Source organism: Trachypithecus francoisi, unplaced genomic scaffold (genome assembly GCF_009764315.1).
Source record: "Trachypithecus francoisi isolate TF-2019V2 unplaced genomic scaffold, Tfra_2.0 Lachesis_group18, whole genome shotgun sequence".
Classification (NCBI taxonomy): domain Eukaryota; kingdom Metazoa; phylum Chordata; class Mammalia; order Primates; family Cercopithecidae; genus Trachypithecus; species Trachypithecus francoisi.
In genome coordinates this window covers 54700251-54772339 of record NW_022681463.1, presented here as the reverse complement: position 1 = coordinate 54772339, position 72089 = coordinate 54700251, and the positions used below count along the sequence as shown (strand labels likewise).

General features: G+C 34.3%; 1 long non-coding RNA gene across 1 annotated transcript; it reads right to left on the bottom strand.

Annotated features, from left to right (window-relative positions):
• Positions 1-35640: 35640 nt before the first annotated feature.
• LOC117063434 lies at positions 35641-61434 on the bottom strand. Its single transcript, XR_004428925.1, has 2 exons — positions 61330-61434; positions 35641-35712 (listed from the first exon to the last, which is right to left on the bottom strand). It is a non-coding gene; the product is annotated as an uncharacterized LOC117063434 (long non-coding RNA).
• Between the last annotated feature and the right edge of the window lie 10655 nt (positions 61435-72089).

The following is a 72089-nucleotide window of genomic DNA, read 5'->3' as shown; positions in this document are numbered from 1 at the left end:
TAAAAATGAAAACACATTAACCTACAACTTTTTAATTGAATGTGAGCCAAATGTACCCTTGACTTGACTATAATTGGACCTCTAAAAGCCTTTGGAATATCCCTGACCTTCTTCTCTAATAAAAATTAACTGATATAGAATTCTAGGAAGGTAACAAGATAATATTGCTCTGATTTAAAAAAAGAGTGTATTGACTTCCACTATCTGTTTAAAAACTCCATCTTGTAGATATACAAGGCAGTTGGTTCATGGAGAATGACAAGAAGGAGATTGGGGACCAAACAAAGCAATTTCCTTGAGAGATTTACCTGGAGGTGACATGATAAAGCCAATATAGCAAGACATTTACAAGGATTGTTGGTGTGTCATCATAACAGATTTGGCTAGCCCCTCTTATCCTTATTGTTTTAAATATAGCCACATTTAATCTTCATTTATGTGGAGTGGACTTTAGTACACTTTTCACAGGACTCCCAAAGGAACATTTAATTCAATGGCATGCTATCATAAAGTATTACAGCAGTACTTACACTTCAAAATCAATAGAATTAATTGATGCATTAACTTGAAAATATAATAATAATTGCTTCTCAAAAAGACAGAAAAATGTAAGGTCAGTGGTCATTCATGACAACTAAAGAATGACTGATTTAATCAGACCAAATACAACATCCAGCAACGTCCATGAAATGTGGAACAATCATAATGGGCTAGATTATGTCCCCAAATATGAGAAATGGATTACTATCTTTTACTGACCCCTTCTCTCCCACAACAAATAAGAAGTACAGAGACTAATGGAGCAGCAGCTTGGGTTCTGGTGAATTACATCTCTCATGTAGGGATAATGCTGAGCCCTTTCTACAAGGTCCTGATACCTGTATTTCAATAAAATTTGTATTTTAATGAGGTCTGAAAGGAAATAAATATTTAATTTTTTACAAATGTGACTGAGACATTGCTTTTAGGATCTTATGATCTAGGCACTCAAATAAGTTTTAAAATTTGTAGTTAGAGTAAGTTCTAGTATTCAATTGTACCATTGGGAAATTCTTAACAATCATTTATTTTATATTTCAAAATAGCTGGAAAAGACAATGTGTAATGTTCCTCAAACAAAAAAGAGAAAAATATTTGAGGTGATGAATATTACAATTATTCTGATTTGATCATTACACACTGTATACAGGTTTCAAACTATCACAGGCACCCCAAAAATGCATAACTACAATATATTAATAAAAAGTAAGTAAGTAAAAAAATAAAGTATGGTGTATTTGGAAGGGATTAAAACTACAACTTTGTAAATACCACATGGATTTTAGATTTGAAATAAGTCATTGTGGAAACTCAATGCAACTGTTGAAAGACAATGGGAAGCTCCTTACTGGACATGCAAAGAGTCTGTTTTCAACATAAAATTATACCAGAAAACCCTGAGACCAGAAATACCTATCATGTCTTGTGAAATAGCAGAGAAATGTTTAAGATTATGTGATCTAAAATGTCTGGAGGAATTCTTCTTTTTAATGAAAAATCTACTTGAATTTCTTTAGGATTAACGATGGACCTTAGAACCTCCCTGCTCATATTACTGTATGAATTAAAGTATATCTTCCCTTGCTATCAAGGCAAAACAAGCTTTTTGATTTATTAATGAAAGCTCCTTGGTTGAAAGCCATGCTTTGATTTAGAAATCTCTGAAAATAAGGCCTGTAGTTTATCAATTTTGGGTGGAAAACTGTGGGAATAAATTGATACCATAGGTAAAGCTGACTGTCCACTATTGAGAAGTGTTAATATAAATTAGATATATGTTTTCAGGAAAATATTAAAATATGTACAGATTATTAGACTGCTACAATCGTCTTAGGATGCAGTCAGGCAAATCGACCCTAGATGATGGGACACTACCAATATGGGGTATTTAGTTATGAATGAGTTCTTGTGGAAATGTGGAGAGAGAACCCAGACTGAGTGGTTGGCATGGAAAGGGAGTGGAATTGTAAGGCAGATGCGTTGCACAGATACTTAGTACTGGACACATGGGTTAATATAATAAGTCTAAACAGAAGTGTTCAAGCAACTCAAAGATAAGCCAAATGATAGTATACTCCTTTCACATTCTGTGAACAACTATCATGCTAAAGGACTATACTAAGTATCATTAGAAAAGAAAGTGCTTACAGATGTCTTAGAAAAATTTTTTGAGGTCTAGGTTCTGCATACAATGACAAGTGGATTATGTCAGATTTTACTGCCCAACAGAAGATTTCATAGAGCAACCCATAAATTGGGGTGAATTTTGTGCTTTTTTATTGCACACATTCCCTTAACTGCTAGTAATAAAATTATATATGATAGTTTAGTCAGTACTAGTTTCAATAAGTCAACAGGAGCTTTAAGAATAAAATTCAGAATTTTGAATCACAACAAAATTAAAATATTTGAGGCTTGTCATCACGTTGGAAAATATTTGCTGGCCCTACTTTGTGCACTAATGGGAGACTTTCTCTGAGACTTAACTTGGTAATCAGTATAGAAAGAAAAAAAAATTAGGATTGATTAAGCACGTTGTTAAGTTGATGGAACACCAGTCTCATGAACAGTGCTGGGAGAGGTCTTGGAGTCTCACAAAAATAATTTAAAATTATTTTAACAATTATGAAATTTGATATTATAATTCACAGTGGCCAAAATTTCTAGAGGTCTGGAGGGTGGGTGTTTCATTTCTAAAATAGAAACACCATGCTAAAGTGGTAGCTGGACATCACCAAGGAGTAAGATCTTACAATTGTTCTCCAGTAACTCAAGTACGATGCATATAAAGAAAATTGTATTTCCCATGGTTTACTTTGCCAGAAATGAAGGACCAACAATATATCTTGTCTTTGGGGTTTAAATGAGGAATGTTATTTAATAATAACTGGAAGTCTAAGTTGGAAACAGCCTGTATTATTATATCATCAGTTATCTCCAGAATGTTTATGTTTATTCCCAAATGAAATTCAAAATTTACTGAACAATGGCTTCTAATCACAACTGCAGGCATTAGAAATACCACTTTTGTGGAGAAGGAAGGAAACCTGATACAGTATCATTTATGGGTGTTAAGGATTTAAATCTCCCTGCCGTGTGTGCTGTGTATAAAAAAGTGTTGGTGAATTCTAATTGATTAAGTAAAAAGCTAAGTTATGTAGATAATATTCTCAAGGATAAGAAAATATTTCTGTGGGATATTGTCAAACCCTTAAATGATGTGCTACTACTTTGGTTTGAATGTTTGTTCCCTCCTAACTTCATGTTGAAATTTGATTCCCAGTGTTAGAAAGGGGGCCTTACAGAAGGTGTTTAGGTCATGGGGGTGGATTCCTTATGAACAGATAAAGGCTGTCCCTCAGGGATGAGTTCTCATGAGCTGGTTGTTAAAAAGAGCCTGGGACCTATCCCCTCTCTGTTTCCTTTCTTCTCACTATGTGATCTCTACACAAACCAGTTCACCTGTGCCTTCCACCATGAGTAGAGAGAGCCCAGAGCCCTCACCAGTTGCAGATGCCCAACCTCAGTCTTCCCAGTCATCAGAATCATGAGTCAAATAAACCTTTTATAAATAAATTACTCAGTCTCTGGTATTCCTTTACAGCAACACTAAATGGACTAAGATAGGTACTTATCATAAATGACTGTCCAGAAAAATAAGTCAGTTTAACCCTAGAAAATTAGAAATGTGGTCATTTCATACATATAAAACATTTCAAATAACTGTTCATTATGTATAAAATAAAATATTTTCATCAGAGTGCATCAAAGTATCTATTAAGGAGTATGGTCACAATTAACATTATGAGGGGACACTCCTCTTTGGATGGCGTTGGGTTAACGGTATATTGATTAGTTTGCGATATTTTTCTCTCCTTTTTTGCAATCTTTTTATCTACTATCGAATCAACAAATGTGTACAGATATCCAGTCATATTTAAAAACATGTCATTGTCTAAGTATTTTATGTTTGCCTTTACCTTAAGGACTCTCTGTCACTTTACTGCTTCCTTTAGAGACACTGATCTTTTGGCCTCACCATCTCTTAAACATCCTTCAAATTAACTCCTCATGGAACTTTCTTTGTCCTTGAATTTGAGTTACAGGCTTTTTTTCTGTTTACTTCTATAGAACTATAATCAATACCAGTTCAAATCCCATTTACTTGTTTATCTCAATTTTTAGATCAGAGTTCCTCACAGTGGAACTCACAGGCCACTGCATCAGCATCATATAGAGATCAATTTTAAAATGTGTGTGCTTGCATCTCACTCTAGACTTACTAAATCAGAAACTCTGGAGCCTGGGAATAAGCCCTTATGGGCAGTAATATTTTTAAAAAATCTGTATTCTATAATATCTGAGGTAGCCTAGGTACTAAGCCTTCTGACATAAAGTGCAATAAGGTTATAGAACTTCAACCCTGCTCCTGCTACCAGCTACTTTCCTGCTAGAACAGATTTCTCAAACATGAATAATTTATAACCATTTTAATATGAATAGTAAATATGCAATTTATGGACCATTGAGTAGACAACTCAGAGAGGTATGGCCTCAGGGGTGAAAAAAAATTAGCCCAAATAGAGAGCCAAGAAGTAAATGCACCTAATCTTTGACAAGACCACCAAAAAGACACAATGGGGAAAGGATAGTCTTTACTAGGAAGACCGAAATTTCTTCATGAAAATGAGTCAAATTGAAGTCATGTCATACACAGCAATCAACTCAAAATGGATAAAAGACCTAAATGTAAAAAATGAAACCACGTAAGTCTTCAAGTAAAACATAGGAGAAAAGCACCTCAACATTTGGTCTTGGCAATTACTTTATAAATATCAAAGAAAAAGCTCAGACTACAAGAGCAAAAATAAACAAATAAGACTATATCAAAATTGAAAGCTTCTGCACACCCAAACAAAAATAAACAAAATAAGGCAAACTACATACAGACTGTGAAAAAATATTTGTAAGCATCAAAATTTATGAAGAATCATTACAACTCAATAGTAGAAAAACAAGTAGCCTAATTTAAAAGTGGGTAAAGGAACTGAACAGACATTTCTCTAATGAATATGTAAAAATGGCCAGGCACAGTGGCTTACACCTCTAATCCTAGCACTTTGGGAGGCCCAGGAGGGCAGATCACCTGAGGTCGGGAGTTTGAGATCAGCCTGGCCAACATGGCAAAACCATGTCTCTACTAAAAATAATATGAAAAGGTGCTTGACATCACTAATCATCAGGGAAATGCCAATTAAAACCACTACAAAGTGTCACTTCGTACCTGTAAGGATGTTTATTATGAAAAATACAAGAGACAATAAATGCTGGTTAGAATGTGGAGTTAAGGGAACTCTAATACACTGTTGGTGGGAATGTAGACCAGTACAGCCATATGGAAAGCAATGTGGCAGATCCTAAAGTAATTACAAATAGAACTAACATAAGACCCAGCAATCCGTCTTTCAGATACATACCAAATAAAGATGAAATCACTACCTCAAAGAGATATCTGTACTCCTATGTTCGTTGCAGCATTATTTATAATAGTTAAGATATGAAAACAAAATGTCACTGATTAATGAATAAACAGAATGTAGTATGCTAAATTATTGCCATAGCAACATTTAGGATATTTAGAATATGTATTTTTCAGTAATCAAGTTTCAGATTTTCAATCTAGATTTAAAATCTTTCATGTAATATAGTGTTTATTGTAACATGTTTTGGAAATTCTCATAGGTTTATTTGTTATTAAAATTTTATTTTTATAACTGTGTCTTACACATATTCTTTTTGGTCCTTTTTCTTTTATATATGTGCCTTTGTTAACTGTACACTTAAGGAAACAACAGTGATGATTGAGGTTTTATTTTTGATAATTTGCCTTTCTATAATCCATTTGGGAAGTGGTAAGTTATTGTTTCGAATTTCATCATCTAATATTTTTCTTCTGCTGCATGCTAATAATAAATGGCTCCATTAAACTATTGATTGTTACTATCTGTAAACTGAATTTATCACAGCGGCATCACTGTTTTCTATTATGTAGTAATTTGCTCTTCATTTATTTCATTTCGTTACATACATCTAAACACCCTGTATTAGAGACCATATAGGTTGCACATTTAACATGATGTTCCTTTTTATGATTATTTTATTCAAAACGTAAGTGGATTTAAAATATAGATATTATTGACAGAGGAACATAATTTTCAAAAATACTATCAAATTACTTAAAATTCAATGTTCCAAAGTGTTACCACTGTAATAAAAAGTAAACTAATAATATCTCTGTTTTAAAATAATTTCTAAAAGTAAACTAATAATATCTCTCTATTTGAAAATAATTTCTAATATTCTTATATATATTTAGGTTTAAAGGGTGGTTCTAAATCCACTTATATTTTAGTCCTTACTATGTAGCCTTTCCTTTGGATCATTGAACTATCCCCATCCTTCCAATTTTGCTGTAGTTAACCAAGGTTAGGTACTGTTGATTGCAACCAAATAAACTTTGACCCAACCTAGGTGTCCATCTATGAACAAATGGATAAAGAAACTTTGGTATATACACATCCAATGAAATATTATTCAGCCTTCAAAAAGGAGGACTTTCTACCATTTAGATGAAACTGGAGGACGTTATGCTAAATGAAATAAGTCAGACACAGAAAGAAAAATATTGCATGATCTCATTTGAGGAGTCTTTAAAAAATGTTAATATATGGAGATAAAGAATAAAACAGTGGTTACCAGGGTTGGGGTTGTCGAGGGGGGATGAAATGAGAAAATATACATAAAAAAATACAAAGCAGATCTGTAGGATAAACTAGTCAAAAGATCTAATATACAACATGAGGACTATCACTAATAACAGTATATTCAAAATTTTTGCTAAATGAGTAGATTATAGCTGCTCTTGCCACAGGGTTAAAATAGGTAACGATGTGAATTGATCCATGTATTAAATATGTTCCACTATAATAAGCCCTTTATTTAAACACATTTTATTTTATATCCAATATGATGTTATATATCTTGTAACATCAATACAATATAAAATTTGTTTTTAAAAAATAGTAGGCAAAAGAGACATAACTTAATGGAACTTACATTTCAGTGGGAAATTTAGACATTAAATCCACAATTGCACACTGATCAAATGACAGACTGTATAAAATGTTATAAGATAAAATTATAGGATGGTAAAAGCAAATTTTAATTCACTTCTCAAGCAACTCCTCTGTTATCTCTTCATTCATCGGTCTTTAACTCTTGCTATATCGCACATACTCAGTGCCCACCAATCCCCAACACACACAAGTACAATGTTAACCAAACCTTTCTTCTCTAATCACTTAGCATCATATTTCACATCTATGATTTCTTTCATTACAGTATACTAGCTGATTTACTTGTACTAATTTCCATTAAGGACAAGGGTTATATTTGGTTTAACTTTGAACCTTATGCCTAGCGCATACCTCATAGTCAGTATACTGAGGATACTGTTATCCAATATTTAATGTGCTGTGGATTCAAGTATCATATAACCCAGAAGACTCAAATGATGTTTGTGATTCTTTTTGAAATGTCACCTTCTACTTTAAAAAATCTTTGTCTTGTCCTTGTTTAATATTCACAATACCTTTATCTTAACTCACTGTTTTACATTTCACGTGTTTTTTTTTTTTTTTTTTTCATATATAAGAAATTGTAGGCCAGTCTTTCAACTCTTTTATACATTTACTGTGGTCAGAGATAATAATAACTACCTTTTATAGAATGTCTATTATGAGAAAACAAAGACCCAAAAGTTAATTAAATACTAAAATCTCAAAGTCAATGGGAGGCAGAGCTATTATGCAAATCTAAGAAAAAATTTCAGAAAATCTTTTCTTAGATTTGTTAAGTATTTAGTATACTGCCCTGCCTTATGTTTGAGCTGCAAAATGACTAAAAATTAAGGTATAACAATTACTTTCAGATCCATTGTTCACTTGGTTGTAATCCTCAGAATGACTCAGAATACTCATTGTAATGAAAGGAGCAGGGGAACAGCAGGAAAGTGTCTCTGGAGGCCAGATGCTGTTCCTAGGTGGCCATGCATCTTTGGCCAAATCAATAGCTCTTTGGGTGCTTAAGCTGTCAGACAATTTCAAGCTAAATAAATCACAAAAATCTCAAAAAAAGTGAACATTTATTATAGGGAAGGTTTATATTTTATATCTATCATATTTTATTGTTCGGTTTAATCAATAAAAGTTCATTTTCAAGGACTCATTTTATGTATAAATATGCAAAATTGATATTTTAATACAAAATGTACTTACTAGTGATTTATATTATGATCTGTGTTCATTTTATTATAGATTACTTACGACTTTAAAATGTCTTTTTAGGCCAATAATTGGAAAAGGAAATTTTGAAAAAAGTCAATTAAGTATATTTTAAGACATTTTGAGCATCAGGGTCTTTTTGAAAGAAAAAAGAATTTTTCAAAAATATTTTTCTCTCTAAAAAGAAGTGAAAATTATTTCCAAACTACAAAGTTCCTTTTAAAATGAATTTGCAGGAAGCTGCTTTCACCATGGTGACAAAAATCTAATTGCAGATTACTTCATCAGAAAAAGGCAATTTTCCATAATCAGTTGAGCTCAGAACACTGAATATTTTACATTGAATTTCTGATACAAAGCTACTCTTGCAGATATTTGGAAGTGTTTGTGTTCCTACTCAATGATTCAGAGATATAGGAACCAAGTAAACTGATGAATAATGCAAAGCAAATGTAACTTTCATAACAAGGAAGTTATCATTTTTTAGGACTTTGTGAGCTACAACTAATAAAAAAAAGTTGTAGTGGCTTAAACAAAGAAGTACTAAAATTAACATTATAAATAACAAAATGCAGATGAGAAGTTCCCTTCCTTAATCAGTGTGGCCCTGTTTCACCACTGCTTTTTGGTGATACCATACAGCAAAGCCAAGTGTGACCTACAAGTTTCTGTGTGCATAGTCTCAACACATTTTCTGCTTGTGTTAAATATTACAGAGAAGTTATTACAAATGGATGCTGACAAGAGTGTCATTAGAATTCTAAGGTTCTCAAATAAAATGCAGAAATCAGAGTGTGTATTTCATGTATTTCCAGGATTTTCTTTTGTATATGATAGGCTTCTCTGATTGGTTTTTCAAACTGAGAGAGATAAAGCAGGGAAGGAATTGCCTAGACTTGTTCATTCTAACATCTACCTTTTAGTGATTCTTTTTCCTATCTCTAATTATTGGAAAAATAATAGAAGGCTTATCAACATACCCAAATCAAAGGTTGGTCATCAAATTCACAGTCAAACTTTCCAGAAATTGAGTATGATATGATCAATGTATATTCTGTCTTTTTATGTAACAGGAACCCATTTTTTAGAGTTACATAGGTTTAAATAGCTGTACAGACAGGACGTGATGGCTGACACCTGTAATCACAGCACTTTGGGAGGCCGAGGCAGGTGAATCACCTGAGGTCAGGAGTTAGAGACCAGCCTTGCAAACATGGTGAAACCCCGTCTTACTAAAAATACAAAAATTAGCTGGACATGGTGGCAGATGTGTGTAATCCCAGCTATCCCGGAGGCTGAGATAGGAGAATCACTTGAACCTGGAAGCGGAGGTTGCAGTGAGCAGAGATTGCGCCACTGCACTCCAGCCTGGGCAAAAAGAAACTCCGTCTCAAAAAAAAAAAAAAAAAAAAAAAAAAAAAGATATGCAATGTAATTTTTAAGATAAACTAAAGACAAGCAAAAGAATAGATAACTACAGAGGTTTTCTTGTTTGTTTGTTTTTCTAATAGGCTGTTCAGAGTTGATTTACATAAGGAGGAAATATTTGTGGAGAGACCTAATAAAAATAAGATACTGAAAAATGCTGGCGCAAAAACCTTCCAGATATTGAAAAGAGCCAGTGCAAAATCGCCCGAATTTCCAACAGGCTTAGCATGTTTAAGAAATTGAAAAAAACTGAAATCTTGATAACAGGTCCATATTTGGTTACTCTAATTTTATATAGTCAGTATGCCCTAATATTTATGTCTGTGTATAAACTTATCTAAAACTAGATTAATTAAAATTATGTAAAAACTTAAACCAAAATTTTTCCATTTCTAGCTTCACATTCTTATTCTTTGTTAAAAGATACAGAAAATATGAGTAGAAAAAAATCTTTCAGAAATAATGGTAAATAAGTCATTTATCAAGATGATATAATAATTATAAAACTATATGCACCTGTCATTGAAGCACCTAAATATACAAAACAGATATTAAAGGATCTAAAGAGAAATAGACTACAACATAATAATAGTAAGGAACTTCAAAGCCTCTCTTTCAACAACAGAAAAATTAACTCGACAGAAAATTAATTAAAAATAAAACAACACTCTAGGCCAAATCGATTTGACATACATATACAGATCATTCCACCCAATAGCAACAAAATAAACATTTTTCTTAAGCACCTACAAAACATTCTTCAGGATAGATCAAAGCTTAGGACACAAAATAATCCTTAGCAAATTTAAGAAGGTTGAATTTATATTAAGTATCTTTTGATCACAATGGTATAAAACTAGAAATTTTGAAAACTCATGAATATATAGAAATTAAACAACATGCTCTTAAACAACCAATGGATCCCTGAAGAGAATAAAATGAAAATTAAAGAATATCTCAAGACAAACAATAGCAGAAACACAAAATACCAAAAATTATTGGATACATCAAAATCACTTACAAGAGAAAATTTTATAGCAATATATGCCTACCTGGAAAAAGAAGAAACAGCTCAAATAATTAAACTAACATTCCCTCAAGGAACCAGAAAGTAAAAGAACAAGCTAAACTCAAAGTTAGAAGAAGGAAGAAAACAATAAAGACAAGAGTAGAAACAAATGAATTAGAGACTAGGGAAACAATACAAAGGATCAAGAAAACCAAGAATTGTGTTTTTTAAAAGATAAATAAAACTGACAAACTTTAGCTTGCCTGAAAAAAAGAGAGATTATTCAGATAAATAAAATCAAAAATGAAAGAGGAGACATTACAGCTGATACCAGAGAAATACAAAGGATCATAAGAGACTATTATATACCATTATATGTTATCAAATTAGACAACCTAGAAAACATGATTAAATTCCTAGATTAATACAACCATTCAAGACAGAATCATGAAGAAATAGAAAATCTGAACACACTAATAATAAGTAAGGGGATCAAATCAGTAATAAAAAGTATTCTATCAATGAAAAGCCCAGGATCTTATGGCTTCATAGCTGAGTTTACCAAGCATTTAAAGAAAAACTAATAAAACACTTCTAACACTTTTCCAAAAAAACAAAGAGGAGGAATCACTTTCAAACTCTTTTCATGAAGCCATCGTTACCCTAACATACAACCAGAGAAGGAAATTACAAGGAAATAAAAATATAGGCTGTTTTCCTTGATGAACATAGATTCAAAAATCTTTCACAAAAATACTAGCCAACTGAATTCAACAACACATTAAAGGATCCTTCACCATGTTCAAGTTAGATTTATCATTGTGATGCAAGGATGGCTCAATATATACAAATCAATAAATGTGACATATCTCAACAGAATAGTTTTTTTTTTTAAATATGATCATTTCATACAATGCAGAAAACATTTGATAAAACTGAATATATTCTTTTATGATAAAAACTTTTACCAAACTAGGTACAGCAAAAATAAACTTCAATATAATAAAGGCAATATATGAGAAGCCCATAAGTAATATTATACTCAATGGTGACATTTGAAAGCCTTTTCTCTAAGACCTGGAACAAGACAAGGATATGCATTCTTAATATTTCTATTCAGCACAGTATTGGAGGTCCTCCCTAGAGCAATGGGTCAAGAGAAAGAAATAAAAGGCACCTAAATAAGAAAAGAAGAAGTGAATCACCACTGCTTATTGATGGCATGATTTTATATATAGAATGCCCTCACACTCCACCAAAAAATTGTTAGAATACATAAATAAATAAATAAATAAATATAGTAAAGTTGCAGGATCCAAAATTGACACATATAAATCAGTAGTGTTTATATTCACCAACAACAAACTACCTAAAAATATATTCAAGAAAACAATTCTATTTACAAAAGCTGCAAAATAGAATAAATACTTAGGAATAAATTTATCCAAGGAGGTGAAAGGCTTGTACATTAACAACTATAAAATACTAATAGACTAAATTGAAGAAGACATAAATAAATGGAATGTTCATGGACTGGAAGAATTAACATGACTAAAACGTATATACTACCCAAAGTGATTTACAGATTGAATGCAATACCTAATCAAAATTCCAATAACATGTTTCATAAAAATAAAATGTATATGGAACCACAAAAATCCCTACTAGTCATAGTTTTTAAAAAGAATAAAGCTGGAGGTATCACACTACCTAATTTCAAAATATACTGTGAAATAATTAAAACAGCTTGGTATTGGCAATGAGAAATAGACTCATCAATAAATGGAACAGAATAAAGAGTCCAGAAATGAACTCAGTGATTCATTAGCATTGGTCAACCGATTTTGACAAAGGTGTCAAAAATACACAATAGGAAAGGGATAGTTTCTTCAATAAATGTGATTGGAAAACTGCATTTCCACATGCAAAATTGGAACCTTATTTTGTAGCATATACAAAAATCAACTGAAAATGGATTACAGATTTAAACATAGACTGGAAACTCTGAACTTACTAGAATAAAACAGGGGAAAAATTACATGACATTGGATTGGACAATGTTTTTTTGTATCTGACCCCAAACTTGCAGGCAACAAAAGCAAAAACAGACAAGTGGGATTGCATCAACCTACAAATCTCAAATCTTCTATACAGCAAAGGAAACAATTAACAGTGTATAGAGACAATCTATTCTGAAATGGGGGAAAATATTTGCAGGCCATACATCTGATAAGAGGTTAATATCCAAACAACATAATAGCAAGCAGAAAAAAAAAAAAAAAAACCTAATTAAAATGGCCAAAGAACCTGGATAGACATTTCTCAGAAGGCATACAAATTGCCACTAAATATAAGAAAAAGTGCTCGACATCACTGATCATTAGGGAAATACAAATAAAAACCACAGTGAGATATCATGTCACACCTATCAAAATGGCCTTTATCAAAAACGTGAAAGATATGTGTTAGCAAGAATGTTGAGAAAAGGGAACTCTCATACATTGTTGGAGGGAAGGTAAATTAGTACGGCCATCATACAAATAGTATAGAGGGTCCTTAAAATAGTAAAAATAGAATTTTTATATTACCCAACAATTCAACTTCTGGGTATTTCTGCAACTGCCACATTAATCGCAGCAATATTTAAAATAGCCAAGTTAATGGAATCAACTTGAGTGTCCATCAACAGAGAAATCAATGAAAAGGTTTATACATGTATACATATGTATAAAAATACATTATATATATACACATATACACACATTGCATTGCTATTTAACCTGTAAAAAATAAGGTAATTCTGTCATTTGCAACAATATAGATAGAATTGAGACCATTATGCTAAGTGAAACAAGCCAGGCACAGAAAGAAAAATACTACATGCTTTCACCTATATGTGGAATCTAAGACAAACTCATAGAAGCAGAGAGCAGAATGGTGGTTAGAGAGGTAGGGATGGCGGAAAGGTAGATGATGGTCAAAGGATACAATATCTCAGACAAGAGGATTTTTGTCTTTTGAGTTCTATTGCACTACATGGTGAATATAATTAGTAACTGAGTATTGTACATCTCAAAATTGCAAAATGTGTATATTTTAAATGTTATCACCACAAAAAAAATGTGAAGTATTTCAGGTGATGGATAGGTTAACTAACTTGATATAATTATTTCATATTTTGTTCATAAATTATAATATCACTTAGCAAACTGTACATTTAGATAACTATAAATGGTCATTTACATTTCAAAAGTTGACTCAATCCACACACAATACATACAAACACACACCAAAATTTAAAGTTTTGGTGAAATAATTGTAGATATAAAAATCAAAACTTTAAAATTTTAGAAATATAAGAACATGTTTTAACATCTTTGATTTTTGTATGTATTTCTGAGCCTATTTAGTAGATTTAAGTAATGTGTATCATGGTGTAATTTCAACTGTTCATTACTCAAACCTCAATAATCTCTTCTGTACAATGTGTACATATTAGCATCTAACAAATAAGATAAATCTGTATACAATTGGAAATCTTGGATCTTAAAATTTGATGTGAATTGACAGCTTTATTAACCATTATTTTAGTGGTGATAATTTTATACATTTAAACTTGTCTTTGCATTTTTTAAATTGATGCATAATATTTGTACATATGGGTAGGGTATATGTGATATTTACTTACATGCATAGAATATACAGTGATCAAATCAGGATATTTGGGGTAATCAACACCGCAAGTATTTGTCATTTCTGTATCTTGGGAACATTTCAAGTCCTCTCTTCTATCTAGTTTGAAATATACAATACATTGTTATTAAAAAGTCACCCTACTTTGCTATCATGCATCACAACCTTTTCCTTTAATCTAACTGTATGTTTGTAACCATTAATCAACCTTTTATCACCCTCCACCTCACACCCTTTCCAGCCTCTGGTATCTATTATTCTACTCTTTGCCTCTGTGAAATTGACTATTTTAGCTCCCATATATGAGCAAAAATATGTAATATTTGTCTTTCTGCGCCTGGCTTCTTTTACTTCTTGTCCATTTGCAGAAATATTTTTGCAGGCTTTATATCCAATTACTTTTCCTTGTTGCCTATCTTCATGAATAATTCTACTGACAAATTTGTTGACTGAGTTAAAAACTTGAAATCATATTGATATTACAAGTTAGTAATCATGTATTGGGGTTTTTCTTGCTTAATATATTCTTTTAACATTTCTTAATTTTTCTTCCCATCAATTCATTGAAGACACATTAGCTTGTCTGTTGGATTATTGCAAAACTCTCTTCTACTTTTTTCCCTTACATGAATACAGCATCATTTTCTGCAATCACACATATTACAAACAAATCATTTTTGCCTAAAATACTCAAGTGGCATGGTATAGTTTTTAATGTAATTATTCTAATTACAAGCTTAAAATCTCACGTGTTCTTGCCTAAGCTTTGATCTTAGTTTTAAGCTTAAATAGCTTAAATAGACCCTCCTCTGCTTGCACCTACATGGTGAATGGTGTTTCAGGCAAAGAGAACTTCAAATGCAAAGACTTGAATCATATCTGGTGTTCCTGAAAAAAAAAAAACCAGAGAGACCAGTGTGACTAGAGTAGATTGAGTATAGAAGAGACTGAAGTGTGATGAGACGTCATTAAAAGAGTCTGACCCTTGCTGGGCGCAGTGGCTCACGCCTGTAATCACAGCCGAGGAGATTACAGGCGTGAGCCACCTGGGAGGCTGAGGGCGGATCACGAGGTCAGGAGATGGAGACCATCCTTGCTAACATGGTGAAACCCCGTTTCTACTAAACATACCAAAAATTAGCCAAGCCAGGTGGTGGGTGCCTATAGTCCCAGCTACTCCAGAGGCTGAGGCAGGAGTATGGCGTGAACACAGGAGGCGGAGCTTGCAGTGAGCTGAGATCACGTCACCGCACTCTTGCCTGGGCAACAGAGCGAGACTTCTCAAAAAAAAAACAAAAAAAAAAAAAAAAAAAAAAAACACAGTCTGACCTTATCTATGCAAAGTATCTCTTTTCTTTAAAAGAAAATTTGTTCAGGTTGGGCACAGTGGCTCACTCCTCTAAACCCAGGAATTTGGGATACCAAGACAAGAGGATTGCTTGAGGGCAGGAGTTTGAGACAGTCTGGGTAACACAGTGACCCCATCTCTTCAAAATTTAGCTAGGAACGGTGGCATACACCAGTAGTCCCAGCTACCTGGGAGCCTGAGGCAGGAGGAGATCTCGAACCCTAGAGGTAGTGTCTGCAGTGAGTCATGATCACACCACTGCATTCCAGCCCTGTTTACAGAGAAAGACCTTGTCTAAGAAAAAAAAAAAAAAAATGTTCATAGCTGGTGCATGTAAAGACTATGTGTGAGCGGAGAGACTAATTAGGATCGGGCTACAGTGGTCCAGGCAACAGATCATATTGGTTTGAGCTAATAGGGTAGTTGTGAGAATTATCAGACTCTGCCTACATTTAGAAAGGGCTGTTAACAGGTTGACTGATGGATCAAATGTGGGGTGTGAAAACAAGATAGCAGTCAAAATGGTTCCAGGATTTGAAGCCTGCGTGACTGGGTGATGCTGAGAGTGTTTATCAAGGGTAAAAACATTATATGAGGAACTGACTTAGAGATGAGGAAAATGAGAGTTCAGCACTTGATGAGAAACTCCATCCCCTATAACCTTCTCACTGGACAGACACACACCCATGTGCACCTAGACACCACAACATAACGTCACCTCGTTGCTCCAGGTGATCTCTTCAACTTCTCTGGCCTACTTGGAGCTATATACTCTGACTCAGCACTGACTCATTATTTTCCACTGATTTCTTTCTGGTTTTTCTGGGAAGTCACTTAAACGGACAATACATCAAGGAGCTGATCCTATATTGTTTTCTAAAACCTACAAGTTGTTTAGTCTTATAATTATTAATTTTCAAAAGTTTTTCTTACGTGTTTATGATTTCTAATTTGATATTATTGTAGTTTGATGTGGTTTGCATGACACCAATTCATTGAAATGTGAAACTTGTTTAATGTCTTAAAATGCTGTTTACTCTTGTAAAAAAAAAAAAGGAACGTGAATAAGAATGTGTATTTTCTAAAAGTTTAATATTTTCGTAGTTTACTCATAATTTTGAAGAGCATATTGAAATCTTTCACATTAATGGTGACTTCAACAATTTCTTCCTGTAGTTCCATGAAATCTAGTTTTATATATTTTGAGATTATCTTATTAGATACATGCAAATTAAGTATTTTCTCGTATTGAGACTGATGTTTTGAAGGATGTGATTTTTCTTAAAATGTCTCATTTTACAATGATCTTTTAAAAATCTTTCTTGGAAAGCATTTTACTAACGTATAGATTCTCATTCTTTTTGCTTTTGAATAAGTCTGGCTGTGCCTTTTTGCTTTATGTCTTTTTAAATTGTAAAAGCTAGAGTTTTTCTTTTGTTTCCAGAGGTTTCTTATTTCTTTTACATGTGATATAATCAAATTTTCTACTAATTCCTGTTTTCTTACTTTAGGCTTATTTGTATTATTTCTATTATTTATACTGTATTTTTCTTTGTTTTTAACATTCAACTGCTTTTTCTACTTTTTTCACATTCTTTCCTTTTTAATATACTTTTTTAACTTTACTTTGTATGTTTAACAAAGTTTTAAATCACTATTTCAATGCTTTCCAGAAAATAAAAGAAGGAAAATTATCTCCATTCCAATTTACATGTCTATTTTCAGACTTTCTCATTTTTCACTTCCTGAAAATAGGGAACATTAAGAAATATATGCCTGTAAAATACCTTTAAAAAAGAATGAAAGTGATTGCAACGGAAAAGGCATTCTTCGGAAAAAGCATGTCCTTCCATTTACATGTTAATTTGCATATTGTTTTGTCCAGTTTATATATCATTTTTGTGTCCAGAATTCGTGGATTCTTGGTCTCACTGACTTCAAAAATGAAGCTGCAGACCCTCTCGGTGGGAGTTTCAGTTCCTAAACACAGTGTGTCCAGAGTTTGCTCCTTCAGATGCTCACACGTGGTGGGAGTTTGTTGGGAGTTTCTTCCTTCTTGTGGGTTCGTGGACTCACTGACTTCAGGAGTTAAGCCTCAGACCTTCACAATGAGTGTTACAGCTCTTGAAGGCGGCACATTTCTTCTGGTGAGTTCATGGTCTCGCTGGCTTCCGAACTGACGCTACCTTCGTGATGCTCTGTACAGCTCATATACCTGGCAGCAGACCCAGAGTGAACAAGACTTACTACAAAAAAGCAAAAGCACAAAACCTACAAAACATTCAAAGCACATAAGTAGGTTGCCACCCCAAGCTCAGGCAGTATCTTTTTATTCCCTCATCTGACCTCACCCACATTCTGCTGATTGGTCCATTTTACAGAGAGTTGATTGGCCCATTTTACAGAGAGCTGATTGGTCCATTTTGACAGGGTGCTGATTGGTGTGTTTACAAACCTTTAACTAGACACAGATTGCTGATTGGTGCATTTACAATCCTCTAGCTAGACACAACAGTTCTCCAAGTCCCCACTAGATTAGCTAGACACAGAGTGCTGATTGGTGTATTTACAAACCTTTAGCTAGACAGAAACGTTCTCCAAGTCCCTACCTGATTCAGAAGCACAGCCGGCTTCACCTCTCACCAGCACTCACCTTAGGACTTTGCTGCACCTAGCCTGGGCACTCCTACAGCCCAGAGGGAGCTTGTCTCTGGATCAAGCCCAACAAGCCAAGCCGCTGTGCAGAATGCGGGCCGCGTAGCCCACGCGCACCCGGAACCCGCGACAGCAGCGAGCGCTGAGCGCAGCCCTGGATCCTGCCCCCGCCTCTCCCTCCACAGTTCCCGGCGAGCAGAGGGAGCGGGCTCCGGCCTGGGCAAGCCCCAGAGAGGGGCCCTCACAGCATAGCTGCGGGCTGAAGGGCTCCTCAAGCGCGGCCACAGCGGACACCGAGGCTGACGAGGCGCCTGGAGTGAGCGAGGGGTGCTAGCACGTTGTCATCTCTCAATTTCCCTTTTTAGCCTAATAAGCTGATAATATCTTATTTGTTCTCTAGAGGCATACTCTTCAGAATTGCTTAGTTTATTAAGAGTTTTTCCTTTGTATCAAAATTTATTTCCAGGTTCTTTTTTTTTTTTTTTTTATGCAGCACTTCTTTTTTTTTTTTTTTTTTTTTTTTTTTTGGATTCAATCATCTTTATTAACCTATCAGTGTTACATTTTATACATAATATCTTGCTGTATTCTCCATAGGGCTCTACTTTAGTACATCATGTTAATAGTAAAAAGGCAAGTAAGATGGCTAAACCTCACCCTAGCATTTTAATATCCTCTGGACAAAGGAAGCTAGAAAGTCAATCACTTTATACACGTAAGAGTAGTGTTCCAAGTATAATTTGCTGGAACATATGCAGCACTTCTTTTAGAAATTTACTTAAAATTTGTCTCTTAATCATTTCCTTTTCTCTCATTGCACATAAATATCTTTATTTTACACTCAAGCATGAAATCAATTTTATAGATAGCTAATTCTGGATTGACTATTTTTTTCTTTTTAGTAATATAAGTGTAATATTCTCTTTTTTAATTTCCATTGTCAGTTTTGAGAAATTTGGTTATAGACCAAATAGTTATTACTTTGTGGATTTTTTCAACCTTTTATTTCTGTTAAGAACTTTTCTTTATTCTTAATGAACTAAAGCTTTCCTATAATTACCTCTTTGCAATTTTCTTTATATTTCACTTTTGATATGTTGTGCCTTCTATATTCATTCATTTTGTCAATTCTGGAAACTTCTCATTTTCCAGCAAATACTACATTTTTCATTGTTTATAGTTCTAAGTGTCGAAAACTTACTAGATCTAAGTTATATATTCTTATCTAACCTTCACAATTTGAACTTTTACATAATATTTTCTTAAGATAATTTTCTTAAATATACTTTCCAATTTACTAATATCCTTTTATCAGTTTTTAGTCTGCTGTTTAGGTGATCAATCAAATATAATTTCAACAAATTTGTTTTTCCTTTATAAAATTTCTGTTTAGAGTTTTTACCACATCAGTTTGGCATCTTTGGTAAATCTCTTTTTCCTTTCACAATTTTTTTTCACATTTAATTTCTTTAATATTTCAAACAATTGTTTTTTAGATCTATTTCCAATTGAATATATTTTTACAATTGATTTTGTTATTTCTAACTCGTGGCTTATTACCACTTTTTATAATTTTCTGAGATATCATATTTTGATAAGAGTTCATCCTTATATATTTTAAAAGCTTTATTGGAAAAACTTTGTTCAGGACGAATTTCCATTTGATTCTGCCCATTATCAAGAGCTGGTGTTGACCTGGGACTATGTTAGATCCATTCTAACATCTAAGATTTAAGTTGAGTACTCGGATCCATATCCTTCTACTTTGTAGCAGATTGAATTTTAGACTTGAGATCCCAATCCTTATATTATCATTTGCCTTTTAGGCCACCCTGCTTTTTCATTTATGTACTGTTTATTGTTCTATGTACTGGTTTCAGGTCATTGTACTTTTCTTTCACTCACCCTTAGAGATTTCCCTTAGTTTTGGAGAAACAAAAGATGAAGGATCTAACCGTAGTTTAAAACCTCTACTAAGTTTCATGTCTAACACATGGCTAAAGTATGGGACCTCGCTAATGTTTTCTTTACAATGTGACACGCCTTTTCAGCTGGTATGTTTAGACTATTTTCTTGTGATGTGATGTGATGTGTGTGTTAAACTTTTTTTTTAGAAAAAGCCCTGGACAAGACAGAAAGCTTTGTTTTTGTCTCCCTGTCTTAGTCCCTTTGTGCTGCTATAAAAAGTATCTGAGACTGAGACTGAGTAGCTAATAAGTAATATAATATATATATATATATATATATTTTTACCGTTCTTGAGGCTGGAAGGTCCAAGATCGTAGTGCTGCCATGATCAGAGTCTGGTGAGAGCTACCTTCTCCTTCCAACAGGGCGCTTCATTGCTGCATCCTTCGGAGGGGATGAATACTGTCTTCCCATGGCAGAAGTGATGGAAGGAGTGAACTTACCCTCTCAGGCCCTTTTACAAGGCACTAATCCATGAATGAGAGTGAGGCTTTCATGGCCTAATTATGTCTTACAGGCCCCGCTTCTTCAAACTCTCTCATTGGGAATTAAGTTTCAACATGAATTTGGAGGGGACACAGTCAAACCCTCTGCCATTTATTGACATTTTTTCTTCTGTAAAATTTTCTGAAGTTTAAAAGAGCTTCAGCGCCAGGCCCACTGGCTCATGCCTGTAATCCCTCCCCACTTTGGGAGGCCAAGGCAGGTGGATCACAAGGTCAGGTGTTTGAGACCAGCCTGGCCAATATAGTGAAACCCCATCTCTACTAATAATACAAAAAAAAAAAAAAAATTAGCTGGGCGTGGTGTGCCTGTAGTCCCGGCTACTCCGGAGGCTGAGACAGGAGAATTGCTTGAACCTAGGAGGCAGAGGTTGCAGTGAGCCGAGATTGCGCCACTGCACTCCAGCCTGGCAACAGAGTGAGACTCCATCTAAAAAAAAAAAAAAAAAAAAAAAGATTTCCTGTTTGTCCCATCTTCGCTATGAAATGGCACCCTTTTGGTTTTTCAAATCAACAAGCACCTCCAGAAGGGCCATACAGTCAGCCTTACCTAATTCTCTTGTTATTCTTTCTCTCTCACCCTGAAACTATTAAAAAATTCTTTCAATTTTACTGTGCATTTTTGACTTAATTTTATTAAATTATTAGTATGACTTCTGATAATTTTTTCAACATGTAGTATATGCACAGTATTAATAAAGAAAAAAGATTTTATTTCTTTAAATAATTAAAGTTTCGTTTTTGTCATCTATTTAATGTAATCTTGGCCTTGAGGCTCTATCTACTGAAAAGCTTCCTTTACATAAGCATGAATGGTAACTGAATTTACTAACAATATGATTGTTAATAGAAGTTCAATTTGTTAGAATGTTTGTTGTAGGCAATTCAATTAATGACCAGATTATCAATAAACATAGGGATAATTACTACTTAAGACCTCATTATTTATTGTGTAATCAAATCTTATATTAATTAAATATGAATATTCTAAGCAGAAACATTGAGAAAGTTAATCCTAACATTTCCTGTACATATTTATGTGAGAAATAAAATTTGTAATTCATTTCTAACCCAAGGAAAAGTGTATTTCTTTAACAAACGTATAAAGGATGCAGCTGTTGTTCTTTAACAAGCTCTGATACTTTTTTTTGTGTGTGTGTGAGACAGTCTTGCTCTGTCATCCAGGCTGAAGTGCAGTGGCACCATCTTGGCTCACTGCAACCTCTGCCTTCCGGGTTGAGGACATTGTCCTGCCACAGCCTCTCGAGTAGCTGGAATTACAGGTGCCCACCACCATGCTTGGCTAATTTTTGTGTTTTTTTAAGTAGTGATGGGGTTTCACCATGTTGGTCAGGCTGGTCTCGAACTCCTGACCTTAGGTGATCCACCTGCCTCTGCCTCCCAAAGTGCTGGGATTACAGGTGTGAGCCACCTGGTCGGCCTGATAACTTTTTTTTTTTTTTGCCTTACGCTGAAGTGGTCATTGTAGGCAGTGTTGATTCAATATTCCCTTAAAAAAAAATGCAAATAACAATATAACATATCAATGATTTCTATAGCATTTATATTATATTAGGTATTATAAGTATGTCGGAGATGATTTAAAGTATACCAGAAGATATGCATAAGCACTATGCAATATTATGCCATTTTATAAAAGGAGGTTGAGCTTCTACAGATTTTTATATTTGCAGAGGCCCTGGAATCAATTCCCATGGATATTGAGGTTGGACTTTAACTTCCAGTGTCCAACAGCCAACACAATTTGATCTTTGGGCCTCTGATCTTTATTAGCAATTCTTCCCTAAGTGCTGTAGCTACAAATAACATTTATGCAGATTTTCAAACATCATCTTTTGTTTGTTTTTGAGACGCAGTCTAGCTCTTGTCCCCCAGGTTGGAGTGCGATGGTGCGATCTCGGCTCACTGCAACCTCCGCCTACCGGGTTCATGCGATTCCCCTGCCTCAGCCTCCTGAGTAGCTGGGATTACAGGTGCCCGCCACCACACCCAGCTATTTTTCTCCTTTTTTTTTTTTTTTTTTCAGTAGAAAGGGGGCTTCACCGTATTGACCAGGCTCATTTCAAACTCCCGACCTCAGGTGATCTGCCTGCCTTGGCCTCCCAAAGTACTGGGTTTACAGGCATGAGCCACTGCGCCCGGCCTCAAACATCATTTTTTAAGAGTGTCCTTGCCTGGAGTGATCTCTAGGGTCTGGTTAAACCCCCATACTTAACAGTTAACACACTTAGTTATGATAGCGTATGTGAATGAATGGCAAAACTATTAAAAATATATTTCAAACCAAAGATCTAGGTTTATTTTCTTTCCCTATCCCATCACTTGCAGTCCAAAAGTAATCACTGTTGGAATTATATTTAGAATCTGTTCACCTTGCTCCCCCAACCCTGCTCTCATTTGAACTCAAACCACCATTATTTCTCACTTGGAAAACTGTAAGAGTTTCAGACTGCCCTTTCTACATACAGCCTTGCCTTGCTACAATCCATCCTCTTTTTTGTTGTTATTTGTTGGATTTAGTTTTTTTTTTTTTTTTTTTTTTTTTTGAGACGGAGTCTCGCTCTCTCCCCCCTGGCTGGAGGGCAGTGGCGCAATCTCGGCTCAATGCAAGCTCCGCCTCCCGGGTTGACGCCATTCTCCCGCCTCAGCCTCCTGAGTAGCTGGGACTACAGGCGCCCGCCACAGCACTCAGCAATTTTTTTGTATTTTTAGTAGAGACGGGGTTTCACCGTGGTCTCGATCTCCTGACTTTGTGATCCGCCCGCCTCGGCCTCCCAAAGTGCTGAGATTACAGGCATGAGCCACCGCGCCCGGCGTAGTTTTTAATTCCCTGATAGATTAATCTTTACAAAAATCTTGGGCTGGGCGCTGTGGCTCACACCTGTAATCCTAGCACTTTTGAGAGGCCGAGAGGTGGGCGGATCACCTGAGGTCAGGAGTTCAATACCAGCCTGGCCAACATGGTGAAACCCTGTCTCTACTAAAATACAAAAATCAGCCAGGCGTGATGGCGGGTGCCTGTAATCCCAGCTACTCGGGAGGCTGAGACGGAAGAATTACTTGAACCCGGGACAAGGTGGTTGCAGTGAGCTGAGGTCGCGCCACTGCACTCCAGCCTGGGCGGCAGAGCCAGATTCCATTTCAAAAAAAAAAAAAAAAAAAATAGCTGGGCATGGTGGCGCGCCTGTAGTCCCAGGTACTCGGCAAGCTGAAGCAGGAGAATCCTTGAACTTGGGAGGTGGAGGTTACAGTGATCCGAGATCATGCCACTACACTCCAGCCTGGGAAACAGAGCAAGACTCCGTCTAAAAAAAACAAAACAAAACAAAACTTAGGTAAAATTAGGCCATTCTGCTTCTTACAACTCTCCAATGACTTTTCTTTATTCTTACAGTAAAACTAGGCTCTTTACCATGCACTACAAGCCTCTACATCTGACAGCATCTATATGCTTTTCTGACTTCATTCCAAATAGCATTCCCCCAACTCCTAATACTTAGCCACAGTGAATTTCCATTTATTGCACAGAAAGTAAAATTTGAACTTGACATGAGACTTAAACGCATCCTTTGCACTTGAAAACTTTTCTTTCAGATCTTCATTGAGAAACTTCTTGAAATCATTAAAAAAATTCCAACATTTAATTCTGAAAGGATATTTCATAACACAGTAAAAAATACCGCTCAACCATTCTCTCCTACATGTAATTGTTTATCGTATCACTATTTGAATTAGTTTTCTTCCTAGAAGTCATCATTATCTGAAATTATCTTGCTTGTGTGTTTTGTGTATTAACTAAATATCCTGTTACATTATAAATTCCATGATAGCAAGAACCTTATCTATACATATTAACCCAGTTAGAGATTAAAAATAAGCATACCAGGTTTAAGGAATCTCGGTACATGATTGATATTAGTTGAAGTGATGAGTTCAAGTATGATATTACATACAGATAGTAAGCTGATTATGAGTTTTCTGAAAACTCAGATAAAATAATTTAGATTAAATTTTATAGACAATACAAAAGTGGTTTACATTTTGCTTTAAATTCACAATAAAAACCTTTTTAAATAATTTACACAACTTTACTTTCCATGGCCTGAGAATCTAATTAAGTCTTAAACATGACTATTTCAAAAGTAAGCCTATTTCAAAAGATGCGTAGGATAAAAAGTATTTGCATATCTATAAATGTACTATATTTTAATCTCGTGTAAATAATGAAAACATATTTTAAAAAGTAAAAATATTTTCTTCATGCCACTATAAGGTGTCATTTTAAAAATCGCTTTCACAATTTTTTCTATGGAGAGTTTCCATTGTGTTTTTGCCTCAGAGTGATAAAACGCTATTTGGCCTTTACTCTAGGGATTTATAATAGATATTTGCAATAAAGCAATTCAACCATAAAATACACCTGCCAAAAATGATGGGTAGATGACTGTTGTATAAGTTCCCTGAATTTTTTTGTAAGTTATCATAACATTTTCAACTTTACCAATATAATCACAATTATGCAATTACTTAGTCTCCTTTTTGTGGCTATTTTTAAGAAAGGCAAAATTATTCTGCTTAGCAATCAGAAGGAAGCTATTCCACACAATCTCAGAGTAGACATTTAAAGCAATAATGTTCAAGAAGAAAAAGTGGTAATAGAATGACTTAGAACAATTTGAATAAAAAACAAAGAACGAACCAATAACTGAACATATTTTCCAACTGAAGATTTTTGTCCTTATATTCAGCTATAGGCAGCAAGTTTAATTCTTCCTAAGACGTATTTACCAATAATAGATGACAGATAGATAAGTAGATAGCTGGATAGGTATTATGTCTAAATGAAGCAGTCACATCTACTATTTGTTGAATTAGCACTTTACATTAAAATGTATCATTTTGAACACAAATCACATAGACACATGAAGGACAAATATTAAAAAAATCAATATAGCATGACGTTAATGAAGTCGTCAAAGACAAAATGTAAACTTATGTAACATATATCCTTATCACAAAATAATTGTATTCCAGAACTAAAGGTCGCATGGTGATGTTCCAGCTCAAACACCAATTTTACAGCAAAACTTGACAGAGACACGAAGATACTTACATGCTGAACTTAATAGGCGGGTGGAAGCTAACATAAAAGCCATGCAATGTATAGAAAAGCACTAATAAGAGATTTTCAATGTAATGTAAACTGTTAACATGTACTCTACAATAAGAGTATAGCTAGTTAAGGTATCTTGTGTGCTTGTTTTTCTTTTTCATCAATGGAACACATGTTTGTATGTCTCTATATTTCTAGAAATGTTTTATATAATATTTAAATATTTACTTATGTTAGCTACTGGCTTAACTTATGAATGCCAAGATAGAATGGTAGAAGACATAGCATTTGCGTAAGCCACAAAACTTGGTGGTGGTTTTATGGTGTGCTTTGAATTCTGGTGTACTAAATATAAAGAAAATATAAGCATGAATTTATTACAAGTAGTATTTAAAGTTGCCGTTAACAACACTAATTGTTTGCTCTCAATAAAACTGTGTTACTATTGCACTCATAAGAACCCCCTTGGGAAGACAGAAGTGTGTGTGTGTGTGTGTGTGTGTGCGTGTGTGTGTGTGATTGGTATTTTCAATTATTAGAAATTCTTACAGGTTATTGCTGTAGGTTATTAGAGAATAATCACTGAAAGCCTAAAGAGAAAGATGTTTGAGGGTAGTACAGAGTTGGGGATTGACATTATCCACTGTCCATCTCTGCCGCCCCTGCAAACCAATAGAGTTGTTTGGTGATGTATTGAAAGAGGGGTGTGGAGTGCAGATGATAGAAACAGAATAAACTGAACATTTTATTTAAATTATTCTTTCAATTTTTTTGTTGACTGTAATTTATATCTCAGCAAGTAGGATTTTGGTAAGTGGTATTCTGCTTGAAATTATGTAATTAAAATGCTTATTTTAATCCAGAAATAAAATCCAAAAAAATAGAAACAATCTGATGTTTCTTATAATATCCATTATGAATATTACTGGAAGTCTTTTTAAAAAAATTATAAATTATTTTAAATAATAAACACTTCAACAATAACAAAGAGACCAAAGCCCATAATAATTAAGACTTCATTGTGTAAACAAAATTAAAGGTGAGAAAATTACGTTTATTTACCAGGAAAAGAGATAAAAATAAATTATGATAACTAGATACTATAATGTATCCCAAAAATTTCCATAAAAATAGATACTATAAATACCTTCTCTTGTTTGCCTTTGTGGTGTGTAAGTGAATAATTGATTCTACTGATATAGTTTATACATACTTATTATTGGATTTCTACCCAAAATAACAACATAAATATGTTCTTGTGACTGAATCTGTTGGGAAATAAGAGTACAAATGTTAAGAATAGAAATGTTCTTGTATTGGTTCAGAGAACTTAGAAAGCCCATCTTTTTAGAAAGGGATCAATATGAGGAGTATATCTCAGTAAGTTTTCAGAAATTTGTATTCATAGGGGAGTCATAAGAAAAACTAATTCTTTTATTGTTTGTAAAATAAATTACAAATGGAGGAGCTAAACCCTACCTCAGTACTCATTTTGGTAAATACACTGTACTATTTACATGCGGTCTATTTATATATATAGTACTGTGATGAAGAAGCCAGAGGAAGTTGGTGGATAATAAAAATATTTTTTTATATTTTACATAAATTTTGAGAATATTACAGAAATTGGTAAATGGATTGCAAGGAGGGGAGGGAAGGAATAAAAAGAAACAGATTCTTTGAAAGAAATAATTTCAACAGGATCTTGAGAGAAAAGATGAAAAAGAAAGAAAAGAAAGAACATACTCTTACTGAATAAAAGACCATTTACAGAAAAGATGAAAATGTTTTTCAGTCCAGAATGGATTCTTAAAGTCAATAATGTTTGAGATTTTTTTTACAAACTATATTTATTTCTTTTCCAACTTCTTATTCTGTATTTTCTCCTTTCCCATACTTCCAAAGTCTCAAAATTTTTCTCATGATGGTTTCTCTATCTTGCAGCACATAGGAAAAAGACAAAAGCTGACTTGAAGGATAAATAGTGTTCATGCTACTTAAAATTAGATGAAACCTTATTAATTTCCTCAATTCCATCATGTCTTGAGAAGATACATAATCTCATTAAATCAAGAATTCATTGTTTACATTATAATCTGTTATTATTTGATGTACTTAATAGTGCATGCCTTATATATTTGATGTATATTAAATACAAATATATTGTTTAGAGATCCACTGTTACTTATCATTTTGAATAAAAAATATAAGAAAAGGGAGTATAAATACATATTATATGTGTGTGTATTTATAGAAGGGATGTGAGTATAGAGTATATAAATAAATCCATACATTATAACTGCATATTCCAAAATATACTCTCTTCCCTCACATTTTTAGGCAAAATTTTATATGTCAATAGAATCTAAATTATAAGCACACAGTGTAATTGATATGTTACTAAAATGCCAGGAGTTAGAGCTAGGTCTCATTGCTCACTACAAAGAAAGTCAGTCACTGAGACAATGAGTATTACCAAGGAAAAAAAAACTGTATTTGGATGCTGCAGCTGAGGAGATGGGAGGTAAATCTTAAATCTTCCTCCCCAACTGGTTAAAACTGGGGCCTTTTCTAGTGGAGAAGGCATGTAGCTACCTGAGGGAAAACAGGAATTAGAGAGGAGTAAAGAAGAAGAGTTTGTCATCAGGAAGCAAGCAGTCAGTTAGGAAAACAGGAATTAGGGAGGGTAAGGAAATGTAATTTCAGTTCCTGGATACTATCTAGGAGGCTTGAGAGTCAGTTTCCTGAGAAAGGAACTCAGATAAGACAAATGTAAGTTTCAAGCTTTAAGACCAGGAGGACCGATTTCTGTGTTTGTCCAAAAAAACCATCTATGGTATAATTGATCTGGTTTCAGATACAGATCAGAGAGTAGAGAAAAATACTTTTTTATGCATTATGTTGCATTTAGAGATAGTACCTACCTTAAGGTTTGAAAGTGGATTTGGTTTCTTTTTGCTCGGTGACCTTTCAACCAAGAAACATGCTGGCAAGTTTCAAAAATAAGAACTAAAATTGAAAAAGTATTGTGAGAATGGAACAGAGTGGTGCTTAAAAAGTGTGAGTTTAAATCTCAGATAATTCACTGTGGATATTTGTGGATTATTGGAATATTAGCATCCTCAAGTATCTACTTCAGAACAGGGTCTTTGATTTAATGATTTAATGATTTGTGATTTAATTGATTTTTATGTGGCACATTCCCTTTGTAAAAAGGGAGACTCAAGTTGGGACTCAGGCATTTTTCTTTCTCGGATGAAGTTATTTCAATATTTCACTTCCTGAATGGGAAAACTGATTGATCTAAAGGTACCCTAGGTGATATCAGGAACTATCTTGAAGATAAGCATCACTTTTATAATGTAAGAAAACTCTGTTCTGTATTTGTGTTGTAACTGATACACTTTTATGCATTTAATTTCCATCTTGAAGGCCACCCAGGGTCCGTGCTTACACCTGAGTATTTTAAAACTGCTATCATGGATTCTGCGAAGATAATGCTTCCAAGGCTAGTAAAGTTAGAAATAAATCATACACCTTTGTAGTAAAGGTGAAATATGCCAGTAATTCTGTTGGTAATCAATTTTGTAATTACCTCCAAAGGAAATTATGCAAACCACAAGAGGAAATAAATATGTGCAAACTCAATAATCAGATGTATTGTATTCACAGGCTATAGTGTGGATTAATCATAGCTATACATTGTTGTATTCCATGAATTATTCTGAACAAATTTCACGATGAGTCAATATTGAGATAGCCCTAGCACATTAAGATGTATGATTCTGAAATAGTATAGTGAGTGGAATTTTATTTTTATTCGTTAATTATTAAAGTTTCCTAGAAAACTGTGAGAGATGAGAAGAAAAAAACATTGGGGAAAAGGAGATGGAAGAAATTGGAAGAAGCCAGATACTCAAACACAAATATTACTATATATGGACTTACTATTATAGGAGGCTAATTATGAATTTCCTTATCAATTAGGAAGGAAAACTTTTATGTTTATATATCTTCAGTAATTCAGCATATACAGAAAACTTAATCAAGAACCTGGCTTTGAAAATTCCTTTAAAAGTATATCATTAAAATAGTATATGATTAAAATAGTTATTCTTATTAATGCTCAAATGTGGAAAGAAAAGATGTCTGTTATGCTAAACAAATTAATCCCTCTTTTTTACAAAGATAAAACACATGATTTCCCTGTGAATGCTTTTGTTGTTGTTGTTCTTAGGTAACTCTCAAATGAACAATCTTCTAGGTGTCAAACATTTTCTAAATAACCACTGCAATTTGAAATGGTCAAGTCAGTGTTACACCAATTAAAAAGATAGATAAAATAACAATAGTAACAATAACAATAATAAAAGAACCCAGCATTCTTCAAGAGGTAACACAAACTTATTAGTGGACAAACTAAAGCAATATTGACAATGTGCTTATTTTAGGTCAGCAAATATGTGGCCAGGAGATTGATCTCAAAGCAGATTTCACAAATCCAAAACGGAAGAAATTCCTATTAAATTTTGAAAAGCAAAGCAAAGGATGCAGCTGTGATAGAACTTCTGAACTCATTAGGGTTTGGTACTGGCTTAGAATACAGGCTCATAAAACCCATATATATGTCCTACTTTATATAAACCTATCCTTATATACAGACAATTGTTCTAATAATAACTAGACAAACAGAAAGACTGGGAACAAATTCACGCTTTGTCATACTGAAACTGTCCTAATTATCCCATAGAATTGATGTTTGTAGTTTCTTTTGAATAAACGTAGAAGTTGACCTTCCCAGTCTTAAAACTTGAGAAAGTTACATCTGGCTTATTTGAGTTCGTTTCTCGAGAAACAAACCATAAAACCTCCCAGATACTGTAAAGAAACTGAAACTTACCAAGTCACCATATCTGGACAGTGAGATACCAGACCCCTCATTCATCATGACTGCCTAACCAACCACACACTTCCTGTTGACAACTATCTTCCTTACCCCTCCCTTATTCCTGTTTTCCCACACATGGCTACATTTCTTTCTTGCTATATAAACCCCTAATTTCAGTCAGTTGAAGAGATGGAGTTGAGACTAATTGCCCATCTCCTGGGCTACATCACCTGAATAAAGACTCCAGCCCTGGCAATACTCGTTGTCTCAGTGATTGACTTTCTGTGTGGCAAGCTAATAGGACCTAGACTAAAGCCCTAGAATTTCAGTAACAAAATTGTCATTAAAAAAAAGCACAAATTTGACAATATAACCAAAAATTCCTTGAAGATTTTATTCTTATGACAAATAAAATAAGACTAATACCAAAGGACTCAAAAAAGTATTCAGAGCTCAGATTCAATGTAAGAATTGCCTCACTATTTTAAGCAAGGTGTGCTTGAGGAAGTAGAGACTCAATGAATCTCATTCTGAAACTGAGTCCTAGTCTGCGTCAGCAAGGATATTAATCAAGTCATAGTGAAATTTTCACTAATAAACACCAATCTGCGAGATCTTCCAGGAGCATACTTGTATTCAAACAGAGTTACATTTAATAGCTTAATGCAGCAAAGAAGAATCCTCACTAGAGTAACCACGGTGTATTTCAGAAAGGCTCAGTGGGGAGGTATTCTCACAGAGTTTGGACTTGTGGCGAGTGATTCCAATCAAGGATCAGAGAAGCAAAGTCCACTTCATTTTTGTACCCAAAAATAATTTTTTGCAGTTTTTTTAAATTGCAAAATCACAATTACTTTTGCTCCAATCTAATACACTTGATGTTGTTCCCAAAGAAGGGCAGTTAAAGAATTTAATATTTCAGTAATCTTAGTTCAAGATGTAGAAGGGAAGAAGTAGGGCTGGGGATACTAACTATAGGACATCAACAATGTTCTCCAAGAATGGTTTCTTTGTTATGTTCAACTTTGGTGTGGGTTTTGCTATGTTCTATTTGAGACATTATTTTCTGTTGTCCTGTTTATTTCTCTTTGAGAAATACTGTTAATGCTATTTAGGAACATCTCATTCTGATTTTCAGGAGGACTAAATTTCAAACTAAGGCCAAATCACTTCTGCAACAAAGGTGACAATGATTGTGAATTTGAGAAATACAAACATGGCTGGCTGGGCGTGGTGGCTCATGCGTGTACTCCCAGCACTTTGGGAGACTGAGGTGGGCGGATCAAGAGGTCAGGAGATCGAGACCTTCCTGGCTAACACGGTGAAACCCTGTCTCTACTAAAAATACAGAAAACAAAACAAAAAAAATAGCCGGGTGTGGCGGCGGATGCCTGTAGTCCCAGCGGCTGGGGAGGTTGAGGCAGGAGAACGGTGTGAACCCAGGAGGCGGAGCTTGCAGTGAGCTGACTTGGCGCCACTGCACTCCAGCCTGGGAGACAGAGTGAGACTCTGTCTCAAAAAAAAAAAAAAAAGAAAGAAAGAAAAAAGAAAAAAAAAAGAAATAGAAACCTGACCTGATGGCTCTCTTTCCCCTCTCAGCTTTAAAACTGATTCGTTGGGGTGTTGAATGCATTTTTGATTTACAATACATTTTATTTATAATGGCTTTATTGTATATAATCTCATCGTAACTCAAGGAGTATCTGTAAATTGAGAAGTTTGATTCTCCTAAATGACAAAGATTAAAGTTATTTATTTGCCATCTATGAGATTTGTATGAATTTTGGCAATTCAATAATGTAGAACTGACCATTCCACTTACCAAATTCTATAGGGTTTCCTGATCTTCTTCCAAACTTGTAAAGCTTTTTCTACTACTCTTCAAAACAAGCATTAAAGCCACCATGAGGTAAAAGTAGACCCAGTTTATTTTCTACAATATAGTGAATTTAAAAAGTCATTAAAAACATTTTAGCAACCACATCTCTATCCTGAATCTGTAAAATTATTTTCTTCAGAAAGCTGACATGTCATCCGTGTTTCAGTGATGCTTGAATTCTTGCAGGATGTTGGAGTTTTTTTTTTTTTTTTCCATGTCTAAAACGCTTGAGTTTTAAGCTTCATCTGACCTGTTTATAAATAATGAAAACTAGGGCCCTGCAGTTTGCTCTCTTTTTTCTTTATCAACATTTAATGGAAAGGGGAGAGGAAAGGAGAATGCATGCTGTTAGCTATTATCTTTACAAATGACTTGTTAGCCTTTTATTTGTCTGCTCATGCTTCAAACACTCAAAGGACATTTTCAGAATCTCAGTAGATGAAGGTTCAATCTTGAAATGACGTGACAGGCTGTATCTTCCTTAAGAGATTTTGACACGATATTAAGCCATAGTTACAAGCCAATACTTGAATGGGAAGCCCTGGGGAAATCTTTTAGAGCTGGAACACAGCATTTACAGCAGGAGGCAGGTGTCTGCACCAGTGAAGCAAACAACAATATGATATATTTAGTATCGAAAATGGAAGCAAAACTACTGATTCTTTACACTGGGGACAATGGAAGAAGCTGAATGAGGGAAAAAAAATGATCTTTTGGGACCCTAGAAAATGTTAATTTACTGACAGTATGAAATATACTCTCATCACGACAGGTGCACTCAGAACCAGGTGCTGCTCTCAATATTGTCTTTGAATTTATGTGTTTCTTTTCAGTGATAGGATGTGAAGCAGCTGTACTGGCCATGTGGAGAGAAAGCAAAGAGCTTTTAATTAGCAATTAGGGGGCTGTTAATGGGGATCTCTCTCTCTCTCTCTCTCTCTCCCTCTCTTCTCTTTGCACTTTTACTAGATTCTTAGGAGTTTCTGTATGTCTCCTAAAACAAAGAAAATCAAGGGAACAACACGGTGGATTCAGGGCATGCGTTGTGTACAGTCGATGAGTAAATTTAGAAGACTAAATAAAGTTTTTATGGAAACTAAATTCACATCCAAGTTATGTACTGCCTTGAATATTCTTTTACTGATAATATCATGTCATTAAATTAAGAAATAAAACATATTCATTGACATTGGGACTTTTTTTCTCATGATGTAATTTTAGAATATAATTCTTTGTGTCTTTCATATAAATGATCTACACACATCAGTTCTTAATTAGTAGTCAATCATTATACCTAAGTGATACTAATATATATAACTATAAATATATTTACATCACTGTATATAGTACAGCTATGTAACAAATAAATAAGTGTGTAATCTAATAATACCTTTATTTTATAGATATGGGGAAATAAAATTAATAACTGCTATCTGAAAATTAGACAGATTTTTCATTTTCCTCTAACCACTAATAATAATATATTTGTCTTCCCAATTTCCACTTCTAGACTTTTAGGATTGATAAGAACTTGTAATATATATTCCAATATAGTTAATGCTTTAAATTGTATTTTTATATTTAAAGCATAACACTCCTCTTTATTTTGATGTCTTTCCCAGATCAGCTTTCTCCTTCCAACAATGCTTAGACAATCCAAACTTATACTACAAAATAGCAATCAACAAAAACAATTTGTCTCATTGGTAAGTAAATTGTTTTAAATGAGTTTGTGTAATGGTGTGGTCGTGTTTTAACAATGTTAAAAATTTTCTTCTATCTTTCTTTCAAAGGCTAGCTTGTTAATATTATAGTTATATTACCTGGAAAAGAACAGGTCATGTTAAGCTCTGTTGTGTTGGGAAAACTGGCTTGATCTGGATCTTAAAATTGTATACCTTCAAAGTAGGCAGACAAGAAGGGACAAATTGCTATTAGAGAAAGAACCGGCCCAGGCAAAGTTAGACACAGGAATAGGGAAGGCATATCATGGGGTAGTCAGAAGTCTGGCCTTGCTGAAAAGTACGTATGAATGTTAGAAATTACTTCGAAGTGCATTTTGTCTAACAGGACTTAACACTAATGAAAGATCTGGAAAATTATTTATCTGAGCTTGCACCTCATATGGTAAAAACTAAATACAATTAAAATGATGAGCTACAAAATTCTTACAGGAACCATGAAATGAGTAGTAAAATATAGCAAAGGCTTCAAAGACTAACGAACTTAAGTTTTAAGTCTTGGTAAATCCCCTACAGTTAGTAGCTATGTTTTATGATTTGAAAATGAGGACAATCATACCTCTATCACACACACAGTGTTGTAACAATATTAGTAATCTTTAATATTCTTTGAACCGTCATGACATCTTATTTTTTATTTTTTATTTTTTTTGAGATGCTGTTTAACTCTTATTGCACAGGCTGGGGTGCAATGGCGCGATCTCGGGGAGCCAGATCGCTTGAACCTCTGCCTCCTGGATTCAAGCGATTCTCCTGCCTCAGCCTCCTGAGTAGCTGGGATTACGGACATGTGCCACCACACTCAGCTAATTTTGTATTTTTAGTACAGACGGGGCTTTTCCATGTTGAGCAGGCTGGTCTCAAACTCCTGACCTCAGGTGATCTGCCCACCTCAGCCTCCCAAAGTGCTGGGATTACAGGCATGAGCCACCGCGCTCAGCCCATCTCAAGCAAATCTTAAAGGTTCTTATTAACGAACAGCTACTATAATAGATTCTTTCTTTTTTTTTTCTTTTTTTTGAAACAGTGTCTCGCTTTTTCCCCCAGACTGGAATACATTGGTATGATCTTGGCTCACAGCAACCTCCAGTTCCTGGGTTCAAGTGATTCTCTTGCCTCAGCCTCTGGAGTACCTGGGATTACAGATGTCTGCCACCACACCTGGTTGATGTTTGTATTTGTAGTAGAGATGAGGTTTCACCATGTTGGTCAGGCCGGTCTCAAACTCCTGGCCTCAAGTGATCCACCTGCCTTGGCCTCCCAAAGTAGAATGGACTTATTTAAGAACAGACTACATCAAAACTTAAAACTCATGTCCACTTTGAACCTCCTTTCATTCTCTAAGTAGAGTCCTGACCAGTGGCCTAGAGACGAGCAGTTGCAGAGGTGGATGTCGGGAGTTGCAGAAATGTGTATTCGTTCAAATACTGTTCTGTCTCTCCCCCACAGTGGACATTTGTGGTTACACCAGGGTTAAAGAAGAGAAAAGGGCGGTAAGTAAAAGTGCAATTTTCCTTTTACTTGACTGATGTGATAGGTGATACCGTCTCTTAAACCCTTTTCTCAATTCCTGCTTCTAGAACTTCAATCATAGCTTCTTTTGGTAGAAATTTCCTCACTCTAGCTGGCTGCCAACTTAGGTAGATTTCTTTTATCACAACTTCAGTTTCATTACCTTCCTCTGCCCATCTTTTCCCCAAGAAAATAAAACGTACCCTCGACCTTAGTAAATAGTGAACATGCAGCTTGGCTTATGCTCCCCTCTCATAGTGCCTTGTTATCAGGAGTCACCTCCTGTCTTCAAAGTTTCCCAGTTGAGAAATAAATACCAGATCTTGCCTCCTCATCCAGTGAATGTGTATACAGGTATCAACAGTATCACACATATATAGGAAGAGTGTGAGATAAAATGTCCTCTTATGTGGCAACCCCAGTGTCTATGGGAGACTTCCCAGGAATGCCCACCTTAGGCTGAGGAAAAGAATGGGGAGAAATGGCCAGGGCCAGTGGCTCACGCCTGTAATCCCAGAACTTTGGGAGACCGAGAGGAGCGGATAACGAGGTCAGGAGATCCAGACCATCCTGACTAACACGATGAAATCCTGTCTCTACTAAAAATACAAAAAAATTAGCCGGACGTGGTGGCGGGCACCTGTAGTCCCAGCTACTGGGGAGGCTGAGGCAGGAGAATGGCGTGAATCCGGGAGGCGGAGCTTGCAGTGAGCTGAGATCGCGCCACCGCACTCCAGCATGGGCGACAGAGTGAGACTCTGTCTCAAAAAATAATAATAATATAATAATAATAATAATAATAATAATAATAAAACAAACAAAAACTTGGGGAGATATATAGTATTTTCCTGATAAAATGCCAGATCTCTTTGCATCTGTGATTTCCTTAAAGAATCTCTTCAGAAATCTAATCTACCCTTATTTGAACAGTAGTTGTGTGATAGAGCTAATAGAGGAATGGCAATCTTTTACATTTTTTGACTCACCAAATTTTGTTTAGCACCATTACTTAAAACCTGATCACAGTAGTATGCTTTCTCCTCTGTTTTGAAGCTCTAGTAAAATTTTGAAGCAACAAGAAAAGTTCCCCAGCATATTCTGATACACATATAAAACACTTAAGAACGTTTTACTCAGTGAACCATAAAAGTCTTATTCTACTATATGTAGATTTTAAGGGTCTCGAATTCTAATGAGACAGCAACATTTTTTGCTATTCATACCAATAATGGATGAAAACAATCAAAATTCACTTTAAACTCATATGCTGTAATTCCTTTTGTATCATAATGTATGGTAAAGTAAAATAAAACATACAGAGACAAATCTCTGAAGTTAAACATTTTATTTGAGAAGAAAGAATTGCAATTTGGAGCACACACATAGATTGGGTTGTCTTTGGTGTGTCCAAAGAACAAAGAGAAGGTTAGAGATGTTATCCAAAAAAGAAACATGTATTCTTTGAGAAAGTTAATTGGCATAGTAAGGTTGTGGAGAGCTGGTAAGTTTGGATTAATGAAAGAGGACAATAATGAAACTATTACAGTTACAGCAGATCCATTAGATACTGGTTCTAGGTTACAGCAAACAGTTCTAGCAGCCAGGCTCATCCAAAATTGCATTCTTAGAGCAATGTTATATGCTCAGTACTTTATTCCCCCAAGCATCTTGACTGTGTTTTAGTTGGGTGGGACAAGAAAGAACGAACTCATGATCAACTCTCAGAAGTATAGCAGAATACAAACTTATAGTGATATTATTTTTTAAAAATTAAAATGATATTAATAAAACTAAAAAACTGAAATAAATGTGTTACTGGATTTTGTAAATATGTTATTCCAGATTTGGAATTTATTGTCCTGCTATGTTGTTTTTAAAACAATTTTTTAGTATAATAATTAAAAAAATTTTTTTGGTTTTGTTTTGGATTAAGAGGAATGCAAAATATTATCCATTTCCATTATCGTATTCTCCTATTTATATGTCATAATAGTTATGGGGAGAGTTTTCTAAATAACAATGAGGTTATTAACAGTGTTTAAATGTAACACAATTTAAATATTTAAATATTTTAAATATTTTATTTAAATATAATAATAATTTGCATATATCTCATGAACTTGTTTCTTTTTGGAGCAGAAAGAAATGATAAATATCATATAGTTCAATTGTGTGTTTTTTTACAGAGAAAGAATTTGAGGAATAGAGAGAAAATGTCAACATCTAGGGTCTTATATTTAATAAACAGTAAATGTGAATTATAAATAAAACTTACAATTCTGGTACTCTAATAGTTCTGCTAAGCCATGAGTCTCCCAAATTAAGTGCTTCTCTAGGAAGCCTTATGGTTTCTTTTAATAAATTAAATTTTGTGACAGTATGCTGTGCCCTTGTGTGATTATTGGTAGTTATTTAAATTATTAATTCAAAAACTGTTAATAAACACCTCATTTTCTAAAGTAGAACAAAAAGCTTCAACTTTTTTCTAACACAGCATCCAATATTTGCCATGAAGTGTTTCTGTCTTTTCAATGAATTTTTTATTCTAAGTTATTATAGAAAACATAATAGAAGCATGAACAGATCAACTGGTATTTAATTAACTAGAATTCCTAGGTGAATTGTAGTGGTGTTTTGCTATTTGTCAACATGAATGAATTTAGAAATTCAACATAAATATTTTAACAGACATATTTTATGAAATATAATAGCTAACTTTGAAAAACATGCAGTTTCAGAACAAAACTGAGTTGATTAATTTTATAGCAGACTCTAACTTTTATGTTTTCAAAGCAGCAGTGATTCATGAGTAATTTGGTCCTATGGGTAAATATTAATTATATCAGATAAAACATAATGTTTCAAAATGTTATAAACAGTATCCAAGTTTGCCTTTATCATACAAATATATGAAACATTTATTGCAAGAAAAATAGTAAAATATACATTAAAACAGTAAAGCTTAAAAAATTTAAACTATCACCAAGTTTGCATATACATTTATAATTCTATATTACACCCATTATTTATAGAAATGTGTGTTTTAGAAAGGTCTTTCATAACAATATCTTATTTGACCACTACAATAACCAGAATATTTAGGCATGGTGGAAGACTTTTTAAAAAGTTTTATACACAGAGTAAATCTCTGTTAATAAAATAACTACTTCTTTTTTTTTTTTTTTTTTTGATCTTGCTAACATTTTTTTTTCTTGATTTTTTAAATTATACTTTAAGTTCTGGGATACATGTGCAGAACAAACAGATTTGTTACACAGGTATACACTTGCCATGGTGGTTTGCTGCACCCATCAACCTGTCATCTACATTAGGTATTTCTCCTAATGCTATCCTTCCCCTTGCCCCCAACTCCCTGACAGGCCCCAGTGTGTGATGTTCCCCTTCAGGTGTCCATGTATTCTCATTGTTCAACTCCCACTTATGAGTGAGAACATGTGGTGTTTAGTTTTCTGTTCTTGTGTTAGTTTGCTGAGAATAATGGTTTCCAGTTTCATCCATGTCCATGCAAAGAACATGAACTCATCCTTTTTATGGCTGCATAGTATTCCATGGTGTATATGTGCCACATTTTCTTTATCCAGTCTATTACTGATGGGCATTTGGGTTGGTTCCAAGTCTTCACTACTGTGAATAGTGCTGCAATAAACATACGTGTGCATGTGTCTTTATAGTAGCATGATTTATAGTCTTTGGGTATATACCCAGTAATAGGATTGCTGGGTCAAATGGTATTTCCAGTTCTAGATCCTTGAGGAATCACCACACTGTCTTCCACAGTGGTTGAACTAATTTACACTCCTACCAAAAGTGTAAAAACATTCCTATTTTTCCACATCCTCTCCAGCATCTGTTGTTTCCTGACTTTATACTGGTCACCATTCTAACTAGCGTGAGATGGTATCAATGTGGTTTTGATTTGCATTTTCTCTAATGACCAGTGATGATGAGTCTTTTTTCCTATGTTTGTTGGCCACATAAACGTCTTCTTTTTAGAAGTGTCTGTTCATATCCTTTGCCCACTTTTTGATGGTGTTGTTTTTTTCTTGTAAATTTGTTTAAGTTCCTTGTAGATTCTGGATATTAGACCTTTGTCAGATGGATAGACTGCAATTGTTTGTTTGTTTGTTTTTTGAGGTGGAATCTTGCTCTGTCTCCCAGGCTGAAGTGCAGTGGCTCGATCTTGGCTCACCACAATCTCCGTCTCCCTGGTTCAAGTGATTCTCCCGCCTCTTAAACTAGATACAATTTGTTAATATTTTAGTAGGTACTTTTAACAATGGGAAAAGTGTTTTTAATACTAAAAAATTAAAAGCCACCTTACAGATTAGGAAACTAAGGTTCAGATAGCATCACGTACTTATGTTCTACAATATAATGTTACTTCTAACATAAATTAAGGGTTAGCTTTAACCGTTGCTGTTCTTTGCTGCCCTTCAGAATACAATTTAATCATTAATTTTTATATGAAGACTTTTCTCAATTGTATTTCTTCTCATTCTATCTTTTCATGATGGAAATGTTTATATTTTATAATCTAATCATATTGCAGGCATTCTAATAAGCACTTACCTTCTGTTATGGCAATTAGCCTTAGTAATGTTACATTTGGTTGTTTTCATGTTATATATTGATTAAAAGCTTAAATCAATGGGTTGATTGCTAGTTATTTGTTATCCCAAATTTATATAAAACCTAGCACATATTTTTACATGAGTTGATGTTGGCTAACCATTCTTACAAACACAAAGAGATGGGAAAGTATGTTACAATCCCAAAGAATCCTTCTTTCAATTCATTATAGAGACCCCATTGTTTGGCAGCTGGGCCAATATTTATGAACTGCGATTCAGAAGGGAAAAGAGGATCGAGGCTCTTTCTGAGTTGAAGTTGCAAGATGTAATGTGTCTGCACTAGCTTGTCATATGTTTCTAGTCATGTGGTGAAAGATGATTTGAGAGAACAAAGAGCAAAAAGAAGCAGAATAGTCAAAAACGGAAAAAAAAAATGCTGTCAGGAATCAGGCTTCGGGACTGAGGTGTTTTGAGGTCTTGGCTGCTACATTGTCCTTCCTGTAGTTTAGTTACATGAGCCAGCAAATTATTCTTACTGCCTTTTTACATAAGCCAACATATCTTCAATTTTGTACCAGCAAAGAGTTTGAGATGGGTTATCACTCTGCCTCCCAGGCTGGAGTGTAGTGGCATGATCATGGCTTACTACAACCTCCTGGCTCCCAGGCTGAAGCGATCCTCGTGCCTTAGTCTCCTGAGTAGCTGAACTACAGGTGTGCACCACCACCCTTGGCTAATTTTTGTATTTTTGTAGAGATGGGTTTTTGCCGTGTTGCCCAGGCTGCTCTCAAACTCCCGAGCCCAAGCAATCTGCCCACCTCGACCTCCCAAAGCGCTGGGATTATAGGTGTGTGCCATCGCATTCATCTGAGTTGTGCTTCTTTTTAATATTAAAAAGAGAAAAAAATAGAGCTGATAAAGATGTTTCCAGATCTCATAAGATGAGAGTACTTTTCTAATATTTTTTATACTGTGTTTGTCTTTTATAATTAAAGTCCTCAAATTGTATTGTCTTGTCCCAGTAAACATTCTTTTATGGTGCCATGTAACACACTTCACTGATAGATAGATAATAATTGCTGATGTTGCAACCCACTATAGTTTTTTTTTCAAATAATAAAAACTAACATTTTAAAAACGAATTGTGTTTTTATAATAAAAACCAACAGCTAGTCATCTTCCCTCACCATCAAGTTGATAATTTAATATTTGTATCAATTTGCAAGGTATTTCATAATTGACTTTTTTTTTTACTCAGCCATGTATAAAGTTTAACCATGTAAAACTATAAGAAAGATTTTCATTAGATACATATTAACTTCATAATTCATGTAGAAAATTGGTGACAGGAAACAATATGCTTATTTTAATAGTAGAGGAATTGAAAATCAAACAATAAATGTGAACTTCATTTACAGTTAAGGCAGAAATGTCAGTGGAAAAGTACAATTTGTATTTTTTATCTATTAATTAATTATACATAAATAAAACAGATGTGGTATATTTTAGGATATTGGATTTTGAAGATAATGTTACAGACCATTTCCAGGACTTTCCAATAAAATTTCAGTCAATAATTTAAATACAAATACAGATCTTCCTGTATAGGTAAAGTGATCTGAGGAAGTTGGTTAATTTTCAGTTTCTGTATGTTTTTGTAAATTCTTATATTTGGCATAGCAAATAGAAAATTTTTGATAACAGATAATCACAACATCCTTTTGGATATGTGTATTCTACTTGCCACATTTTACTATTTTTAAATGTGACACATTTAACTTTACACATTCACATATTAAAGTTTAAATATTATTAGTTTGCCCATCAATGAGAAAAAGAGAACAATTAATTGAAATTGCCATTTACTTATTTTTCTCTAACATTCTACAAAAATTTATTGAATAGATTCTTTGATGCATCTGAGGGATAAATGGTTGAAAAAGATGCATTTCTTTCCCTTATGGTGTGTTTAAAAAGCTAGAAGAAAAAATTACAATGTAGTGTGACAAATGTAATTGATGACAGGAAAAAGAGAGAGAGAGAGAGAGAGGAAGAAAGAAAGAGAGAAAGAAAGAGAAGAAAGAGAGAAAGAAAGAAGAAAGAAAGAAAGAGAAAGAAGAAAGAAAGAAAGAAAGAAAGAAAGAAAAAGAAAGAAAGAAAGAAAGAAAGAAAGAAAGAAAAAGAGAGAGAAAGAGAGAGAGAAAGAGAGAGAGAAAGAGAGAGAGAGGGAGGGAGGGAGGGAGGGAAAGGCTTAAAAGGACACTGATTTAAACCCGGTATAGGCAGCGCTAGATTCAGAGAGAAGGTGACACTTCAATTGTCTTGAAATCAAGCAAATTTCCTTGAGAACTTTGGGGGAAAGAGAACACAAATATGAAGGATCCAGAGAATGTTATTCGAAATTGTTTTAATTAGATGGACATCTTATTCACTAGTACTAGAAGGAAGAAAGAATGAGTGTGGCATTGATGCATTTTTAGGTGAGGAGGGATGAGTGAAGATCATTTGGTTTGCACCTTATACATCAGTTTTTTAGGAAAAAATGCAAGGAAATGACCCAGAAGTCTGCATATAACAACATGAAATAATAGTTACATGACAATGATAAAGTCAGATGGCCTAAGCCTCAAAGTAGAATGAATTAATGAATTAATTAATTTGCAAGAAGCTAAAACAAGAACAAGAAATTGCATTGGAATGTATCAAAGAGAACATAACCCCTGAGCCCCTGCCTCCCAGCCTGACCCAGCACGTCCAGCCCTAGGATTGTACTAGCAACAGAAGGATCAAATGTCCTCAGGGAAAAGCCAGTTTAAGTCCTGACCATTTTATTGAAAAGATATGCAGATGTTCGGCATGACTCAAAGAGAGAAGTTAGATTGGAATACTATATTTCTCACAAGAAGAGGCTTTGAAGGATTGAAATAAGCAATACCAGCAACAGTTTAGAGCAGTAGTTAATGGCTGTTTGTTCAATGTCTGAAGCAATCAAATGCCACCTTTGGAGTTGTGATCTAAAAGGAAAGTAACTTCAACATGCTTAACTAATGATGCAACTAATGGCTAGTCAGAAATTTACTCTCATACTAAAGATCTTCAGGGTTTCTTCAGAGTTTTTCCTAAAAATGTCAAATATTGTTTTTAATCTCTAGAGATCTATTCACCTGCTAAGAAATAAAAATGGAAAAGCTTCTTCCAATAAATCTCAAATATAATGAAAATTCTATTAGTCTAGGAGAAATTATTTACTTTTTATTTGGACTTGTAGAAAGTAGTTTTCTGTTGTTTTGTTTATTTTTGCCTGAAAGAGGTTCAAATACAACCCCTAGAGCCACATTTTAGAAGACTATCATCAAAGGGAATCTGCAGGACAGTTCTTATTTCTTTTAAATTTTTTTCAGTTGAACCCATATTCAAATACTTTATTGTTCAATAAATATCCAATGCTCTTTCTCTATTCTCGATCACCCAATCTGGGTATCTAAAAATATGCCTCATTCTGGTCTATCAGATATGTGTAGCTGGCCAGATGTGGTGGCTCACACCTGTAATCCCAGCACTTTGGGAGGCTGAGGCAGGCAGATCACCAGAGGTCGGGAGTTTGAGAACAGCCTGGCCAACCTGGTGAAACCCTGTCTCTACCAAGAAACACAAACTTAGCAAGATGTGGTGGCGTGCACCTGTAATCCCAGATACTCAGGAGGCCGAGGTGGGAGAATCACTTGAACCCGGCAGGCAGAGGTTGCAGTGAGCCGAGATCTCGACACTGCACTCCAGCTTGGGCGACCATGAGACCCTGTCTCAAAAAAACCAACTGACCAACCAAACAAACGTGTTATCTAATTACACCTCTTTGTATATTTGAATAAGTATGAGGAAAAATTAGTGCCAGATATTTCCAATTGATTCAGTCTTCAATGACGCATCAATTCTAAGTCTATATAGGGTAATTAAGATTTTGCTTTTTTTCATAGTCCGCACATATTTTTAAAGGTAATTTTAGAGCAGTTGAGCACTTCAGCACTAACAGTACTCTTTTTCTTGACAATGCTTACCTTGACATTTCTAAAAAGTGAGTGAATGAATTATTTCTGCTAATATTCAAGTAATGTCTCAGCATGATGAAAAAGATTCATGTTTAAGAAATTGCATGGAAATCTTTTAGATACCAGATGGCTACAGTGATCCTAGGTCTCTGCAGGAAAAAAAAAAAAATGTTCACAAGTTAAATATGTAGGTAGGGCTCTCACCCATCCTTGATCTCTGCACTAGACTATTGATTTCATTAAGGATGCAATATAGCCCAGAGTCTTTAAGCAAACACATCCCCCCCTTAAAAATCAAATAGAGGAATAGGCAAAGAATTCTCTTTCATCTATAAATTATGAAGCCAAGTTCAAGAAATTCAAACTACTTGAAAAGGAGTGTTTGATTTCTTATGTAATGAAATTGTAAAAAATAAAATAAAATAAAAACTCAGTGCAGACTTGCTCAAATGAAGAGAACTTTAATATTTTTAATACTAGCCTAGGACTCTACATGCAACTGTTATCTGGAAATGAATTGTAAGATGAACACATTATATAAGCGATGAGCAGCAAAGCTTAATCTCAGAATAAATGTTCATTGACTGCACTTTCTTTTCAGGAAAAACATAGTTATCATTATGCACGCACACACACATACACACACACAGACTTCTTTGAGCCACCATCTTTCTCATTGTCTTTTCTCTGGCTGAGGGAAGAGATTGCTCTAAAAATGAGGAAACAAAACAAATTTTAAGTACATGCTAAATTTCTTTCTTTTATTCTGTTTAAGAAATAGCAAATCTTTAGTCATTACTTACTTTTAAATGATTAAATGAGAGTACTGACAAAAATGACTACTTTAATATATTCATAGACTACTTTAATATAAAATAGTTCTATATCCTGACAATATCCCTTTAGAAGACAGTGTAAATTTGTTACTTTAAAGCCATTCACAATCTTTTTCACTCCTTTTTTCCCCTACCTTTTAGGTGGCAAAATTAATATATCTACCTTCTCACATGTGCACATATAAAAGAAATCAAGTCAAAAAAGAAAAGGTAAAAGTGCTTTAGTAGAACATAGTTCAAAATGCTATTACCAAAAATAATAAAGATACATTTTTTATTAAGAGAAAATGCTCTTTTTCTTTCCTGGAACACAGACCAAATGAAGAGTTACAGCACATCTCTTGCTTGTGATTGGAAAGCCACAAATTAATGACAAAAGAGCAGAAGTGAAAAATAAAAGAATATGTGCCCTTTGTGATCCATTTGAGCCTTGGGCAGCATATCTGTGAGCCTACCGCTTTAGCACCTAAACCTTACCTAAAGTTTAGATTTTAAAAATTTGTAATTAGTTATGCTACTATAGAGTGTTCTCTGTTTGCTGCAAAAATGTGATTAACATTAAATGACATACTCCATAAATAAGAGGACCTTTCCTAAATTGAACTACTACTTATTTCTTCCATTCAATTCTGCAGTAATGTTGGAAAAAATCAGGGTATAATTTTTTTGGCTTTTTAAAAACATTTTATAATTTGACACAAGCCTATCCCAATAATATGATTCCTTTCAGAGTTTCTTTTATGATACGTGAATCACTTAGACTTACTACTTTTCTAGGAATAATGTTTCTACTATTTTTACTGGGTTCATACCTTCTTTCAAACACTCACAATCTTTCACAAACCACACTCAAAACACTCTACGTGGGAGACAGGGATGGAGAAAAATAAAACACCATAGCAATTTAGTTATTTATACATTATTAACATTATTATTATTGTTATTGAGGAAAAGACTTTTAGAAAAATAATTCGAGTAATAAAAGCTATTGTTTAGATATGTGATCTAGACTTGCAGAAAGAATACAGTTGATTTATTTAGAACATGCCAATTGCGACATATATTTGATATAACTTCTTGTTTAGATGGACATAATCTCTTATATATGATATCCATGTAATGGTATGTTTTAAATCATTTTACTATCATTTTAACAAGTTTCTTATGAATAAAAACTCATTTACTTGCTTTGCTTTAATATGTTTATATCTCATTAAGTACATATGAAATCTGTTGGTTCTGCATACTAAATGTAACATATATTACATAAAATTATCATTCAAATTATGAATATTTAAAAGGTTTGGTTTATACATAAAATATGATATACATAACATATACTCATTTGGATTATTGGTGGATGGTTGATCTTTGTGATCTTTAAGTCACTTTCAAGCCTTGTTCTCAGTAGTTTAAAGCAACTTTTTTTTTTTCTTTTTGAGACAGAGTTTCACTCTGTTACCCAGGCTGGAGTGCAGTGGCAAGATCTCGGCTCATTGAAACCTCTGCCTCCCAGGTCCAAGCGATTCTCCCGTCTCAGCCTCCAGAGTAGCTGAAACTACAGGCCCACAACCATGCCTGACTAATATTTTGTATTTTTAGTAGAGATGGGGTTTCACTATATTGGTCAGGCTGGTTTCAAACTCCTGACCTCAGAGGTGATCCACCCACCTGGGCCTCTCAAAGTGCTGGGATTACAGACATTAGCCACTGAGCCCAGCCTAAAAGCTTTTTTTTTTTTTTTTAATCTAAAAGCATCCATGTATCTCTGTTTTATTTCTTTATTAAACGGAGTATTTTATTCCTATCTATTCCTAATATTCCATAATAATTCCATCTAAATGATCATATAAAAGCATGCAGTATTTAATTTTTTAACATTTACTTTTTTGAATAAAACACCAACTTTGTTTCTTCTAGAAGTTCTGCAACAACAGAAAATGTGTGACAAAATGCCAGAATTATTAGTCTTCCTTTAGTTCCTGAATATAATTAAGAAAGAAAATTAACCTGCTAAGTTTTTCCACAATGTTTGAATTTATATGAATTCACCTTCACTGCAGTGACTAGATAGTAATGTTAATTTGAACATGGCTGCAAAGTGTGTGCAAGCTAAAGGACAATTCAGCTATAAAAAGTCCTATTTCAGTAACGCTAGGTATTTCTGGCTTCTCATTTCTAGTAATTTAAAGAAGAAGCCTGCAGACTTTCCTATTATGCCTGTCACATCTGCCGTTTTATCTCCATACCTCCGAAATCAGTAGCAATGCCTCTCAGTCCCCAATTGCATCTGGTAGGTGATGATGTAGACCTAGTCATCCAGGATCCAATGATATAGCAACGCTTGTTCTTTCCTATTCATAAAGCAGTTTAACATTACTAATAAACAAGAAGTTTTAAAAGGCATATTTTAAACAAAAAGTCAATTTGTTCTTGCAAATGAAAAAAAAAATAGATATAATAAAATGCCATATTTCCTTGTTACCATAAAAGAAAAAAGGAAAAATTAGAATTACAATCCTTCCAACCCCAAATATGTGTATTCCCGTTTTGCATTGTAACATCGATGTTACCATATAAAGTACCTGTATAAATAGTTTTTGCATAATCCATTCTATTGCCTCTATATTTTATAACTTTCAATATATATTCACATAAATTTTTTAAATGAAAAAAATTTACTTACTTTTAAAAAGAAAATTCATTTGGGATGACTCGGAAGTTTGTTTTATTTTCCATTAAGTTAGTGGAAAGATGAATTGGTTATTTTTCTTGCGGCTTCTGAACACATAGTCACATGTCTATACCTGCCAAGGATTTGCTAATAAAACACAATTATGTGCTAACTTGACTCTTACAAATTCAATACTGAAAGAAAAAATCTCAAAATATAAAACCAAAATGAAACTAATTATCTAAATAAAATATAGTTTATTCAGTTATATTTGAAAATATTTTTAAATTTGAAATATAAAATATTTTTATATATGAAATACATGTAAAGAGGAGGTACACAGTAGTGACTAAGCATTGATAGTGGTAGAAGTCTGTCATAAACAGCTAGTGTTTTAAACCTCAGCTCCACCACTTATAAACTCTGCAGTCTTGAAGCCTCAAGGCCCTAAAGTTCCCCATTGGAAAAGCAATAATTTTAACAATTGTCATGTAGAGTCAATGAAAAAAATTCAAGGATAGTTTCTCCCTTGAGTAAGTGCTGAATAAATACTAGATGTTGATATTATTTTCCTTTTTATAAATTAATCTCAGTTCAAATTTTCTTTACAAACTGAAGAGACTTAACAGAGTTTAGAGTTGTTTACAAGCTAGATGTCTTCCGGAACTTCCCCATCAAATACACACAAAAAAACACAAATAAACAGGTCTCTGGGGAAAGCTACACCTCTTTATTTTATATTCACAAATAGTGTTGACAGATGAAATATGCCAAGTTAAATTTGAATATTTTACAGCGCGGTGGCTCAAGCCTGTAATCCCAGCACTTTGGGAGGCCGAGACGGGCGGATCACGAGGTCAGGAGATCGAGACCATCCTGGCTAACACGGTGAAACCCCGTCTCTACTAAAAAAAAAAAATACAAAAAAAAAAAAAAATTCCCAGATAAAATACATCCAATTAAATTTCAGTGTCAGAAAAACAAGAAATAATATTTTAGTATGACCCAAATATAGCAAAGAACATGCTTACTATAGGTCATATAATTATTCATTGCTTATCTAAAATTTAAATGTAACAGACACTTCTGTACTTTATTTGCTAAATCAGGCAACCCTTATCCACAATGCAATTAGCATTTAAGAAAACATTATAAGGAAATATGTTGAACTTGGTTTAAGGCAACCACAAAATTTATTTGACCATAGAATGTTATTTGAAGTTAACATCTATTAGTACATTGATGATCTAGAAAAGTCATCAATCTAGAAAGGCTTTTTAATTTCGTATTTTAATTTTACAGGTGAGAAAACTAAAAGAAGACACTTTACTGAGTTTGTCCTGATAGTAGAGGTTGGATGCTAGTCACCTTATCATCTAGGCTGCATTCCCTCCGTTCTTTTCAAGACAATTTTCTGTTCTTTTTAATTTTATCTTTTTTCACGTAAGAGCTCTGAAGTAATAAATTCTCCTTATTACAATATACTGATTTGTACATAATTTAGACATCAGTAACTTTTAGCATGTATTATCTTATTCACTTGATTCATATCTAGTTTTGAATGATCAACTTTTTATTATAAATATATTGATTATATAAACTATGAAATTAGTAAATTTTCAACTGTACTTGTTCATATTCAGAAACAGATTGGCTATACCTTATAAATTCTATACCTTATACACAGAAAACATTTAAAAAACAATGAAGTTTGTTATGGAAGCTTGGACAAAGTTATATCAGAAATCCAACACTATAGTTTGATTTCTATCCACAACCCGGTAATACGATAGTGCAAACAAACCAATAAATACACAAGAAAACATATTTTTATCTCAATGGAATTTTTGAAATACAGGAGTGTAAAGGCATGAAATGTGATTGAGAGTGGAGAACATATACTTTCAGGAAAGCTCTCTTTCTTATTTTTCTATTTTAGTGAAAGCGAAATATTTAGCATGTAACAAATGTTATACAATATTTTGATGAGACTGTTTTCAAACTTGAGGTAATTTTTACTTTGTTTTCAGAATTAATTGTAATGCTATTAAAAATATATTATTTGGTTGTAAAGTTTTAAAAAATGTATTAGATAAAAGTTTCCATCTCAATCATAGCAGAATAGATTTTTTAAACTGTTTTATAAGGAAACAAAATTTGTGTAAGTTTCTTCTTGAGGCACTGCTTAAGAATCCCCACGCTAATCCAGTTCTTATAATAATTTTGGCAGAGTCAAATGACCTATCCATGCAGTTTGTGTAAAATTAAAAAAACAAACTTCTATTTGAAGTAGGAGTATATGAGAATAGCAGAATTTTTTAAAATATTTACTTTCACTGTGTGGGTGTTCATATAACGTAAGGAAACCACTCCTGGATAGTTCAGGCAGCATGATGCATTTTTGAAGTCCATGTTTCCCTTGAAAATGTTTTAAATCCTATGGTGAAGATTAAATCCTTGATCCCTCTTGCACGAGATAAACTCTAGTTTCTCTAGAAGTTCAAAGCTAAAGGCTTACTTAAAATAAAAGGGGTATGAGTCTTGAAATAAACAGTTTTCCAGCCTCACTGTTTACTACAATTTCATAGAATGCCTAGTGTTATTTAAGCATGGCAACATTTTTATATGCTTTTCTTTGTAATATTTACTCTTATAAGAGTTCCAGGGCTATGAATAACTATTTTCCAAAAAAATAATATCACAGTGAATTTACTTAATTTCCCTAAAACATGTAAATATATAGGTAGGTGGAAATTAATTTATAATGTTCTGGGAAATAGCATACAGATCTTTAGATGGAAATATGTCTTGTAGCAATAATTTACCATTTAAACATATGTATTATCAATTTTATGTTAGTCTAAAATTTTATATTATTCATTTAAAAAGAAGGAAAGATTTTTCTGTTTGCAATAAATCTTTGTTTTCTGTATTTTGAGAAATTTATTTTTGGTCATTAGCACATTTTTGTCTTTGAAAAGTTGTTTTGAAGTAACTGGAATTCATGTGACTAAAGTCTGTGACTAAATTCCAAACTGGCTATAACTGGCCAGCTTTGGAAACAATAAAATACCTGTTATGAATGCAAAATAGAATAAATTAACAGTGAAATTCTAATGAATCAAATTGCTATTAAAACTAATTCATTTAAATATATTTATTATCTATTATCATGTGGATTTAAAGATCACAAGTGCCTACTTTTACATCATATTATCTATTTATTATTTGCTGTCGTCAAAGTAAGCCCAGTTGCTAAACACTGAAATCTTTTTCAAAATAAGCAAATTATTCATTATATTATAAGATGCAATTATTTAGAGGAAAAATATTGAATGCTTTAAAATGATAGATTGTAGAATGTCTAATTACTGCAATATACTATTAATACTGTTTTAGATATAACTTAATCATAAAAAGAAGGACTTAAAATCAACAGTGAAATATAGGGTTGCAAGAGTGGGATAATAATCTTTGCAACAAGATTGTGATAAATAACTCAAGTAAAACTGCACTATTTGTAGCAATAACTAGGATATATTCATTTATTAAGTAATCATTTTTAAATACAAAAACACTGTCAAATTCTAATGTTGATAATTTTCTTAAGAAATGACACCAATGGGTAAATATTTCAACAATCATACAACTAAAGAAACTGGTTGTTGATTCCCACAACACTTTGTTTTAAATAAAACTCTGTGTTCAATGTAGTATTGTTAATTCCAGAAATGAAAGTTAAACCATACGTTGACAATAATGATTTATATGTGTAACAAAAATATTGATGACTCTGAATATAAATCCATGTTTATACTAAAAGTGAGCATGTGTCAGTCAATTCATTCTTTCGTATACAATTTTCCATAGTATCCATGTTTCATAATGATATTATATCCATGTATAATTTTTTAAAGTTAAAAAATGCTTTATACCCAGCTAACCATTTACCTAGTGGTGTTCATATGGCTTCTTTATGTTAAAATACCATGCAGTGTATTAAGTGTTAACCACAACAAACAATCACAGAAACCTTGTCGTATTGGCCAGGTATCATCACATAACACTGACCTGTTTTACAAACAATTGAAAGAGAACAGTCTTTGTTGTTTTAGAGGCATGGTGTGTTTGACAAAGAGAGGAGGTAATTTATCCAATTATCCAATGTGTTGTATTGTGGTGATTTATAGAAATAATTAGATACAAGGAAAGATAGCTGGGTTAAGAAGAAATCTTTTCTCTAATAAGGATTTTATGAGAAATGATTTATGCATTTATGTCAAGAAAGAAAGATGAAAAATCATAACAAGAAAAAAGATGAAAATTATAAGGAAATAAACAGGAAGTTCAAGGAATGAAGTGAAAAAATTGAATTTTTTTTTTTTTTTTTTTTTGAGACAAGGTCTCGCCCTGTCACCCAGGCTAGAGTGCAGTGGCACAATCACTGTTTACTGTATCCTTGATCTCCCTGGCTCAGGCAATTCTCCCACCTTAGCCTCCGGAATAGCTGGGATTACAGGCGCAGACCGCCACACCTGGCTAATTGTTTTGTATTTTTTTGTAGAGACGGGTTTCACCATGTTGCTCAGGCTGGTCTTTCTTTTTTCTTTCTTTCTTCCTTTTTTTTTTTTTTTTTATACTTTAAGTTCTAGGGTACATGTACACAACGTGCAGATTTGTTACATATGTATACATGTGTCATGTTGGTGTGCTGCACCCATTAACTCGTCATTTACATTAGGTATATCTCCTAATGCTATCCCTCCCCACTCCCTGCACCCCAGGACAGGCCCTGGTGTGTGATGTTCCCCATCCTGTGTCCAAGTGTTCTCATTGTTCAGTTCCCACCTATGAGTGAGAATATGCAGTGTTTGGTTTTTTGTCCTTGTGATAGTTTGCTGAAAATGATGGTTTCCAGCTTCGTCCATGTCCCTACAAAGGACATGAACTCATCCCTTCTTATGGCTGCATAGTATTCCATGGTGTATATGTGCCACATTTTCTTAATCCAGTCTATCATTGATGGATATTTGGGTTGGTTCCAAGTCTTTGCTATTGTGAATAGTGCTACAATAAACATACGTGTGCATGTGTCTTTATAGCAGCATGATTTATAATCCTTCGGATATATACCCAGTAATGGGTTGGCTGGGTCAAATGATATTTCTAGTTCAAATACTTGAGGAATCGCCACACTGTCTTCCAAAATGGTTGAACTAGGTTACAGTCCCACCAACAGTGTAAAAGTGTTCCTATGTCTCCACATCCTCTCCAGCACCTGTTGTTTCCTGACGTTTTAATGATCGCCATTCTAACTGGTGTGAGATGGTATCTCATTGTGGTTTTGATTTGCATTTCTCTGATGGCCAGTGATTATGAGCATTTTTTCATGTGTCTGTTGGCTGCATAAATGTCTTCTTTTGAGAAGTGTCTGCTCGTTTGCCCACCTTTTGATGGGGTTGTTTTTTCCTTGTAAATTTTTTTTTTTTTTTTTTTTTTTTTTTGAGACGGAGTCTCGCTCTGCACCTAGGCTGGAGTGCAGTGGAGTGATCTCAACTCACTACGAGCTCCACCTCCCAGGTTCACGCCATGCTCCTGCCTCAACCTCCCAAGTAACTGGGACTATGAGCTCCTGCCACCATGCCCAGCTAATTTTTTGCATTCTTAGTAGAGACGGGGTTTCACCATGTTAACCTGGATGGTCTTGATCTCCTGACCTCGTGATCTGCCCACCTTGGCCTCCCAAAGTGCTGTGATTACAGGCGTGAGCCACTGCACCCGACCTTGACCAGGCTGGTCTTAAATCCCTGACCTCATGTGATCTTCCTGCCTCGGCCTTCTGAAGTGCTGGGATTACAGGCGTGAGCCACCCTGCCTGGCTAGAAAAGCTTAAAATGAAATGATGAGTCTAAATTTAATATGGAATAAAGAAGTAAAGAAGTGGTCTTAAGCAGATGGACATTTGTGATGGACATTCCATAGGATGAACTCCAGTGAATCATTGTATAATCCTTTCCCCTTGATTGTGGTGGGACCTAAAATTAGATTCTAGCTAAAAGATGACAATGGTGATGGGAATGCCAGTTCCAGGGTTAGGTTATGTCACATTTTGTAATTAGAAGACTTCATTTTCGAATGCTGGAGAGACCTATTCTCTTGTTAGCCTCTAAGAAGCAAGTTGTCATGTTTTGAGACATTTGGGTGAGATTCACCCATGAGAGGAAATTGTTGTGGCTTCTGGGACATGAGGGTGCTTCCTGAAGAAGTCAGCAAGAGGCCAGGTCCTGGGTTGTAGAACAAGGAAATAAATTTTGCTCATCTCTAAATGAGCTTGGAGGGATATTTGTCTCAGTTAAACCTTCAGGTGAAAATGTAGCTTCTCTGACTCCTTAATTTCAACCTTGTGAGACCCTCTACAGCAGACCTAGCAAAGCCATGCCTAGATTCCTTACCCACAGAAATCGACATAATAATTGTGTATTCTTAAATCATTAGGTTTATGGCAATTACACAGCAATTGAAAAATAATATGGTATTTTCGTGTAGATGGTTAGTTTGTGGGGACATTTAAGTCATTCGTCCACATAGCCTATTTTCCTCTGTGCACATTTACTGTTCAAATTAGAACGTTCAAAGTTATTTTCTTCTTTCTGACTATTTAGAAGACAACAACCTCCCTGGTAAGTAAACCTTAAGTATAGCAACAGGATATTAAATATATTTGAAGTATATGCACAGCTTGATGTTGTACTCATTTCATTTTTAGTGTAGTATAGCAAGTTTAACTGCCTGATGCCAATTAGCCATAATGAGAATTATGGAACTAAACCACAGTGCACTACACTGAAAATTGAATCACTGGGTTTCTTACTGACTTCATGCTTTTTGTTGAAGGACATATAATTTATATTAAAGACTTCTCTTTTTTCCTACCTAAGAAACATTGGTTACCGTTATTTGAAACTATATTAAGACTCTGATTAACATATACAAAATTTAATTAATAAAATTACTTACTAAAGAAAAGACAGAAAAAAGTATATGTATATACCATGTACAGCATAATATTTTCAAGTCTATATACATTGGGGAATGACTAAATCTAGCTGATTATCTTTCCCTGACATAATTATCATTTTTTTGAGGTAAGAACACTTTATATCCAGTCTCAGCATTTTTCAAGAATATATTAGTTTATATACAGTTACTACATGATTAGTTGTATATTCAAGAAATCTATCATACAACATGTGACTACAATTAACAAAGTTAGTGTTCATATCTCTTCTCCAAAGAAAAGCTAAAGTTCATTTATGTTATGATGCCTTTATTTAGTTTAACATAAAATACATAAAAATTTCTGAATATATTTCCCTGTGTTTCTTCATAATTGTTATATTGGTAATTCAAATTTTAAAACAATTTGAAATACATTATAAATCCCTTAAATAGCTATAGCAGAGTACTAAATATAAAATTCTATTAATTTAACAGAATAGCATGTAAAACTTTATCACAGCTGCTAATTGTGACATTGAACTCAGTAATTTCAGAAACATGAATGTATTCTCTGGTGTATTGTTTTAAATAATGAGACTTTGGTATGAAACTAAAAAATTTTTTAGAAAAATTAAATCTAAAGAAACAAAATATACCCCTCTTCCCCCGCCCACACACACCACACTTATACAGCTACTCTCATAGAAAACTCACAATTACAAACTGAAATCTCAGGAGCGTCTTCCTCCTGAAGCCACGGGATGCGAACTTAATAGTTGCTTCTGACTTTTCAGATGAAAACTTCAAAACTTCTCATCATGATTTTATGCATTCAACAAAGACATAGCACAACATTGTGCCAGAATGGTTCCAAGCACCTCAACAAGTTGGATCATCAGTCCTTTTAACAATCTTATAGAATTAGATTAGAGTGATTTTTAAGAAAATGCAGTTCTTTGTTCATTTTTAAACATCCACCCATTTTGCTTTGTGATTGCAGTACAGAGTGAACCTGGCTTGAGGAACCTACTCTCTCTAGCTTTTCCTAATTGGAGAGTTTCATGTACTTAGTTTACTGGCAGAATGGAAGGATGTGGTGTTCTGCATAAGTGAAATCCAAATAAAGTTATCTTACTCTAAACAAAGATAATTTTCTGAAAATAACTAGTGGGTTGTGGCTGTAAAATTCCTACATGTATAATAGAAATTGTGTGTGTACAACAGTACATGTCGTTCTCCCAGTTCTCAGTCTGTGATGCTGCTCCCACCGTTCTTCACTACTGCAAACATTTACTAATCCGGTTTTGAACATGAACTTTATTTTCTCAAAATATGTTAGCATCTGACTAGGATTTCCTCTGAAGAATAACCAAGTTCAGGCAAGACCTATTGTTCCACCATAGAAATCAGTGCTTGTTTCACTACAAGTTCAGGATACAGAGTCTAAACCACTGTGCCACTGTCTAAGTCATGTTTAAAAGCATAATTTCTTAAAAACATTCAGTTTGCTACAATTGATTTTTAGCAACTTTATGTATTGGTTTTTGTTGAAAAATTGAATACAGCTTAATTGATTCTATATCATACCTTGGACACTTCCAATACCTATCAATATTTAAACACCCCTAAGGTTATTCCACCTTAGAGCCTCACATCTGCACACTTCTGTGTTACATCTATCTTTAACAATTTTTTCATCCATTCCAAAACATTTCATACTGATCTTCAGAGTTCCTATTCCACAGTTACATTCTTGTATACTCCTGACTTCGTATTACGGGATTCTCCCACCTCCTGTAGGTCATAAATAAAACTTAGCATTCTGCTTTTGTACTATTAGATTTTAAGGTCTGCTTTATGATTATTATTGTGAATGCACATATAAGATTTCTGTATTAGATATATTAATTATTGATTCTTACATAACACTTGTGCCATCTCCTTTTGCCTTCAGTTCTTATTACTTGGGCAAGGTGCTGATAATCATGACATCCTACACATGTAACACAGATGAAGAATATGAAAATATGAAATCTATTTGCTTAGATGAGTGCTGCTCCCCTTCCCCCTAAAGAAAAGGAGAAAAATCTTTCCTCCAAAAAAAGAATCATGAGTCCTTACTCTAATTTAGAGTGTAAATAAGTATATCCATGGGAACGGTAAATCCCAGGACTCATACCCCTCCTTGAAATTTAAAATATAGCTCTGAAGAGGTAAACCTACATGGAGTTCTCTCTGTTTAATCAGCCATAAATTACATTCCAAGACTCATTTTTCTAATTCTGATTTCAAGTTTCATTAAATATTATTAAGAAGGCACTAATAATGCAATGCAGGACAGCAAACACATATGTACACCTACCAGTATACACACACGCTTCACAATTGCACAGTTACTTTATATTGAGGCTTCAAAGTTGCCATTTTTATTAGGTCACCGTGCCCCGATTTCCTACTATAATTTCTAGATCATCATTAAACCACCTAAAGACAAACAGTTTCTTTCTTGGAGGGTCATATCAAGCATCTCTTTCTTCATAGCCATTTCACCTCATTCAAAATAGTTACTTGTATCCTTACCCTTTCTACTTCTATTAAAATTTGAAACTATATGAACAAAACTCTTAACCATCTTGGAATAATCTTGAATTCTCTCTCTCTCTCTCTCTCTCTCTCTCTCTCTCTCTCTCTCCCTCTATATATATACACACACACACACACACACACACATATGTGTGTATATATACATATAATATATACAATGTGTGTGTGTATATATATAATCTATAAAAAATCTACGCTTACACTTTTATAATGTTTTCATGTATATGATCCTTCTCTGCACTCCACTTCAGTCCAATTCAGGCACCTATGGATATAGATACTTGCCAGACCTAGTCATCCACTATACTTTTATACCTCTAAAATAATTAATTGTGCCTTCAAATATGTATCTCTTTTATTTATTATCACTTAGTTTATCCCATTTGTATTAGTCTGTGTTACTAATCTCTGTGTCCCTTGTCTCCATTATCTTTTCTGACAGGTCACGTTATAATAGGCATGACCTGTCAACTTTCTAGCTAATAAAATTCTCTTATCTGTTCCTTGAATATCCCCATGTCTTTTTCCAAAATCTCAATTCAGTTTCCATGGTAGATCCTTATTTTTTCTCAAATTGTTCTTGACAAAGTAGAATATTTATTAAGTGAAAACTATTCATATCAGTGCCATTGCAAAATCTATAATAACAACTGGATTCCACAAAAGCCTCCAAAGTCAGTTCTCATTCATTCTAATAAGGATTTATTTCAAATTAATAATAATTTCCTTAAGATTCCTCTTTAGTATTTACACCATCATGTTTTGCACACACTCTTGCTTCCTGTAGATATAGAAAAGAATGTAGTATAATTGCTTGTGTTTCTATCCTGTCAGAGGATGTTGGTGTTTATTTGCTTCTTCAGACATACTGTTAGACTAAATAGCTGATGTTCTTAGTAGTTGCATATGGCTTTGTCCAATTTCTGGTCAATAAAATTTGGGAAGAAGAGATATATGTTATATTCAAGTATGGTTCCTAAAATAAATACCTTACAATATTATATTTTTCTATTCTCTCATCTCCCACCTGGCTGTAGAGGATCCACCAAAAGATAGCATATTTCTAGAAGATAGCAGAGAAACCAAAGAAAACTTGCTGGGTTTTTGAAATAACACATTTTGCTTTCTTGTTGTTGTTATGCATTACCGTGTAATAAAATATTCATTTTAAATAGTGGCTCCAAACAGCAACAGTTTATTTTATCTCATATTTCTGAATTGACTTGGCAATGCTTTTGCTGTATGTGATGTTAGCTAAAGGGACGGGATGGCTAAACTCTCCAAAATGTCCTAAATTCCAGGGCTGGCATTTGCAGCCAGACGCCAGCTAGGAACTCAGTTGGGCCTCAATTTTCCTCCACATAGGCCTTTACTTACTACAAGTGTAGGAGCTTGGACTTCCTCACAGCATCTGTTTCTTGGTTCTCAAAACAAGCACTTGATGGCAGGGATAGAAGCTGCAGCACTCTTAAGGCCCTGTCTCACATTGTAAACGTTACTCCTGCTCATTTTATTAGTCAAAACAAGTCACTGGGCAAGGCCAGGTTCAAGAGGAGGGAAAGTAAACCCCATATGTCAATGGGAATGTGTCAAAGAAGTTCCAGTCATCTTTATTTCAACACAGTTCACTCTCAGCTTAAAATTTATTTATAATCTTAACACATGTAAAATACATCCATTCTTATCCAAACTCTAATGGTCTCTTCTCATTACAATATGAAAGTTCAGTCTAGATCCAAGTCTAGATTCTTGTTATTTGAATGTCACTAGGCATGGAGGAAGCTCTGTAAGGTCATTCCATATGTGTGGACATGAATTAAAGTAATATATTATTTTCATCCTAAACAGCAAACTTACTAGCAGGTAGTTTTTATTACTAAAATAAATATAGGATTTGGAGTTTCTTACTTCCTTCTTTGTTGGCAGACATTTAACAGCTATTTCATCCTCTGCCTATTGATATTAGTTAATACTGCAGGGAATAATAAATGCAGAAGTGATAGAATGTGATGTATATGTATATGTATATATACTTGTGTTTGTCCAGGTGTGTGTGTGTGCCTGATATGGAACAGGTGGATGAATTTTTTAAACAAAGTTAAATGAAAGGTTTGATCATCATGGTAAAGTTTGAGTATAGAATTGAAGGAAGTGAGATAGCAAGCCATGCAGAAATTGGAAAGTGACAGAGGTAGGAAAATTTTTAAGGCCTTTCAACAATCTAGATAAGAAACATTGGTGCCTTAGACCAGAGGATAAACTTGGCAGAGTAAGAAGTGATGAAATTCTGAACATTTTTGAAAATACTGTCCACAGGATTTTCTGATAGATCGTATGGGACAAGGGAGAGGAAGAAGTCAAGGAAGAATGACACCAATAATTTCTCCATGATGAATTTGAAGAATGGGTTGTCATTAACTGACTTGGGAGAAAATCTGCAGGGTAAACAAGTTTTGGTTAAAAGATTAAAATATAAGTTTTTGATATATTAAGCTTCTAATTCTTACTAGATTTCTAATAGAAATTGCCAACACTACTAGACTTTTGGACATTTGATGCTGAAATTCTGGTCAAATACGGGTGACTACTCAAATAAAATGAGAATTAAGGCTGAACCATTGGCTAAAGCAATATCAAAGTTACCCAAATTCTTGAGAGAGCCGTTTTAGTGGAGTGGTGGAGATAAAAATCTGGTTCGAGTTCATTCACTCAGAATTAAAAGACAAAAACATGAATTTTGACCACTGCTCTATTTACAGCATTAAGATAGAATTTTGCTGATGTCCTGAAGCAGGTTCATAAATTTTTAATAGCATACCATCGCAAAGGAAATTTTCCCATTGTCTTGTTCATTATAGAACATTTAGATGTGATAATCCAGAGGTATTATCCACATGTGGAGAAACTAAACAAGTTCAAAAAGAAGTTAGAATTATATCCTGATATAGGAAGTGGGAATACATTATGAAATATTCAATCAAAAGACTTGTTCAGAGTAATTCTGATATTTTAAGAAGAATTATCTGAAAATAAAGCTGCCTGATTGAAGGTTAAAAGGCCAAATCCATTATAGGACTTTTCTCTTTAAAATTCTCATTAGCCAAGAATAGTTTACACATCTGGACATAGAAACACAAAGTTTTGAATTAAAATGTTAAGAAAAGAAAAAGTAATTTATTTTCTTCATTTCCTTTGACAGAAAGAGAATTATATTTCAACTACTTAGTCCATTATACGAACAGAAACACTAGATACAAGTTAGGTGCTTCTTAAGCTGTAGTAGATGATTCAACATTTTTTAAATTGTTAGAGTTTAGATCCAGAGGTGTTTTTTTTTTTTAATTTTTATTTTATTTATTTCATTTTTTAATTTTTCGGTAGAGTCTCGCTCTGTTACCCAGGCTGGAGTGCAGTGGCATGATCTCCACTCACTGCAACCTCCACCTCCTGGGTTCAAGCAATTCTCCTGCCTCAGCCTCTCAAGTAGCTGGGACTACAGGTGAGTGCCACCACACCTGGCTGATTTTTGTATTTTTAGTAGAGATGGATTTTCGCCATGTTGGCTAGGCTGGTCTTGAACTCCTGACCTCAGGTGATCCACTTGCCTCAGCCTCCCAAAGTACTGTGATTACAGGAGTGAGCCACCGCGCCCAGGCACAGAGGTTATTTTTACTATGGTCTTTTAATTTGGTGAAGTCATGCTCTGATACTCAGTTGTTTTCATATAGTAGGGATTGAAAATGATCAAGGAGGGATGATTTTATACAATCTTTTACAATTTTCGAGGTGGGTACTAGGAGCCTGACATCATGCTGCCTTCCTAGGCTTCTCAAACTTTCCAAATCCAGAGTTCCTTAGGTCATCCTCCTACTATAATACTATATGCCTGAAAATGTTCATTGATCATCTTTTCCTGCTTATATGCATTCTTCTTCATCAAAATTGCACTGTAGCTGATTTCAGTTAATTGCTAGAAGTTTGGTGATAATTATTATTATTGCTGTTATTATTTTGTGTCTTGTGGAGATGGCTGGGTCTTGCTATGTTGCTCAGACTGGTCTTGAACTCCTGACCTCAAGTGATACTCCTGCTTTGGCTTTCCAAACTGCTGGTATTATAGGTGTGAGCCACTGTAGCCAGCCTACGTTTTAATAAGTGTTAATTTAGGGTAAATAAATATGTTTCAAGTTAAGTCATTATTTTACAAAGGTCAATTTTATAAAATTAGTTTTATTTTGTTCCAAGAAAAAAATAGATATCTATACATATTTTATAAATTGGGACAAACATCCCAATGAGAAAATTTGTGTAACTTTATTAACATGAAATATTTGATATCTTTACCATATTTGAATCTCAATAATAGATAGTTTTCTAATATTTCCTTTTGAATTGCTATATATTTCAGTTTATACCATAATAGTGAGCAGTCTTAAACTTGCTAATCCCTTTATTATAAGAAAAGCAAGAGGACAAGCAACTGAAAACAGGCAGTGAATTAATACTAAGCCTAATCATTCCTCGGGAATTTGAATGTTGAAAGATATTACTATTTCCTTCTAAATGAATTACTAATAGATTTTCTACTGACAGAAACTTAGGCCATAGAAAAATGAAAGAATTTCAGCCTGTGGGAAGAAAACAAGCATTGGTTAAAAAGAGAAATAGGTGTTTTTCTAAATTATATGTCTTTTTTTTTTTTTTTTTTTTTTTTTTTTTGAGACGGAGTCTCGCTCTGCCGCCCAGCCTGGCGTGCAGTGGCCGGATCTCGGCTCACTGCAAGCTCCGCCTCCTGGGTTTACACCATTCTCCTGCCTCAGCCTCCCGAGTAGCTGGGACTACAGGCGCCCGCCACCTCGCCCGGCTAGTTTTTTTTTTTTTTTTTTTTTTTTGTATTTTTTAGTAGAGACGGAGTTTCACCGTGTTAGCCAGGATGGTCTGGATCTCCTGACCTCGTGATCCACCCGTCTCGGCCTCCCAAAGTGCTGGGATTACAGGCTTGAGCCACCGCGCCGGGCCATATGTCTATTTTCTTTAGCAGTATGTCTGGATTGTAGTACTGGATTTGGTTGCCTTGGTTCTCTACATGGTTTTACTCAATAAATTTTGAAGCTATTTCTTCATCTAACTTTTCTTTTAATATTCATTTTCTGGTTGCTGGATAATGTGGGATACAACCATAAAGTAAACACAGTTTTGTCCCTCAAAATATATTGGGAATGAAAGTATTTTTAAGTAATAGGTAGATTTACAATACAGTACGTGAAGTAGTATAATAGGAATATGCATAAAAGTTAGATACGAAATTCAGATTACGGGTGAGGAGTTATGGGGAGATACATTACGAAAAGGCTTCCCATGTAAAGAGATGACTTGGCTGAGACCTCAAGAACAGGAAACTAGAAGTCCAAGATAAGTGTATGGCCGATGTTTAGGACTGAGATAGAGCATGGCCCATTAAGGGAATGGAGTGTAACTGAATATTGCTGTAGCCCATCATCTGAAAGAACCTAATAGTAAGTATTAAGGTGGGAGTAGTAAGCAGGATGAAGATGATTAAAGGTATCTTTGTTAAACCAGGTTAAAAAAAAATTGTTTTGAGACAGGGTCCAGCTCTGCTGCTCAGGGTGGAGTGCAGGAGCACAATCACAACTCACTGTAGCCTCGGCCTTCAGGTTTAAGCAATCCTCCCACCTCAGCCTCCCAAGTAGTTGGGAGGACAGGCACATGCCATCATGCCTGGCTAATTGTTTTACTTTTTGTAGAGATGGAAACTGATTATGTTGCTCAGGCTGGCCTCAAGCTTCTCGGTTCAAACAGTCCTCCTGCTTCAGCCTCCCAAAGTGCTGGGATTACAGACATGAGCCACCACACATGGCCAAAAACTTTTGTCTTTATCCAAAAAGCAGCACAGCAGGCATATTTTAAGCGGAAGTGTCATGTTAAGCTTAATCATTCTGGATGGCTAAATGGTGACATTTCCATAGGAATGATCAAATGAAAAAGCACAATTTGTTGTCTGGCCTGTATTGAATAATCTCACCTCACTGGCTTAAGTAATATGACATACTATATGATTTGAGTGATAAATAGTGTGCATCTCTCTCTCTCTCTCTCTCTCTCTCATCTATCTAACCATAATATTGGGTGTCTAAAATAGTACCATTAATACCATGCACTGTTCATCTTGGATATTTTTTTAAAAAGCCAAGAAAGAGTTAAAGATTGCTTAGCACAGAAATTTCAGGTTTACTGCTTCCACATCAAAGTTATAGTAAGGGATTCTCATTTTACTTGTTCTTGTAGGGAGAGGAAAAGGAGAGAGCGAGGGATTGAACAAAAGAAGTATTCACATGGATCACTCTTATATTTAAGAGGTAGATCTGTACCATAGTTTCATGAAAGAGAACTATCAAGCTTGGGACAAAAAAAAAAAAAAATCTCTGTTCTTACTTTATTCTATTATGTGTTGAGATATGGATGGACCCTCTATAAAAGACATTTTTACACCTTCATCTCAACCTCATATGTGTTTAGACTGGGGGAGACTGGTAGGAAAAAAAAGCAAACGAGGAAGAAATGGAAACTCTTTTAGCATTCAGTTATATTTCAGAGGGAACAGTTGAAAAGAGACTAGTGTGCAACAATCCCTTTCAGTAAATTACAAAGTACAGTCACCAACAGCAAGAGACGACTAGATGATCAGCCCCTGAAATGACCTCCAGATGCCTTCCACTTTGCTACCTCACTACATGTTAAGAGGATCACATTTCAAGATACATTAATTTATTCATGCTCTGTCATGTTTCCTCAAATATGTGGAATGGCATATCATATGTTCATCTATTATAGGTAGATATATGGCAAAATTATAAAATATAAATTTAAAGGAAAAGGATCAGAAAATAACATGAATTAAAGAATAATTTCTTGGCCAGGCACGGTGGCTTGCACCTAATCCCAGCTACTACACAGGTTCAGGTGGGGGGATCACTTGAGGCCAGGAGTTTGAGATCAGTCTGAGCAACATAGCAAGTCCCTGCCCCTAAAACAAAACATTTTTCATTAAAAAAAAAAAAAAAGGAATGTTTTAAACTTAAAGATAAAATTGATCACAATTATAGGAAAAACAATTTTGAATTCAATTGCTAAAAAATACAGCTCAAAATAGGCTTTGATTATTTTGGTAGTCAAAATGAAAATGATAAACCGTCTTTTTAGGTAGTTCTCATTGTTAATAAAGAGGTATTGCGTCAGCTCTCAAAAAAAAAAAAAAAAATGTCTTGCCATGTAGCTACAATAACAAATACTGTTTTCTGGTGTCTCTTATCTGAAAAAAAAAAAAAAAAAAAAAAAAAGAGAAGGCAACAAAAGGATAATCAAGAGAATTATCTTCTGAATTATTTTCTTTTCATTTCAGTGTAAATTGTCTTGGGTTGTCTAAGAACAATGCTTTCTCAGGCTCCCTTCACTCCCTCCAATTGAATAAAGATGCTTTCATCCTATCATTTACATCAAGTTAATTTCACCAGAGTCATAGGCTTAACATTAAGATACCCCTTGTTTTTAGGTTTTGACAATGTCAAAATCATCCTTTTATTCAATTTCATTTAAAATTTCTGAAAAATGGATAGTTCATGACATAAGTCATGTGATAAATAAAACCAGCTTCAGGATTTTATAGCACTTTTAAGGAAAAAAGAAAGGGAAAATCAAAAATACATATATTAGGAGTATCATTAAAAGGATAAAAATTTGCATCTTTCATGAACACAAAATATTTCCTGGATAGAAACAAACACAGTTGATCCTGTAGAATTTTCTCAAATAATATTTTTAAAAAATAAATAGAATGATGTATTGCTTAATGATGTGACTATGTTCTGAGGAATGTGTTGTGTGAACATCATAGGGGGTACTTACAAAAACCTAGATGGTATAGCCTACTACACACCTACACTATGTGATATAACCTATTGCTCCCAGGCTACAAGCTTGTGCAGCGTGTTACTGTACTAAATACTGTAGGCAAATGTGACACAATAAGCATTTGTGTATCTAAACATATCAAAACATAGACATTATACAGCAGAAATAAGGTATCATGGATTAAAAAAGAGTATACCTAAAAAGGACATTTATAATGAAGGGAGCTTGCAGCATTGGAAGTTGCTCTGAGTGTCAGTGAATGAGTGGTCAGTGAATGCGAAGTCCAAGAACATTACTGTAAACTACTGTGGACTCTGTAAAAGCTGCATGATTAGACCATACTAAATGTATTTGTAAATGTTTATTTAATAATAAACTAGTTTGTAAACCTTTTTACTTTATAAACTTCTAAAATCTTCTAAAATGTTTGACTCTTTTGTAATATTTAGCTTAAAACACAAACACATTGCACAGCAGTACAAAATTTTTCTTACTTTATATTCTTATTCTATAAGTTTTTTTTTTTTTTTTTTCTTGAGATGGAGCTTCACTCTTGTTGCCCAGGCTGGAGTGCAATGGCGTAATCTCAGCTCAGTGCAACCTCCACCTCCTGGATTCAAGTGATTCTCTTGCCTCAGCCTCTTGAGTAACTAAGATTACAGGCACACACCACCACACCCAGCTAATGTTTGTATTTTTCATAGAGATGAGGTTTCACTATGTCGGCCAGGCTGGTCTCAAACTCCTGACCTCAGGTGTTCCACTCGTTTGCCCTCCCAAAGTTCTGGGATTACAGGCGAGAGCCACCACTCCTGGCCTATAAGCTTTTTTTTCTATTTTTAATTTTTTAAATAAACTTTTTTGTTAAAAACTAAGGCACAAATACACACATTAACCTAGGCCTGTATACGGTCAGGATCATCAATATCACTGCTTTTCACCTCCACTTTAGGGGCAATAACATGCATGGAATTGTCATCTACTATGATAAGCGTGCCTTATTGTGGAATACCTCCTGAAGGACCTGCCTGAGGCTTTTTTACAGTTAACTTCTTTTTAATAAGTAGAAGGAGTACACTGTAAATTAATTATAAAAATTTTAATATGGTAAATACACAAACCAGTAGAATAGTTGTTTGCTATCATTACCGAGTATTATGTACTGTATGTAATTGTATGTGCTACACTTTTATTTGAGTCACAATTTAGTGGGTCCATTGACACCAGAATCATCACATACACTTGAGCAACATATTTCACAATGATGTTACAATGGCTATGTCATCACTAGGTGATATAAATTCTTCAGCATCATTATAATCTAAGGACCATGATTCTATATATGCCCTATCATCAACTGAAACGTCATTATGCTGTGCGTGGCTCCCAATAACCTCCTTGGCATTTACCCAAGTAAACTGAAAACTTACAAAGGCAGTAACCAAGACTTGGGTGATTATAGCATCTTTATTCATAACTACTCAAACTTAGAAATAATCAATATGCCCTTCAGTAGATGAATGAGATGAATACACTGTAGTACATCCAGGCAATGGAATATTATCCAAAGCTATCCACAAATGAGCCGTCACGGTTTCCCTCTTATTCTTGCTTATATAAAATCTGTTATTCACAGAGAAACCAATGAGTTCTATTAAAATTGGAAATCAGATCTTGTCATGTCTCTTGCTGAAAATTCCACATTGGTTTCCCATCCCATTTTAGAATAACTTCCCAACTCTTTAACAAGGTCTATAATGTCAAACCTGACCTTCTCTCAGTTGATCTCTGAGATCGGATCTTCTGCCACTCTTCCTTGCTCCCACTTAGAGCCACACATTCTGGTATTCTAACTTATCATGAGGTATGCCAAACTGTTTTCCATTTTAGTGACCTTGCACTAACAACTCCATTTGTCAGTCATGAGTTTTATGTAACCTTTGTATGTCTGCCTCTTTCATGACATTTAGGCCTCAGTTTAAATATAATCTACTTAGAGATACCATCTTTAATACCCAATATAAAGTGTTACTCAGTTGTTATCTCTTCTCACTGTAAATATTTACATATTTTCACCTTACATATTATTAGTTCATATATTTGTTCCTTTCTCTATAATTTTGGCTTCAAAGAGCAGAAACTATCTAATTTATCAATGTATTTGAGATGTAAAACAAAGTGCCAAGTCTGCAGGAAAAAATAAATATTTGTCAAATTGATGAAAGTGGATGTGCATAAACCATTCTTTATAGGGAAACTTAATAGAGCATGGTGTTGTAATGGGCAGTGTTTTCATCAAAACTCCCTCAGGAAAAAAAGCTTTCAAAAGGATTTTGCAGCTGCTATTTTGTCTTATTGTGTTTGTTTGCTTTTAAGACAGCAATCCTCAATAGAAGTGGAGGAATAAATACGAAAATACTCCAGAAAGACTGAAGATAATATGATTTAAGTTATTGGTTACTTAAGCCTGGATTGATGTAAAATATAAGACCTAAAATATATAATCAATCTTTTTAAAAGTTTGTGATCAATAAGCATGACAACTAGATAAAAAGTCCCTCTGCAAAAGTGTATACTCAAATGCAGTGTGTGCTCAGATTTTCATGCAATTTCAGCAGGTTCACATTCTATGTAACATACATTCATTATCTTCTTTCACTGAATGATAAAATCTAACAGAATAAGCTCCATATTATTTTATATAATCCCTGGTAAAGGTCATATGCTCTCAAGGTAAAATGTAAAGAAAGTTTTTAAGCAGTCACCTTGGAGTTGTATTATCTGTTAGGAGTTATATGTAATCTGTGACATTATCAATTAAACATATACTGTATAAGTAAGCACAAAATTTCTTTAACAAATAGTAAATGTTTTTACTATAAATACTGCACTAAACTCTGGGGACTAATGAGTAGTATTAAAATGACTTTAAAATAGTTGATTCCTTAAGAATTGTACAATCCATAAGTCAAAATAGACATAGAAACATATAACTCTAATTATTAAACATATATAATAACTGATTTATGCACAGGATATTTTAGTACCATGGTGACTATATTGACTCAACTAGGACCATTGCAGAGAGTGATATTAACTTTTTCTGATATAATTCTTCAATAAACTTAATTTAAAAAATATAAAGGAGAATAATGTACAGAGAGTATAGAATAACGAGTATAAAATTTTTACAAACATGCTTATCATATACATACGCAAACATTTGAGAATGAATTTTAACATCAAGATAGCAATATATGGACTGGAAGATAGGTCACTCAAATAGTTTAAGTAGGAATGATATAGCAGTGGTGGTTGTATTTTCAATAGCTCATTCTGACTGTATTTTGGGAATGAATTCAAAGTATCCTTGGGACTAGGGGTAGAATACAGAGTCAAATGCAATCATCCTGGTTGAAATGCTTAAGGTCTGAATTAGGTAAGTAGTAGTTGAGATATTTGATGCATTAGTTTTCTAGGGTTGCCATAACAAGGTGCCAGATATTGGGTAGCTTCAACAACAGAAATTAATTTTCTCACAATTCTGGAGGCTAGAAGTCCAGTATCATGGTGTTGACTGTAGCAGTTTAATTCTGTGGTCTCTCTGCTTGGCTTGAAGATGGCCATCTTCATCCCATGTCTGCCCTTGGTGCTTATTTGTGCATATATGTGTCCTAAATCCCTTCTTTTCATAAGGACACTATTCATAGTAGAATCTGGCTCATCTCAAGGACCCGATTTAACCTACCTACTTCTTTAAAAACTATGTCTCCAAATAGGGTCACATTCCAAGAAAATGGGGAGGGAAGTCACCATAGGAACTTTGGAGCGACACAACTAAGTCCCTAATATATGAAAAAGAACTAATTTAATAAATAATTAAAGGAATTAAGGTAAGATGGAGTAATGGTTTGAGTCTGGACATTTAAAAAATGTCGTTATTGCAACCACATTTCTCTCTCTCTTGATTGGTAGGTAGGTAGGTAGGTAGGTAGGTAGATAGATAAACAGATATATAACATGTAATATTTCCACCAGTCTTTACTTTTTGAGAAATACAACATCAGGGTGAATTATTTCGCTTAAAGCAAGTAATTCTTACTATGAAGCAAGAGAGCAAATGCCAAATCAGAATAAAACCAAGAATCAGGAAGAATGACCAAGGTAGTAGTTCTCACCTTGGATGCACATTAGAATCACATGAAGAGTTTCTAAAAATGTATTGATGCCAGGGCTCCACCTCGGCACAATTGACTACCGACCTATTGGATAAAAACTGAGCCACAGCAGTTTTCAAAATCTCCCCAGGAGATCCCAGGGTGTAGTGAGGATTAAGAGCCACTGGACTGGAGGATCAATGTAAAGCGAAGAGGAAGTAGAATGATAAGGCAACTGGAGTAAAATTGGAGCTTGTAAGGCCTCATTAGATTTGAGGGTGCAACTAGGAATCAACATAGACTGAGCAAGTTCAACATAAGGGCAGGGTTACAGAAAACAGCGTATGCAACAGAGATCCTGGTCAGGAAGAACTTCAAAAAATATACCATTGTTTCCATGACTATAAACACCGTGAGCCTGTAACCTTAAAACAAATTATATGTTACTGGATGAATCAACCCAAGTGCTTTTATTAATGACATGTTTGTATGCATGTGTGTGCATGTGTGTAACAACATGTTAATGTTTGTGATTTTAAAATTGAAGTCCCTTCAAGTATCAAGATAATATTTGTGGCTGGGTGTGGTGGTTCACGTCTGTAATCCCAGCACTTTGGAAGGCCGCAGAGGGCAGATCACAAGGTCAGGAGTTTGAGACCAGCCTGACCAACATGGTGAAACCCCATCTCTACTAAAAATACAAAAATTAGCCAGGCATGGCAGCACAAGCCTGTAGTCACTGCTACTCGGGAGCCTGAGGCAGCAGAATCTCTTGAACCCGGGAAGCAGAGGTCACAGTGAACCGAGATCACACCACTACACTCTAGCCTGGGCGACAGAGCCTCCGTCTCAAAAAAAAAAAAAAAAAAAGATAATATTTGCTCCTGCACAATGCACCATAGGACAAAAGTCTGTGTGGTTATAAACACTGGAAAACTAGGAATTGTAGGGGATCAGCCATCCAAAGCATGGGCTGAGTTTTCAACAAGGGATGTGCACAAAATCACCCCAAAAAAGAGTCAACCCAGGGAAGTCAACTTTCCCAACAATGTTATTTCTCTTCTTTCTCTGCCCTCCATTTCACCTGGAAGAGTCACAGTTAAGAGTCATCAAGCAATGGAAGAAGTGAGGGAAAAATGGGAAAGCAATCCCACGGCTTCCGCAGTCTGACTCCCATGTGCCACAGGCCTAGCTAAGAAAAGAAGAAAACTTCTTGTTCACTGAAGCATAAAGGGCTAATTAAAGATACTGGAACAGAGTTGTAATTACTGAATTGAGTGTGTGTTCTATAATTTGTGGTGACCATAGGAATTTTGGTTAAACAAAAATAATCCATTAAAGTTATAGGATCTACTTAAGTTTCAAACAGAGAAACAGGAAAAATTATTTTTATTTTTTATTTTATAAGTTAAAAGAGGCACTCCGGGAACAAATTCTTTTTAATTACACCCCATTATAATAAGCAAGGAAAACAAGCACAAGAAGAGATGTGGCCCAATAAAATATTTTCTCCATAGCACTTGCAGATCAGAGTTGGTTTCTAGTGAACAGATGACACAAATTACATAAGGTGACAAGAATTCCCCTGCAGAAAATAAAACAATAAGTTCCTTTTCGATGGCCAATATCATTAAATGCATCAGAATAGTCCCAATTGAGAACCATTGTTATGAAGGCTTCATAGAGTAACTCAATATAAAGGAAGTTGCATTCTGGAAGATAACCTGGGCTCAGAAAAAATTTTAAAAAAAGAAAAATCTTGTTTTATTTTAGTTTGGTATCTAGTTAAGGTGGGAGACTCTGGCTGAAGTCAAAAGGTGAAGCCATTTGTAGATTGTGTGTGGACCACAGTAACTGGCAACATGTGAACTAATGTACCTCTAATCTTAAAATCAAACTAGAAAACACAGTGAAGGCTCTAAGTCCTGACCCAGAGAAAGCTCAAACGACTATTGAATAAGCTTCTATGAGTGATGTGATTAATTTTTAATGTCAGTGTTACATGGCAAAAGTACAGTATCAATAGTGTTGGCTCTATCAGCTCCTGTCTTCCTCACTTTGGAAGGACATCTTAACCTCTTTGGACTAAATAACCCTGAATTTCTAGATTGT